This window comes from Theropithecus gelada, chromosome 20, assembly GCF_003255815.1.
Source record: "Theropithecus gelada isolate Dixy chromosome 20, Tgel_1.0, whole genome shotgun sequence".
In the NCBI taxonomy this organism is placed as follows: Eukaryota; Metazoa; Chordata; class Mammalia; order Primates; family Cercopithecidae; genus Theropithecus; species Theropithecus gelada.
Window position 1 is genome coordinate 53363814 of NC_037688.1, and position 62558 is coordinate 53426371.

The 62558-nt window shown below is 39.8% G+C and overlaps 1 protein-coding gene across 3 annotated transcripts; it reads right to left on the reverse strand.

The window, feature by feature from the left end:
• Positions 1-13365: 13365 nt before the first annotated feature.
• On the reverse strand, positions 13366-42118 carry LOC112614681 (zinc finger protein 267). 3 transcript variants are annotated; one of them, XM_025371380.1, is made up of 5 exons: positions 41911-42118; positions 40561-40712; positions 24892-25018; positions 24258-24353; positions 13366-16192 (listed from the first exon to the last, which is right to left on the reverse strand). In XM_025371380.1, the coding sequence occupies exons 3-5, from the start codon at positions 24923-24925 to the stop codon at positions 14187-14189; spliced, it is 2136 nt and encodes a 711-aa protein (XP_025227165.1). In that variant the 5' UTR covers positions 24926-25018; positions 40561-40712; positions 41911-42118; the 3' UTR covers positions 13366-14186. The 3 variants fall into 3 exon arrangements, with proteins under 3 accessions (XP_025227165.1, XP_025227164.1, XP_025227163.1); XM_025371379.1 differs by lacking the exon at positions 40561-40712; XM_025371378.1 differs by lacking the exons at positions 40561-40712; positions 41911-42118 and adding an exon at positions 41612-41809.
• Between the last annotated feature and the right edge of the window lie 20440 nt (positions 42119-62558).

The window sequence follows — 62558 nt, forward strand, 5'->3', positions numbered from 1 at the left end:
TTTGATCCGTTGCTGGCGATGAGCTGCGCTCCTTTGCCGGGGGAGATGCGCTCTTATTTTTTGAATTTCCAGCTTTTCTGCCCTGCTTTTTCCCCATCTTTGTAGTTTTATCTGCCTCTGGTCTTTGATGATGATGGTGACATACTGATGGGGTTTTGGTGTAGGTGTCCTTCCTGTTTGATAGTTTTCCTTCTAACAGTCAGGACCCTCAGCTGCAGGTCTGTTGGAGATTGCTTGAGGTTCACTCCAGACCCTGTTTGCCTGGGTGTCAGCAGCAGAGGCTGCAGAAGATAGAATATTGCTGAACAGCCAGTGTACCTGTCTGATTCTTGCTTTGGAGGCTTCCTCTCAGGGGTGTACTCCACCCTGTGAGGTATGGGTTATCAGACTGCCCCTAGTGGGGGATGTCTCCCAGTTAGGCTACTCAGGGGTCAGGGACCCACTTGAGCAGGCAGTCTGTCCCTTCTCAGATCTCAACCTCCGTGTTGTGAGATCCACTGCTCTCTTCAAAGCTGTCAGACAGAGTCGTTTGCGTCTGCAGAGGTTTCTCCACAGTTTTTTATTTGTGTATGCTGAACCAACCTTGCAGCCCAAGGATAAAGACTACTTGATCATGGTGAATTAGCTTTTTGATGTGGTGCTACATTCTGCCTACTAGTATTTTGTTGAAAATATTTCTATCTATATTCATCAAGAATAACTGGCCTGAAGTTTTCTTTCTTTGCTGTATCTCTTCCAGGTTTTGATATGATAATAATGTTGGCCTCACAGAATGAGTTACAGAAAAGTCCTTTCTCTTCAATTTTTAAAAATAATTTCAATAGGAATGGTACAAGCTCTTTATACATCTAGTAAAATTTTGCTGTGAATCCATCTGGTCCTGGGATTTTTCTGGTGGGTAGGTATTTTCTTACTGATTCAATTTTGTAACACGTTATTGGTCTGTTCAGGGATTCAATTTCTTCCCGGTTCAGCTTGGGAGGTTGTATATTTCCAGGAATGTATCTATTTCTTCTAGGTTTTCTAGCTTGTATGTACAGAAGCTTGTAGTTTTCTCTTAGGGTATTTTGTATTTCTGTGGCATCAGTGGTAATGTCCTTTTCTGATTGTTTATTTGAACCTTTTCTCTTTTTTTTATTTACTCTTCTAGCTGGTAGTCTATCTATCTTATTAATTCTTTCAAATAACCAACTTCTGAATTTATTGATCTATTATATGGGTTTTTAAAATCTCAGTTTCCTTCAGTTCGGATCTGATTTTGGTTATTTCTTGTCTTCTGCTGGCTTTGGGGTTGGTTTATTCCTGTTTCTCTAGTTCCTCCAGTTGTGATGTTAGGTTGTCAATTTCAGATCTTTCTAACTTTTTGATGTGGATGTTTAGTGTATAAGTTTCTCTCTTAACACTGCTTTAGCTGTGTTCCAGAGATTCTTGTATGTTGTATCTTTATAGTTTCAAAGACTTTCATAATTTCTGCTTTAATTTCATTGTTTACCCAAAAGTCATTCAGGAACATGTTGTTTAATTTCCAAGTAATTGTATGATTTTGATCAATGTTCTTAGTGTTAATTTCTATTTTTCTTTCTCTCTGGTCTGTGAGTGTGGTTGGTATGATTTTTTAAAAATTTGATGAAGATTATTTTATGTCTAATTGTGCAGTCAGTCTTACAGTGTGTGTGGCACGTGCAGATAAGAAGAATATGTATTCTGGTGTTTGGGGGTGGAGAGTTCTGTAGATGTCTATTAGGTTCATTTGGTCAAGTATCGAGTTCAGGTCCTGAATACCTTTGTGAGTTTTCTGCCTCAGTGATCTGTCTAATCACTCTGAATTCATTGCTGAAGTCTCCCACTATTACTGTGTGGTTATCTGTTTCTTCACAGTCTCCAAGAATTAGTTTCATGAACCTGGGTGCTCCTGTGATGCGTGAATATATAGTTAGGATAGTTAGGTCTTTTTGTTTGAGTTCTTTACCATTATGTAATGTCCTTCTTTGTCTTTTTTGACCTTTGTTAGTTTGAAGTGTGTTTTGTCTGGAATGAAATAGCAACCCCAGGCTTTTTTCCGTTTGCTTGGTAGATTTTTCTCCATCCCTTTTCTTTGAGCCTACAGGTATCGTTGCATGTGAGATGTTTCCCTCAAAGACAGCATACCATTGGGTCTTGCTTCTTTGTCTTGTTACTCTATGCCTTTTAATTGGGGCATTTAGCTCACTTACATTCAAGGTTAGTATTGATATGCGCAGACTTCATCCTGTTATGGTGTTAGCTGGTTATTATGCAGACTTGTTTGTGTGGTTGCTGTATAGTGTCACTGGTCTATGTACTTAAATGTGTTTCTATAATGGCTGATAACAGTCTTTTATTTCCATATGTAGCACTCCCTTCAGGAACTCTGGTAAGGCAGGTCTGGTGGTAACAAATTTCATTAGTGTTTGCTTGCCTGAAAAGGATCTTATTTCTCCTTCACTTATGAAGCTTAATTTGGCTGGATATAAAATTTTTAGTCAGAAATTATTTTCTTTAAGAATGCTGAATATAGGTTCCCAGTCTCTTCTGTCTTCGTTTTGGTATTTGACATGACACTAGTCTGGTAATTTAATGTGTGTTGTAATTCAGGTACTCACAGGATGAGGTTCTGCATTTGGTTTTCAGCAATCTTGGCCTTGTGGTTACTGGAGATAAGCATCTCCATGGCAGACACAGAAGCTTTAAGGTCATTAACGTGGCATTTGGCATATATTTTTTTTTCTGAGCTCATTCTTTTCTTTCTCCACTTTGTCCACTGACATTACATACAACCAGTCAATATTCATATATTTTTATTTTGACAAAAATGTTTCAAAGTATTTTATGCATGGTTGTCCAGGTTCTTGATTCTAAAAATGCTTCATTAGGGGTATTCGATGGCAGTATTCTGCACCTTTTTTGCCATATCATGACATGTACTATCAATGCTCTTATTACTACTGGAAATAATAGTGTCTGAATTTAATCAAATTATTGAGCCCAATACAGAAACTTCAGAACCAAATAATAAAATTTATCAACGTCATTCCTATAAAACCACTCTTAGTACCAAAATCTGTATTAGCCAAGATTCTTTAGAGAAACAGGGCCAATGGTATATTGTCTAACTTATCTCAAGTTTTCATAACAAGTACCACAAACTGAGTGTATTAAACAGCATACAATTATTTTTCTACAATTCTGGATGCTTTAAGTCCAAGATCAAGGTCCTATTATGCAGGGTTGGTTTCCAGTAACTCCTCTCTTTCTGGCTTATAGGAGGCTCCCTTCTGTGTTCTCATATAGCTTTCCTCTCTGTGTGTGGAGAAAGAGCTTTCTGGTGTCTCTTCCTCTTCTTACAAGGATACCACTCCTACCAGAATAAGGGCTCTCCCTTATGAACTCATTTAACCTTAATATATGTAGTGTATAATTCAATAATATTTATAATACATATTATATGTGTGTATATGTGTGTGTGTATATATATGTGTGTGTATATGTGTGTGTGTGTATATATGTGTGTGTGTGTGTGTGTATATATATATATATACGCTCATTTTATTATGGAGACTGGCAAGTCCAAATCTGCAGTGTGGGCTGAGAAGATCAAGACTGAGATCTGAGAGGGCAATTCCAGTTTTAATTCTGAGAAAAATTTGACATAGTTAATTGTGCAGACAAAGTACAAAAGCGATCTAATGGAGATATTTCTCTTGCTCAGGAAGGCTGGCTTTTTTGTTTTATTTAAACCTTCAGATGACTGGATGAGGCCCCACCCGCAGTATGTAGGACAATCTGCTTACTCAAAGATTACAAACTTAAATGGTTAATGTCATCAAAAAGTAACAGCCCTCCACATTGAAATAAGATTAACCCACAGAACCTTAATTTTAATGCCTGAAAATCGGAGGGGGTGTCAGTGATTTGCTGATGTTGTTATAATGTAATAGAAGGCAGCACACACAGTTTCTTTTCTATATTCTCATGTTTCTCTTGTTTTGTGGTATGGCAACACTGGTGGACTAACACTGGTGAGTTTGTTTGGGTCATGTATTCCATTATGTTCAAGATGATATAGGATATAAGGAATATGTTTTATTACTGATTTGTTGGAAGACTTTCCAGGCAATCTTAAATAAATTAGTTCAGGATGTCAGAAGAATCCTGAGTCAACAAAAAAGTCTGCAAGTAGAAACTTTGCGTCTGGAAAGGACGATGTAGACCCTGTAGTGTGACAAGTCCTCCACTAGATTACTTCAAGGTGTATATCCACTGCTTGAGTGCTGAATGCCAGGTAGTGAGCCAAGGCCACAGGGATCAGCTGAGGAGCAGTTGTTTCTGAGAATGCAAACATCCTAGAGAGTATCTGAGAACATACCAAGGGAGAGTCCCATGATACACACACAGTAGGCCAAGAGCCGTAAAATTAGCTCAAAAGCAGCTTAAAGATGGGAGGTGATGTGGACTCTAAAGCTGTCCTGCTGCCTCCTAGGAGGGTCCCACATGTAAGTCTTAATACACTTATCTACTTGCCAAGCTGGATTGGTCGGGTCATTATTTGGTCTCAGCTCCCTTCCAGATTGTGGGACAGGGAAACATTACAGTCTAAAATTTTTCTTATAACAGACCCATTTCCCGCTGCATTTCTCCACTAACTACAGCTATAAACCTTGAAAATCACACAGGAAGCCTTGAAAGGAGAGCTCTGAAAGGTGGTAGGAAGGAGACAATCTGTTTAAGGACTCCAGAACTGAAGGAATTGTTTTGTGGCAATGTATGTTATTCCCCTAACTCAACTGAGAAAAAAAAGAGACCAACACTTAGTGTTTTTCAGCCCCCCAGATAGCAAAAAAACACAGCCCAAGTAAACTTATTTCTTCCCTGATGGAGGAATTTATCCAACAACAGAAGACCACCTTGGCATGACCTCAGAGTAGAATCGTTCAGAAGTTTGCTAACAATCAAAAGCCAGAGAATTGCCAGAAGAATATTGCCGTAAAGGCTCAATGGTCTCCACATCTTACGGTTCACAATCCCATATAAGTAAAACAATATTTGGACATAAAATACTAATATTCATGACATTATTTAATAACTATATCTGAATTATTTTATTTTTATCATCTTATATGATAGTTCATATACCCAAAAGAGAGAAAAATAATAGAAGAGATTAAAATTTTACTATTTTGTTCTCTTACCACGTGAGATATCCAGTTCATCACCTCTAATGTATGTTCTTCACTCTAAACAATCTATATACTGATAAAAAAGTGTTTCTCCTACATCAGCATGAGCCCTGCCTCTCCAAGGAGACTCTGGAGGGCATTGGTGTTGAGCCTGGACTGGAGAGGACTATGTTTCTCACAGATTGGAGTTAACAAATAAAGTACAAGTTAGTTAAATAAATTTCAGATAATGAATTACAGTATCCAAATACTTATTATTATTATTAGTAGTAGTAGTAGTAGTATTTTTGAAATGGAGTCTCGCTCTGTCGCCCAGGCTGGAGTGCAGTGGCGCAATCTCGGCTCACTGCAAGCTCTGTCTCCCGAGTTCACACCATTCTCCTGCCTCAGCCTCTCGAGTAGCTGGGACTACAGCCACCCGCCACCACGCCTGGCTATTTTTTTTTTTTTTTGTATTTTTAGTAGAGGCGGGATTTCACTGTGTTAGCTAGGATGGTCTCAATCTCCTGACCTTGTGATCTGCCCACCTCGGCCCCACAAAGTGCTGGGATTACAGGCGTGGGCTGCTGCGCCTAGCCCCCAAATACTTTATACTACAGAGTTAGTAGCTGTCTTTCTGCTTTTTAGATATAACTGTGGGTCTGGTAGTTTTACTTGCCGAATCCATCAATGCCACCATGAAATAATCATAGGATCTGAAAACATGATGCAGACCTGGGAGAAAAGCAAAAGAAGAAAAATCCATAGAGGTCATATAGATTGGAACGAGCATGGAGAACTGGGTGCTATCTGGTACCATACAAATATATGTATTTGAATGCACATCTCAGATTGCTCTGAGTAGTGACAGTTTGTCCTTAGGCTGAGTGTGAAGCCCCTGAGTACTCTCAGAGACAGATAATGCAGATCAAGTTCATCTTCCTTATTCTTTCATCTTAGCTTGTTTATGATATTGCAAGCCCGAAAGCATCCATGCAATCATGGAAATGTCAGTTTCGAAAAACATCATCAAGTGAACCAGGAACAAAAAACTAATCATAAAGTCTATGTGCTTAGATCAAATATCTGAAAAATAAATAAATAAATAAGGTCTTCAAAGAAAGAAGCCATTTCCAAAACCAATGTTATTTTGCATTACAGAATGTTACCTTAGACAAAAATAAAGTTTTATAAGACTTATTTCCTCAGTTTTATAATAATATCTATTGCTTAGTGTTGTATTATTATAACCAAGCCCCTTGAGATTTCAGCACCCCAGCGTTTTTAGCGACTGAAATAATGAAATTTCTAGTGAAACCCTTGCTTGCTTGCACAAAAGCCAGCATCCCTTGTTTCTACAATACAATTATAAATGGTTGATATACTGTTCTCTGTCAAGCAGGAGGAGATAATTTTCTTTGTCAAGCACGAGGGTCACAGAAACATTTTGCAGAAGAAATACATGCCTTGAAGGACACTGTTACCAGCTGTTGACACCGAGAAGTCTTGTTGGTCAAGATGTTATCTGAGACTGAAGAAATACACACTTTTCCCCTCAATTCCCTTAAACTCCCCTTTCCTTATCTTCTGGCTGAATAAATAACCCCTGATGGTGCTTTGTTGATGGATTTGAGAAATTTTCTGTCCTACATTCTTACTTTGGCCCCACTGAATAAACGTTCCTCTATCTCCAAGCACCAGTGACACTGTTTGGCCTCAGCTGTACATCAGATTCATGAGCCAGGATTTGGAATTCTACATCATTTTATTAACAATATTATTTTAATAATTACTTGCATTCTTCCTGACATATTTAAGTGTAGCTATATAATCACAAAATATCCTGTTTTATTAGTATAACAATCAAAAGCATATTCCTCATCAATTTTACCATACTTTATAAACAGCATTGAAAAACATATGACTGCTCATCAACAGCACGAAGCGATTATGAGAGTTGCAAATTACCTGGTTTGGTGAAGAAAAGGTTTTTTTCATTCAGTGGCAATAGTGGCAACCCAAGACACACAGCTAGCAATATCAGAAAAGGGAATTGCCCTTCCTGGCTAATAACAGTTTTATTAAATATTTGTGTAAAATGCACAAATGGCAAGATAAGAATTAGGATATTTCAGATGTCGTCAAAAAACTGAAATGCATATACTATTCATTAAACAGAGTAAGATACATCGGAAATCATGGATACTCCCAATCTGAAGACATTTTATTCTCAGCTCATGTGAGAAAAAACATGAGTCAGAGAAGGCAGCTGCAGAGGTAGGAGATAGAAAAACACTGGACACAAATCCTGAGCTACAAATTATTGGAAACTTTAAAAATCCTGTCTGCCAGTGCATGTTTCTGACCACAAAACCCAAAAAGATGAGGAAAATAGAACACTTTTTCTTCCTAAAAGATTTAAAGGTCTTTTAACCTCATATTTTGGTGTATCACAGTAACAAGATTATAGTACTATGAACTACATCAAATATTGCATCAGGAATGAAATGGAGGGTATGTCCTCTGTGCCCAGCAACACTGATTAAAATTAGTCAAGACCCATGTTCTCAGACACTCAATGTTCTCTCCTTGACTCTGTGGCCAAACCGTTTATGAGAAACCCAAAAGAGGAATATGTTTTTGAGATTTCTTTCACAAGATGGTGACTATAGTTGTATCAACCTAAGATAATCAAAAAGATTAGAAAGTAAGTTTAAAAGACTTTATTTAAATACAAACACTTAGGATAGGTTGCCTAGAAAAGCACAGCTTTTAAAGAATGGAAGTCAGTGTTCCAAAGTGTAGAATTTTAAGATCATTTAGATAAACAAAATTCCAGAAAGTTTAACAGAATTTTAACATCTTTCTATGTGAGGTTTAATGTACAGTTATAATATTTTGATTAGATAAGCTGGTCAATTTTTTGGAAAATATACATTTAACATTCTAAACAAGGCAGGTTCTGGTGTCCCTGAAAGTGGTAGTTTTGATGTTAATGCTTGTTCACACTTATAGATTCTGCATTGACCACTAGAAGCCCCTCACACAATGGCAGCAGGTCAATGAACAAGATCTAAAAGATTCTACAGGCCCCACCCTGAGCCATCCTCCTGCTTTATAGGGTCTATATTGATCTCTCATGATACAAGAAAGGTCTGCCCTGGACTTTCTGTAATCCTCAGACTGAAGGCTGGCCCTGTTTTATGAATCTCAGGGGGAGGCAAATTCCCCTTGTGTGCAAATTCTATGAGGGATCGCATGTGTTCTGTATTCTTGGGTTTTACAGCAAGAAGAGACAAGTTGGAGAAGAGATTCCTCCCAGGAAGGCTGCTATAGAGCATTCTGAAGAGCCCCAGATCCTGCATTCAAAATTTAGTGGTGCAGATTTAGGTCCCCAGAGAGACAGGGAAGTGGAAGAGGCCAACTCAATGCACATGTACATGTCTGATTGGGCTTCCAGGCCCCAAGTTCTCTGAATTCATTTCTGTTATAAAGTCACCAGGTGCACTGAAAGACAGGGCTGGAACTGATGATTGCCACTTTATGAGGTTATTTTATTACAAATCTTTTCTAACTGTGCCCCAGACGAAACTGCAGAGCTCAAAATAGGCAGCGAGATCATACTGCATTCAGATTTTGAGGGCAGGCAAGATCTTCACTGAACTATTGTGGCTTGGGGGAAGAAAGCCTGTGAGAAAATTTGATGGGTATCTGCCAAAGTCCCTTCTAGTACGAAGCCTGATCTTTTATGTTTATATTTGATCTTGTAATTCTGAACAGTGCTTGGGAAATATAATTAAAACAACATTGCCTCCCAACCTAGAATGCCTCTCCACAAAGGTAGAAAAGAGATAAAACTGTTTTAAAACTCAAACCAGAATGTGATGTACATCAGAAGCAAAACATGTAGTGTTTAAACATCACAGTCTGGTTTAATTGAGTTATAAAACATACATGTTGTCAAGATTAATAGCCCCCAAGCAGGAAAATTTGACAGCACCATTTGGCAGTTTATCCTAAATTCACCTGGTAACGAGAAAGATGATCTAGGTTTGATAATTGGCTTTATTAAAAGGAAAAATAGGCCAGGCGCGGTGGCTCATGCCTGTAATCTCAGCACTTTGGAAGGCCGAGGTGTGCGGATCACAAGGTCAGGAGATCGAGACCATCCTGGCTAACACGGTGAAACCCCGTCTGTACTTAAAATACAAAAAATTAGCCGGGCGCCTGCAGTCCCAGCTACTCAGGAGGCTGAGGCAGGAGAATGGCCTGAACCCAGAAGGCGGAGCTTGCAGTGAGCCCAGACTGCACCACTGCACTCCAGCCTGGGCGACAGAGCGAGACTCCGTCTCAAAATAAAAAAAAAAAAAAAGGGAAAAATAAACTAACCTTTGTGACAGAAAATTGTTTTGCAACTTGGAACTAAGTGCCTGATTAAATTAGGCTCCTATCTTACTGCAAAATTGTGAGATAGGGTACTATCTTTTTTCATATTTACATTTCAAATACATTGTTCCCAGGTCCTGGAGAAAAGCATTCCTGAATTGGTTTTTTTTGTTTTTACAAAGAGCAGCAAACCAGCCAGCTAAATGTCAGAAAGTTGCACATTTTGGAGATGGATTTAGTTGGATAGGTGGGCTTTTAAACTTAGTTTATTAATTAGATTACTGGCTTCAGGGTAGAGCCACTTAATTAATAAAGAAAGGAAGCATGCAGTTTTTAAGGCTTAATATTTAAATATGTGCAAAGCATTAACAGCTGGAAGGCATAACACTTAGATCCTCCCAAATCAAGAATCCCATTTTAACACTGAATTCTGAGCCCCCAAAAGAAAGGAAATGCCAGAGGACTGGGCAGTTCAATGATCCCACAGTGCACCTCAGTAGAAGGACATTCCTTTGAGGTTGGTGGGCGATCCTATGCCAGTTAGCACACACTGTGATTACTGCATCCCGCATGGGTGTCTTACCCCTCAGTGGGGGTGGCTGGGGGGTGTTTCTGTAGCCTCTACGTTCTAAACCATGCTTTTTCTATCCAAACACCCAAAGAAATAAGCAACTCTCTAGAGTAATAAACATCTGCTATAAGTGACTGCTGTCAGCCCTCTAAAACCATAGCTCTTGCCAGTGACTCACCAGCAATTACATCCACCTAGTCAAGTTCTCTCATAGTACAGTGTAATCTCTGGTATCCCCCAAAGTCAAGGAGATGAAGTAATGCAATACAAAAAAGAGCAGAGTGCTAGACCTGCGAGGAATCTCTCTGCTGACAACTGAGGGCCTCATGAGAAAAGCAGTTTCCTCCCAAAAGGAGGAGACTGTGCCAACTTTTCTGTTTTCTGTGATTCTAGGCTAGAATTGTTAGAATTCTTTTTTTTTTTTTTTTTTTTAAGTCCCCTCATGTGACATTTGGAGTGGCAAGAGGAAGGACAGGCAGAAGTAAACGGAGAAACAGAATTCATTTGACTGTTTGTATTACAGAGAGAGGAGATCTTAAAACCATGCATATGTGTATGCACATAGAGTAAATATCAGTTTTTATTAAGTCAACTTTTGACTATAGAGCTCTTTAAAAATCCTTTTCCTAACTGTAATTCCTACTCAAGCCATTATACTTTGGCTGCTAGCTGGACCTCTGTAGCCAAATGAGCAGCCATTACACCTTAGTCGCTGTTCAACACCCTTCCTCACTGCAGTGTGATAGACAGCTTTCAGATAACAATCATGCTAAATCTGCCAGAAGTATCCTATCTTGAATAAAGGCCAGGTAAAGCCAAACCTGTGGCCGGGCGCAGTGGCTCGCACCTGTAATCCCAACACTTTGGGAGGCTGAAGTGGGCAGATCACCTGAAGTCAGGAGCTCAAGAACAGCCTGGCCAACATGGCAGAACCCTGTCTCTACTAAAAATATATAAATTAGCCAGGTGTGGTTGCAGGCGCCTATAATCCCAGCTACTCGGGAGGCTGAGGCAGGAAAATAGCTTGAGCCTGGGAGGCAGAGATTGCAGTGAGCCGAGACTGCACCACTGCACTCCAGCCTGGGCAACTGAGCGAGACTCTGTCTCAAAAAAAAAAAAAAAAAAAAAAAAAAGCCAAACCTGCTGGATTCCTTTCCAAGGGGGCTGGCACCCTTGCTCACAAAATGTTTATGGTTGAGACACAGAGTTAATGATGTTAATCAACTAAATAAGAACTCAAAACTTATGAAAATGTCCCAGTACTTTAAGAAAAAGCATTATTAAGTATGTTTTGCTTTAAAGATAGTACACTCATAAATTCTTGCTGAAATCAATAGTAACATAGAAAAGTAACAATACTAATAGCCTGTCACAAGCTGATTACAAGTCTCTGTATAAAGTATACCATTCTTAATAACCTATATAACCATTTGAAATGGGTGCATTTCTCTTCTTGCTTTCTGAGGAAGGCCTACTCTAACAGAGGAACTTTCAATAAACGATCTCTTCTCATTGCAAGGCATTCCTCTTCTTGCTTTCTGAGGATGCCCTACTCTGTAACTGAGTAGTCTCTAATAAACCATTATAACTTTACCATACTTTGCAGCTCACCAAGAATTCTTTCCTGTGTGAGATTCAAGAACCCACTCTTGGGGTCTGGGACAAGATCATCACATCTCTTCTAGTGACTCTGCCAGGACTTCAATGAGGTGAAGTCCCAACTCAAACAAATGAGATCCCAACCCAAAGGAAACAGACTCTGCAGCACCAATTGGCTGACACAAATTCTAATTGTAAACTTTCAACAAATAAACCCATATGACCTTCACCTAGTTTACAAACAGAACATTTTCATCATCTTCAGAAAATTCACTTGTGTTTTGTCCCAAACATCTATCTTTTCTTCCTCAACCAGAGGCTATTAATGCGTTGATTTATTTCACCATAGGTTTATTTTGCCTGAAATAATGCAACACATAAATACACAAAACACAATTTTATGTCTAGCTTTTTTCACTTAGTAGGTCTATGAGATTCATGTAGGGCGTGAGCTTTAGTTCTTTGTTTCTTTGTATGGCTGAGTTGCATTATGTTATATGAATGCTATGCAATTAATTCAAACCACTGCTTTAACCCAACATCTTTTTGTGAACTACTTACAAACTGGCTCTCAAATGAATGTAAAACATTTGCTGCTAAGTTGTGGCCTTTCAGTCTTACCTGCCTTATCTAATCATTATCAAGACAGTCACTATGAGAAAACTATTCTCTAAATTATTGAAAGTTTAAGTCCTCCAACAAAAGGAATATTAGGGAAGACATTTCACTGTTAACCCATAGTATATTATTTCCATCTGTTAACCACAATCTTAGATAAGATAGAATAGTTTAACACTGGTGTCAGTGCAACATTTCATTCATTGTACATCAGTGTTAAAATACGAAAAACCAACTAATTTTAATAAAAGAAATTAAGTTCACCCATAGTCTAAACCATTTTAAAATCCACTATATTCTTCCTGGTCAAAATACAGTTACAAGTACTCAAGAAACATTCCTTTTTTCCAATATACTAATCCTGCAGTTCTGTTTGCTACGTTTTTTTTTTTTAAGTGAGGCTAATTATTTAGTGAATGTTGATAGGAATTATCTTCACATTTCTCTGATATAGGTGAAGATGTTATTCTCCTCACATCAAATACTCAACTCTTTCACTATGTCTTCTATCACATCAAATAATACTAGACTCCTACTTTATTCTGTTTTAAAGATATGTCAGTACTTCAACTCAGTGGTCCTAACCTTTTTGGCACCAGGGACTGGTTTCGTGGAAGACAATTTTTCTACAAACTGGCAAGGAGAGAGATGGTTTTGAGATGAAAATGTTCTGCCTCAGATCATCAGGCATTAGTTGGAGTCTCCTAAGGAGCACACAATCTAGATCCCTCACATGCACAATTCACAATAGGGTTTACGAAAATCTAATGCCACCACTCAGCTGAGAGGTGGCAGAGCTCATGTGGTAATGCTTGCTCACCCACCACTCATGTCCTGCTGTGCAGCTCAGTTTCTAACTGGCCACAGACCAGTAACCGGTTTACAGCCTGGGACTGGGGACCTCTGCTTTAAATGAAGTCTCTTTTTTTTTTAAACTTATGGAGGAATTGGTGAAGTAATTTCAAAAATCCAGAATATCCCTCTTACTTTAATATAGAAAAATGCTCTAAACACGTATATGTTTACATGCATTACTTTATTCAAACACAAAGAGCATATTTTTTTAAATTTTCCTGTGTTTTACATTTGGCATTAAACTTCCATGAAAAATGTTGATATTAATTATTTTCACCTAACTTAGAAGGACCTCACATTGCTCTGATGCAGAAAAAAAAAAAAAAAGAACATATATTTTCACATGAACACCATGGATTAAGGAAAAGCAGCAACAGATTTGAAAGCTGAATTATATAAATAATATTTGCTCTTCAAAAACCTCAAATACTGTAAATACAAATGAAGTATCTATGAAATATACCTGTCAAAACATCAATGTTCTTGCTACTTTAAAACATATAAGCAAATAAATTATCTAATTATTTTGCCTTTAGATTCTGTATAAATTTATTTAGTATAAAGGCTGAAAGTGTCTGTGCTTTAGTCCTTTCTCACATAAATTCTGACACATTTAGACTTCATTTTTTATTAAATACTTCCTCACATTTATTGCATCTACAAACTTTCTTTTTCTATGAACCCCTAGGTGACTCATAAGTTTGATATTTTGAATAAAGCGTTTCACATTTTTACATCTATAGTGTTTCTCTAGTATGGGTTACCTTGAGTAAGGGTTGAGCACAGTTTAAATAATTTGCCACATTTTTAATATTTGTATGGATTTTTTTCAGTTTATATTCTCTGCTGTTGTGTAAAGCTTGAAAAATGGTTAAAGGTTATGCCACATTCTTAACATCTGTAGGGTTTCAGTCCCATATAAATTATCTGATGCACAATAAGACATGGATAACAAGTAAAAATCTGCTCCATGTTTTACATTTTCAAAGTTTTTCTCTAGTATGACTTCTCTGATGTGTAATGAGGTATGACCTAGAGTTAAAGGCTTTGCCACATTCTTCACATTTGTAGGGTCTCTCTCCACTATGACTTCTCCGATGTGTAGTGAGGTATGACCTATAGCTGAAGGCTTTACCACATTCATCACATTTGTAGGGTCTCTCTCCAGTATGACTTCTCCGATGTGTAGTGAGGTATGACCTAGAGTTGAAGGCTTTCCCACATTCTTCACATTTGTAGGGTCTCTCTCCAGTATGACTTCTCTGATGTGTAGTGAGGTATGACCTATAGTTGAAGGCTTTGCCACATTCTTCACATTTGTAGGGTCTCTGGCCAGTATGAATTCTCTGATGCTGAATAACATCTGAACTATAACTAAAGGCTTTGCCACATTCTTTACATGTATACGGTTTCTCTCCAGTATGAGTTCGCCGATGCACAGTAAGACCTGAGGAGTCACTAAAAGATTTGCTACATGCTTTACATTTATATGGTTTTTCTCCAGTATGAATTCGATGATGTCGAATAAGGTGTGAACTATAAGGAAAGGCTTTGCCGCATTCTTTACATTTATAGGGTTTCTCTCCAGTATGAATTCTCTCATGCACAATAAGATTTGAGAAACAAGTAAAAGGTTTGGCACATACCTTACATTTGTAAAGATTCTCTCCAGTATGAATTTTCCGATGTTGAGTAAGGCAAGAACTACGGCTAAAGACTTTGCCACATTCTTTACATTTATAAGGCTTCTCTCCAGTATGAACTCTCTGATGCATAATAAGATTTGAAGAACGAGCATAAGATTTGCTACATACTTTACATTTGTAAAGTTTTTCTCCCGTATGAGTTGTCTGATGTTGAGTAAGGCATGAACTACGGTTAAAAGCTTTTCCACATTCTTTACATTTATAAGGTTTCTCTCCAGTATGAATTCGCTTATGTTTAGTAAGGTATGAACTACAGCGAAAGGCTTTGCCACATTCTTTACATTTGTATGGTTTCTCTCCAGTGTGAATTCTCTGATGCACAATAAGATTGGAGGAACGAGTAAAAGATTTGCTACATGCTTTACATTTGTAAAGGTTTTCTCCAGTATCAATTTGCTGCTGTTTGGTAAGGTATAAACTACAGTTAAGGTTAAAGACTTTGCCACATTCTTTCCATTTATAAGGTTTCTCTTCGGTAGGAATGATCTGATGTTGAGTAAGGTGCAAACTATGGTTAAAGCTATCCCCACATTTTTCACATTTGTATGGTTTCTCTTCATTATGGATTATCTGCTTTCTAAGATTTGATGACTGACTAAGGTCTTTATCATATTTACTACATCTATATGAGTTTTCTCTGATATGGATGGTCTGATGTTGAATATGTTTTAATGACTGGGCACAAACTTCTACACATTTATTAAATTTGTAAGACTGTTCTTGCTTCTCTTGCCCATGCATACTCTGAAGAAAGACTTTCTCAAATTCTTTACATTTGCATTGTTTTTCTAGAAAGCAATTTTCCTGATGATTTTTAGGGCTTGAGCTTTGGTTCAAGGTTTTTTCAGAATTATTGCAATGATAATTTTTCTCTCCAATAAAAACATCTCGGTACCTACTTAGAGTAGAGACCTGCCTAAATAACTCTGAAGTTTTATCATGTATGTGATGTTTTCCCCAAATATCTATTTCCTCTTGTTGATTAAACAATGATGAATGAGTAAAGACCTTCCTATATTGATCAAAGTTATAGCTTTTGGCACAAGAAGAAAGTATTTGTTGGTGAAACAAACTTTCAACAGAGGACTCATCAAATTGATCATATTTAAAAGTCTTTTCATCATAACATCCATTGTGCCCATCACACTCCTCCCTTTTCCACCTTTTTCTTAAATGTAAATTCTCAAGATCACAGTTCCCATGTCTCCTTGATATCACTTTTTGGAATGAAGCTTCTGTGCATTGCTCTGTCAACAGGTCCTTGTTATAATGCGAAAACACATCTGAAAGATATAAAAATTTTAAGAATTCTAATTACTAGATTCAGATACATATATTTTACAAATCTAATACACAAAATTATGCTAAGTTGAGAATACAACAGTTGAGTGAAAAACCTGAGGCCCTGTTTTCTCAATTGATATACAAACTTTACTACAATAACTTTACAACAATAAAGTGGCATGTGAACTACTAAGACACCAACAGTGGAGAAAAGGGAGTGTTTGTGCCACCTGCCCTTGCCCCTCAGCAGCATCTGCATGGCGGGGAGAAATCTGTTAATTTGGGAGACGGAGAACACAGTGACTAGGGGACTACAATGAACCCAGTGCTGCCCTATCACAGCAGAGACCTGGCAGGATTCATCACCTTCTGACTTAGGAGCTGCTGGTCTCTGAATAACCAACAGTGGTACCCCAATAACACATCATGAACACTGGACTCTGAGATGTCCTGGCTTCGGGTATGACCCAGAACATCTCCCACTATGATGGGTATAGTGAAAGACACCTTCTGTTTGAGCAAAGCAGAGGAAAAAGTAAATGGGATTCTGTCTTGCACCTGAGGTACCAGCTTGGCCACAGTGGGGTAGAGCACCAAGCATACTCTTAGGGTCCCTTAGTCAACATTTCTGGACCTGCCCTGCACCAAACAGTAAGTCCCAGATGTGGAAGCAGCCATCACAAGCTAACTGAAGAGTGCTTGGGCATTGGGTAAACATCAGTGATAGCCCAGTGAAAACCCCTGTGGGCTGGTGGTGGTGGCAGACACAATATGAGGCTCCTCTGCCTGCAGAAAGGGGAGGGAGGAGAGGGAAGGATGTTGTCTTGTGATTTGAATGCCAGCTTATCTGTAGTGGAATAGAACACGAGATAAACAAGGCTTCTGACTTCAGTACCTGGCTCCCACACAATCTCTCTGGACCTACCTGGGGCCAAAAGGAACTTACTGCCCTGAGGAGACACATACCTGGCTGGTTACCACCTGCTGATTGTAGAGGCCTAAGGTCTTGAGTAAACTTAGGTAGTAGCCAGGCAGTAATTACACTGGGCCTTGGGTGAGACCCAGTGCTGTGCTCACTTCAGGTCTAAATTAGCACAGTCCCAGTGGTAGGGGTAAGAGGGAAGCTTGTGTCATCCCACCCCAGCTCCAGGTAGCTCAGCATAGAGAAAGAAATTCCATTTGTCTGGAAGAAACTAAGGGAACAGAACAAGAGTCTCTGTGCTTGGTAATTCAGATAATTCATCGATTTTAACCAAGACCAACAACATGGTACCTCTACGAGTCTGCAAGAGGAACATTATTGAGTTTGAGATCCAAGTACTTTCAAATTCTGGAAAGCCTTCCTAACAAGGGTGGACATAAAACCCAAACTGTGAAGGCTACAATAAATGCCTAACTCTTCAATGCCCAGACACAGATGAACATCTACACATTAAGACCATCCAGTAAAATATGGCCTAACAAACTGAATAAGGCACAAGATACCAATCCTGGAGAAACAAAGTAAGTAACTTTTCAGACAGATAATTCAAAATAGTTGTGTTGAGGAAATAAATTCAAGATAAAATAGAGAAGGAATTCAGATTCTCGCAGGTAAATTGAACAAAAAGATTGAAATGATTAAAAGGAATCAAGCAGAAATTGAAGTTATGGAAGGTGAAAGGCATATCTCACATGGCAGCAGACAAGAGAAGAGAGCTTGTGCAGGAAACTCTCCTTTATAAAACCATCAGATCTCGTGAGACTTATTCACTATCATGAGAATAGCACAGGAAAGACGTGCCCCATCATTCAATTACCTCCCACTGGGTCCCTCCCACAACACATGGGAATTGTGGGAGCTACAATTCAAGATGAGATTTGGGTGGGGACACAGCCAAACCATATCAAATGCTAATGAAAAACACAAAAAAAGTTAAAAGTATAAATGTTACTGGAAATGGTAAATACACAGTGAAATTCAGAATACACTAATACTGTAACACTAGTGTACAAATCACTTTTAACTCTCATATAAAAGCTACAAAGTAAAAGCATTAAAATAAGTATAGCTACAATAATTTGTTAATGAATACAAAGTATAAAAAGTTACAAAGTATAATATATATAGTAATAAAATGTGTGAAAGGGAGAAAAACTGTCGAGTTTTTTTCCACGGATAGATGTTAAATTGTTATCATCTTAAACTAGACCTTTACAAATATAAGATATTTTATCTAAGTCTCATGATAACCTCTAGGAAAAAACTGTAGTAGATACACAAATGGAAAAAGCCATCAAAACATAAAAACAACAAAAACAAATCCAAAAATTAACAGAAGACAGCATGAGAAAAAAAGAAACTATAAAACAGAAAACAACAAAACTATAATAGTGAGTCCTTATGTATCAATAATTACTTTATATATAAAGAGATTAAATTATCCAATAAACAGATACTGGTATAGACTGAATGTCACCTCCAAAATTTTAGGGTAAAATTTAATAGCCATTGTGATGGAATTAAAAGGTGGGATCTTTAAGAAGCGGTTAGGCCACTGGGACTCAGCCCTGATGAATTAATTCATGTCCTTATGGCAGTGTGTTAGTTATCACAAAAGTGACTCTGTTGTAAAAGGGAGCTTTCTTCTTCTCCCTCAGGTCTTTGGCCATGTTATTATGCTGCAAAAATGCTTTCACCAGATAATAGTGTCATTTTCTTTGCCTTCCAAGCTCCTGGAATCATGAGCCAAATAAACTTCCATTGTTTATAAATTAGCCAATCTATGGTATTCCATTACAGAAAACAAAACAGACCAGAATAAACAGAGTGGCTAAATGAATTTGTTAAACTAACAGTATGCTGCTTACAAGAGATTCACTTTTGAATTAAGGACAAACAAAAACTTAAAGAATAGAAACCATATTGCATGCAAACCACCACCAAGAGTCAGGAGTGGTTGTTGGTTGTATTAGACAAAACAGACTTACATGCAAAAATCTGTCACAAGAGGAAAGGAGTTCACTACATGATGATAAAGAAGTTAATCTGTTAAGAGGATATAGAAATTAAAATTATGTATGCACCCAACACTGGGTGAGAAAATAAAATGCAGTAACAGGGAATTTCAATGTCCTACTTACAACAAAGCATGGAATATTTAGAGAGAAAACTAATAAAAAAAAGAGTTCACCTGAATAACACTATAAACTAAATAGACAATATTTTATCAAACAGTATGAGAATACACATTGTTCTCAAGAATACGTGGGATATTCTCCAGGATAGATCATATGTTAAACCAAAAATAGAAAACAAGTTTTTAAAATTTAAGATTAAAATTATATCAAGTTTTTTATCACAATGGTGTAAAACTAGAAAATCAACAGCAGGAAGAAAACTAGAAAGCTCACAAATGTGTGTGATACAGTGCGAATGTTTTGTCTCCCACCACAAAACTCACATTGAAAAGTAATCCCCAGTGTTCAAGGTGGAACCTAATATGGGGTGTTTGAATAATAGGGGCAGATCCCTCAAGTATTCTTTGGATCTGTCCCAGATCTTACGAGATCTGGTTGCTTAAAAGTATGTAGCACCTCCCAACTCAGTCCCGTGCTCCTGCTCTTGCCATGTGACTGCCTGTTCTTCCTTTCCCAGTTCCCCTGATTGCAAACTTCCTGAGGCCCTCGCCAGAAGCCAAGCAGATGCTGGTGCCATGCTTCTGTACAGCCTGCAGAATTGTAGGCCAATTAAATCTTCTTTCTTTATAGAATGGACTAATACAGTGTTGACATTAAACAACATGCTTCTGAACAACCATGAAATCAAAAGGGAAATAAAAAATTATCTTGATACAAATGAAATTGGAAATGCCAAGAAACCAAAACTTCTGAGATGTAACAAAAGCAGTTCTAAGACAGAAGTATAAAGTGATAAAGTTCTACAATAAGGAAAACAAAGATCTTAAGCAATCTAACTGTAATCCACAAGGAGCTTGATCAAGAAGAACAAAATAATCCCAATGTTGGCATAATTATGGAAATAATAAGGATTAAAGCAAAAAGAAAATAGAGACCAGAAAAATAAAAAATATCAAAAAACTAAGAGTTGAGTCTTTAAAAAAAAAAAAAAATGAACAAACTTTTCCTAGATTATCCAAGGGAAAAAAAGAGAGGGGACTCAAAAAGTTATTAATGAAAAAGTAGTCCTTCCAGCTAGTATCACAGAAAGAGAAAAAATAAACTATTATGAACAATTACATAACAACAAAAGATAACTTGGAAGAAATTGATTCTCAGAAAGAACACCACACTGTGAAGAAACAGAAACACCCAAAAGACTAATAATGAGAAAGAAGACAGAAGTACTCAGAAATCTCCCAATTTAAAAAAAAAGCCCATGACCAAATGACTTCATGGGTAAACTGCACCAAACATCTAAAGAAGCAATGTCAACACTTCCCAAACTCTTCCAAAAAACTGAAAGAAAAAAGCACTTTCAAACTCATTCTATGAGGCCACCAACATCTCATACTGAAGCCAGTAAGGAAGGACACTACAAAAAAGGAACAAAACAATATTCCTTATAAAGATACAAGCAAAAATTCTCAACAAAATACTAGATACCAAATTCAAAAACACATTAAAAGGATCAGACATCATTATCAAGTAGGATTTATCCCTGAGATGCAAGAATGTTTTAACATACACAATTTAAATGATATACCACAATAACAAAAAAAATGAAAATCATATAATCGTCTCAAAAAATTTATTAAAAGTCTATGACAAAAGTAAATACATTTTCATAATAAAAACTCCAAACAGCATACATACAAAAGTATCCATCTCAACAGAGTAAACAGTGAAATGCTGAAAGTTTCCTCTAGTATCAGAAACAAGACAGGGATGCCCAATCTCAACACTTCTATTCGACATAGTAGTGAGAAATCAAGCCAGAACAATTAGGTAAGAAAAAGAAACAAAAAGGCATTCAAATCAGGAATAAAGAAGTAAAATTCTCACTGTTTACAGACGAAATGATTTTAAAATACAGAAAACCATAAAGACTATACCAAACAAACAAACAAAAAATAGAGCTAATATATCCATTCAGTAAAGTTGAGGCCACAAAAATATACAAAAAATTAGTTGCATTTCCATATACTAACAATAAACTATCTGAGAAAAAAGTTACAAAAAAATCTTATTTATAATAGTATCAAAAAATTTTTGAAAATTTTATAACTTCATTTAACAAAAGAAGTGAAAGATCTGTCCAGCAAAATCTATAAAACACTGATGAAAGTAATTGAAAAAGACACAAATGGAAAAATATCCCTTCTTCATGGATTGAAAAAAATAATATTGCTAAAATATCCATACTTCACAAAGTGATTCACAGATCCAATGAAATCGGTATTAACATTTTAATGGCATTTTTCACAGAAATAGAAAAAATTATAAAACTTCTGTGGAATCACAAATAACTCCAAACAGCCAATGTAATCTTGAAAAAGAAGAATAAAGCTAGAGGCATCACACTTCTTCATTTCAAACTATTACACAGCTATACTAATCAAGGCTATGGTACTGACGTAAAAACAGACACATAGACCAATGGAATAGAATACAAAAACCAGAAAGAAACCCATGTGTACACAGTCAACTAATACTTTGACAAGGGCACCAAGATACACAAAGGGGAAGTATAGTCTCTTCAACAAATAATGCTGAAAACAAGTAGTCATATGCAAAAGAATAAAACTGAATACTTATACCATGTACAAAAATTAACTCAAAAGGATTAACACTTAAATACAAAACTAGAAACTGTATAACTTCTAGAACAAAGCATAAGGAACAATCTCTTTGACACTGGCCTTGGCTGTAATTTTTCTGGCTATCACATCAAAAAATCACAAGCAACAAAAAGCAAAAAATAAAAGCAAGTAGCATTAAATTAAACAAAAAAGTGTGTGCACAGCAAAGAAACACAGAACATGAAAAAGCAACCCAGGGATTGGGAGAAAATAGATCTGATAAGAGTTTTATATCCAAAATACTAAGAATCTCACACAATTCGACAGCAAAAAAAAAAAAAAAAAAAATTAATTTGCAAAGCACTCAAGTAGAAATTTCTTAAAATATGACATGGAAGTGGCAAACAGGTTTATAAAAAGGTTCTCAATGTTATTATTCATCAGGAAAATGCAGGTAAAACCTCAGTGAGCTATCACCTCACACTTGTTAGAACAACTGCTGTCAAAGTCAATAAATATTCACACTTGTTAGAATGACTGCTGTCAGAGTCAAGAAATATTAATAATAATAATGAGAGAGCATGGAGAAAAGAAAACCCTTGGATACTGTCAGTGGAAATGTAAATTGATTCAGCCATTATGAAAAATGGCATGAAGGCACCTCAAAAAAATTAAAAATATAAGTATTATATGAACCTTCGATCCTACTTCTAATTGTTTAACCAAAGGAAATAAAATCATATGTCAAAGATATATCTGTACCCCTATGTTCACAGCCAATTATTCACAATATATAGAATATTATTCAGACATAATGAAGAAGGTACTCCTGCAATTTCTGACAACATGGATGAATAAACAAGGTGGACATCATGGTAAAAAGTACAAACTTTCATTTATAAGATAAATTCTGAATATCTAATGTACAGCATTGTAAATATAGTTAATGATACTCTATAGTAGTAGTCCCCAACCTTTTTGGCAGCAGGGACCAGTTTTATGGAAGACAATTTTTCCACAGATGGAGGTCCAGTCGGGGGTGGTTTTGGAATGAAGGTGTTTTACCTCACATCATCAGGCATTAGATAGATTCTCATAAAAAGCACACAACCTAGATCTTTTGCATGCACAGTTCACAATAGGGTTCACACTCCTATGAGAATCAAATGCTGCTGCTGATCTGAGAGGAGGCAGAGATCAGGCAGTAATGCTTGCTGGCTGAATGGTCACCTCCTGCTGTGTGATCAGATTCCTCACAGGCCACAGACCAGAACTATAGATCCCGGCACTATAGTATACTTGAGATTTGTTAACAGTGTATATTAAGAGTTCTCATCATACACACAAAAATTGGCATCTAATGTGAGGTGACTGATGGGGTAATTAACTTTGCTGTCTTAGTCATTACACAATGTGTATGTATGTCAAATCATCAAAATTTTAAATAGATACCATTTATACTTGTGGAAAGAATCATATGTCTAGAAGGAAAAAAAAGGAACTAAAGGACATATTCTCAGTAAGTTTCATACTGAACCAGACAAAATTAAAGAATGATAGTTATTAAGATATAAGGCAACAGTTTAGAGTTTATTATATAATGGACAATGTTATAAACTCCCCATAGACAAAAATTTAGATAATAATTCTACATAATAAGTAATACACATTAAACTATTTAACATTTGTGGAATTTGTGCCTATAGAGTTTAAATTTCTCATCTTAGCTCAGGCAAGGAAAAATTAAAAGTTGAAGTGAAACATTATTAGATTTTCTTAGATTTGGAAAGATGTTTTGTATTTTGATAAAATTACTGCATCTTAATTTCTGTGGGATCACCTCGGAAACCACAATAGGATTAAAAATTAATATATCAGAAAATATGTGACATCTATCCACAGAATTCCTGAGACTTCTGAAAAAAAATTTCACTGTCCATCACTCCCCTCACACACTTCTGACATGAAGCAAAACCAGAACTTTAGATGTGGTTTCACATAGAGGTAGAAACATGCACCGACTTTCCCAGAGCCCCCAAATCAATGGAAGAACAGTCAGATCACACAGGTCCTCACAGGCCAAGGGGAGCACTTTAGCTGTCACTGTGAATATGATGGTGGATCACAGAAGAGGAAGGAGAATCATCAGATAATTTAAGAGCATGTGACAGAAGATGTCCCTCTATGACAGCAAGGGAAAGAACCCAGGCGTCTCAAAAATCATTTCCATTGGAGAGCTTCCCAATCCACACTTCAAGGTCTGGTTCTTTCTTGACCGCTGGACCTCTCACCCATGTCATCTACTTCATTCGCTCCCACCTACCTGGCTGGACGGCTACTGTCTCCTCACGCTTCACATTCCAGGGCTCTTTCCTTTGCTCCAAAAAGGTGATCAGGTCCGGTTTAGAGACAAGAAGACCTGTTTCATTGGAAAAATTCACATGACTCTTACTGAGGGTTCTTTTTATTTTTTATTTTTATACTTTTTTTTGGCCCCACAGGACAGGATTAATTTCTAAGTGAGTACTGTGCTCAGTAGAAAAAAGAAGACATTATAGAAGATTCTTGGAAAGTATTTATCAAAATACTGTTTCCTACCAGCTTCTTTACAATATTTAGGAAGCATTTAAAATTTGGGGATCCTGAGCTTCTCTTGCAAATCTGACTGAATCAAAAACCAAAAAATTGGATTTTAAAGTGTAAGCAACAATAGTTTATGTCAACCAATTTCTAGAATCACAACTAGAGTGAAACTTGTACATCACCTCAAATAAAAAGGCAAATGTCAAAATCAAACATTATGAAATTTTTTCTGCATCAACAAAACCCCTATTTTTTTCCTGAAAACAAGAATCTGAAACTAACTCATACAAAGCACAAGATCCCAAGGGACATTCTGAAAAGAAAAGAAATAAAATTCTTAGTTATTAGATATTCTGAAGGCAAGTTATCCTCACCCAGAGAGACCAGGTTTCTGTAGTTTTCTAACATCACATCCTGATACAAATTCTTCTGAGCTGGTTCCAGGTGTTCCCACTCCTCCAGAGAGAATTCTACGGCCACATCCCTGAATGTCAACAGTCCCTGAAATAAAAATAAACAATACACTGACCATGTGGCCATGGCAGAGTTCTTTATTTGTCTCAAGATGAAATGACAGTTATTGGTTCTGACTTATATGAGTGACCTGAGTTATTCAGTAAGATCATTTTTAACACAGTAATATTTTCTAATGTAGTCTCAAACTCTGTGGAAAGAGAATAACATAAAATTCACAAAATTAGTGTAGATATTTATATCAAATGTAAAATATAAAACTAAGACATCAACACAGGAATATACATTTTTGGGTGCTATATTTACATCATCCAGAATCAGCTGTGTATAACTCTCAGATGGAAAAGTCATGGTGACTGAGAGGCATACTTCTCAAATTGTATACAATAAACTGGAGATCTTCAAATGCAGAGTCTGATTCAGTAGATCCAGATTTTGAGTTTCTGCATTTCTATATTTTTTAATTTTTATTTTTGACACAGGGTCTCACTCTGCCACCCAGGCTGGAGTGCAGTGGTAGAATCTTAGCTCACTGCAGCCTCAACCTCCTGGGCTCAGGTGATCCTCCTGTCTCTGCCTCCTGAGTAGCTAAGGCTACAGGCATGAGCCACCATGGCTGGCTGAGTGTCTGCATGTCTAACAAGTTCACCGGTAGTGTTAATGCTTCAGGCCCAGAAGCCACTTTTAAATAGCAGAGAGGTTGAACACTGAGGAAAGAATTCAGGCATGATGTGAAACTGAGAATTTTATGAAATTTACAAGTTACAACAGCTAGAATGGTAGTAATCCTTTTTGAACATATACTGTATATCCGATGTCATACTAACAGTTGTTTACATATACAAAATCCAATCAGTAATCTATGAGAGCCAAGATGGCCGAATAGGAACAGCTCAAGCTTCCAGCTCACAGCATGAGCGACACAGAAGATGGGTGATTTCTGCATTTTCAACTGAGGTACCGGGTTCATCTCACTGGGGCGTGTCAGAGAGTCGATGCTGGTCCGCGAGTGCAGCCCAACCAGCAAGAGATGAAGCAGGGCGAGGCATCGCCCCCCCGGGAAGTGCAAGGGGGAAAGGAATTCCTTTTCCTAGCCAAGGGAAATTGAGACACACAACACCTGGAAAATCGGGTAACTCCCACCCTAATACTGTGCTTTACCAAGGGTCTTAGCAAACAGCACATCAGGAGATTATATCCCACACCTGGCCCAGAAGGTCCCACGCCCAAGGAGCCTCCCTCATTACTAGCACAGCAGTCTGAGATCTAACTGCAAGGCGGCAGCGAGGCTGGGGAAGGGGCGCCCACCATTGCTGAAGCTTAAGTAGGTAAACAAAGCCACTGGGAAGCTCGAATTGGGTGAAGCCCACCACAGCTCAAGGAGGCCTGCCTGCCTCTGTAGACTCCACCTCTGGGGAGAGGGCATAGCTAAACAAAAAGCAGCAGAACCCTCTGCAGATGTAAAAGTCCCTGTCTGACAGCTTTAAAGAGAGCAGTGGTTCTCCCGCATGGAAGCTGAGATATGAGAATGGACAGACTGCCTGCTCAAGTGGGTCCCTGACCCCTGAGTAGCCTAACTGGAAGACATTCCCCACTAGGTGCAGACCGACACCTCATACCTCATACAGCTGGGTACACCCCTGAGACAAAGCTTCCAGAGCAAGAATCAGACAGCAACACTTGCTGTTCAGCAATATTCTATCTTCTGCAGCCTGCGCAGCTGATACACATGCAAACAGGGTCTGGAATGGACCTCAAGCAAACTCCAACAGACCTGCAGCTAAGGGTCCTGACTGTTAGAAGGAAAACTAACAAACAGAAAGGACACCCACACCAAAACCCCATCAGTACGTCACCATCATCAAAGACCAAAGGCAGATAAAACCACAAAGATGGGGAAAAAGCAGTGCAGAAAAGCTGGAAATTCAAAAAATCAGAGCACATTTCCCCCTCCAAAGGAACGCAGCTCATCATCAGCAACGGAACAAAGCTGGATGGAGAATGACTTTGAAGAGTTGAGAGAAGGCGGCTTAGGCTTCAGTCTATCAAACTTCTCAGAGCTAAAGGAGGAACTATGTACCCAGCGCAAAGAAACTAAAAACCTTGAAAAAAGAATGGATAAATGGATAACTAGAATAATCAATGCAGAGAAGACCTTAAAAGAACTGACAGAGATGAAAACCATGACACGAGAACTACATGACAAATGCACAAGCTTCAGTAACCCACTTGATCAACTGGAAGGAGGAGTATCAGTGATTGAAGATCAAATGAATGAAATGAAGCAAGAAGAGAAGTATAGAGAAAAAAGAGTAAAACGAAATGAACAAAGCCTCCAAGAAATATGGGATTATGTGAAAAGACCAAATCTACGTCTGATAGGTGTGCCTGAAAGTGACGGGGAAAATGGAACCAAGTTGGAAAACACTCTGCAGGATATCATCCAGGAGAACTTCCCCAAGCTAGTAAGGCAGGCCAACATTCAAATTCAGGAAATACAGAGAATGCCACAAAGATACTCCTCGACAAGAGCAACGCCAAGCCACATAATTGGCAGATTCACCAAAGTTGAAATGAAGGAAAAAATGTTAAGGGCAGCCAAAGACAAAGGTCGAGTTACCCACAAAGGGAAGCCCATCAGACTAACAGCAGATCTCTTGGCAGAAACTCTACAAGCCAGAAGAGAGTGGGGGCCAATATTCAACATTCTTAAAGAAAAGAATTTTAAACCCAGAATTTCATATCCAGTCAAACTAAGTTTCATAAGTGAAGGAGAAATAAAATCCTTTACAGACAAGCAAATGCTGAGAGATTCTGTCACCACCAGGCCTGCCCTACAAGAGATCCTGAAGGAAGCACTAAACATGGAAAGGAACAACTGGTACCAGCCATTGCAAAAACATGCCAAAATGTCAAGTCCATTGATGCTAGGAAGAAACTGCATCAACTAACGAGCAAAATAACCAGCTAATATCATAATGATAGGATCAAGTTCACACATAACAATGTTAAACTTAAATGTAAATGGACTAAATGGTCCATTTAAAAGACACAGACTGGCAAATTGGATAGGGTCAAGACCCATCAGTTTGCTGTATTCAGGAGACCCATCTCACATGCAGAGACACACATAGGCTCAAAATAAAGGGATGGAGGAAGATTTACCAAGCAAATAGAAAACAAAAAAAAAAGTGGGGGTTGCAATCCTAGCTTCTGATAAAACAGACTTTAAACGAACAAAGATCAAAAGAGACAAAGAAGGCCATTACATAATGGTAAAGGGATCAATTCATCAGGAAGAGCTAACTATCCTAAATATATATGCACCCAGTACAGGAGCACCCAGATTCATAAAGCAAGTCCTTAGAGAGTTACAAAGAGACTTACACTCCCATACAATAATCATGGGAGACTTCAACACCCCACTGTCAACATTAGACAGATCAATGAGACAGAAAGTTAACAAGGATATCTAGGAATTGAACTCAACTCTGCACCAAGCGAACCTAATAGACACCTACAGAACTCTCCACCCCAAATCGACAGAATATACATTCTTCTCAGCAACACATCGCACTTATTCCAAAATTGACCACATAGTTGGAAGTAAAGCACTCCTCAGCAAATGTAAAAGAACAGAAATTATAACAAACTATCTCTCAGACCACAGTGCAATCAACCTAGAACTGAGGACTAAGAAACTCAATCAAAACCGCTCAACTACATGGAAACTGAACAACCTGTCCCTGAATGACACTGGGTACATAATGAAATGAAGGCAGAAATAAAGATGTTCTTTGAAACCAATTAGAACGAAGATACAACATACCAGAATCTCTGGGACACATTTAAAGCAGTGTGTAGAGGGAAATGTATAGCACTGAGTGCCCACAAGAGAAAGCAGGAAAGATCTAAAATTGACACCCTAACATCACAATTAAAAGAACTAGAGAAGCAAGAGCAAACACATTCAAAAGCCAGCAGAAGGTAAGAAATAACTAAGATCAGAGCAGAACTGAAGGAGATAGAGACACAAAAAACCCTCCAAAAAAATCAGTGAATCCAGGAGTTGGTTTTTTGAAAAGATCAACAAAATTGATAGACCGCTAGCAAGACTAACAAAGAAGAAAAGAGAGAAGAATCAAATAGATGCAATAAAAAATGATAAAGGGGATGTCACCACCGACCCCATAGAAATACAAACTACCATCAGAGAATACTATAAACACCTCTACGCAAATAAACTAGAAAACCTAGAAGAAATGGATAATTTCCTGGACACTTACACTCTCCCAAGACTAAACCAGGAAGAAGTTGAATCCCTGAATAGACCAATAGCAGGTTCTGAAATTTAGGCAATAATCAATAGCCTACCAACCAAAAAAAGTCCAGGACCAGAAAGATTCACAGCCAAATTCTACCAGAGGTACAAGAAAGAGCTGGTACCATTCCTTCTGAAACTATTCCAATCAATAGAAAAAGAGGGAATCCTCCCTAACTCATTTTATGAGGCCAACATCATCCTGATACCAAAGCCTGGCAGAGACACAACAAAAAAAGAGAATTTTAGACCAAGATCCCTGATAAACATCGATGCAAAAATCCTCAATAAAATACTGGCAAACCGAATCCAGCAGCACATCAAAAAGCGTATCCACCATGATCAAGTGGGCTTCATCCCTGGGATGCAAGGCTGGTTCAACATTCGCAAATCAATAAATGTAATCCAGCATATAAACAGAACCAAAGACAAAAACCACATGATTATCTCAATAGATGCAGAAAAGGCCTTTCACAAAATTCAACAGCCCTTCATGCTAAAAACTCTCAATAAATTCGGAATTGATGGAACGTATCTCAAAATAATAAGACCTATTTATGACAAACCCACAGCCAATATCATACTAAAGGGGCAAAAACTAGAAGCATTCCCTTTGAAAACTGGCACAAGACAGGACGCCCTCTCTCACCACTCCTATTCAACATAGTGTTGGAAGTTCTGGCTAGGGCAATCAGGCAAGAGAAAGAAATAAAGGGTATTCAGTTAGGAAAAGAAAAAGTCAAATTGTCCCTGTTTGCAAATGACATGATTGTATATTTAGAAAACCCCATCGTCTCAGTCCAAAATCTCCTTAAGCTGATAAGCAACTTCAGCAAAGTCTCAGGACACAAAATGAACGTGCAAAAATCACAAGCATTCTTATACATCAATAACAGACAAACAGAGAGCCAAATCATGAATGAACTCCCATTCACAATACCTTCAAAAAGAATAAAATACCTAGGAATCCAACTTACAAGGGATGTAAAGGACCTCTTCAAGGAGAACTACAAACCACTGCTCAGTGAAATAAAAGAGGACACAAACACATGGAAGAACATACCATGCTCATGGATAGGAAGAATCAATATTGTGAAAATAGCCATACTGCTCAAGGTAATTTATAGATTCAATGCCATCCCCATCAAGCTATCAATGAGTTTCTTCACAGAATTGGAAAAAACTGCTTTAAAGTTCATAGGGAACCAAAAAAGAGCCCACATTGCCAAGACAATCCTAAGCCAAAAGAACAAAACTGGAGGCATCACGCTACCTGACTTCAAACTATACTACAAGGCTACAGTAACCAAAACAGCATGGTACTGGTATCAAAACAGAGATATAGACCATGGAACAGAACAGAGCCCTCAGAAATAATACCACACATCTACAGCCATCTGATCTTTGACAAACCTGACAAAAACAAGAAATAGGGAAAGGATTACCTATTTAATAAATGGTGCTGGGAAAATTGGCTAGCCATAAGTAGAAAGCTGAAACTGGATCCTTTCCTTACTCCTTGTATGAAAATTAATTCAAGATGGATTAGAGACTTAAATGTTAGACCTAATACCATAAAAACCCTAGAAGAAAACCTAGGTAATACCATTCAGGACATAGGCATGGGCAAGGACTTCATGTCTAAAACACCAAAAGCAACGGCAACAAAAGCCAAAATTGACAAATGGGATCTAATTAAACTAAAGAGCCTCTGCACAGCAAAAGAAACTACTATCAGGGAAAACAGACAACCTACAGAATGGCGGAAAATTTTTGCAATCTACTCATCTGACAAAGGACTAATATCCAGAACCTACAAAGAACTCAAACAAATTTACACAAAAAAAACAACCCCATCAAAAAGTGGGTAAAGGATATGAACAGACCCTTCTCAAAATAAGACATTCATACAGCCAACAGACACAAGAAAAAATGCTCATCGTCACTCACCATCAGAGAAATGCAAATCAAAACCACAATGAGATACCATCTCACACCAGTTAGAATGCCAATCATTAAAAAGTCAGGAAACAACAGGGGCTGGAGAGGATGTGGAGAAATAGGAATACTTTTACACTGCTGGTGGGACTGTAAACTAGTTCATCCATTGTGGAAAACAGTGTGGCGATCCCTCAAGGATCTAGAACCAGAAATACCATTTGACCCAGCCATCCCATTACTGGGGATATACCCAAAGGATTATAAATCATGCTGCTATAAAGACACATGCACACGTATGTTTATTGCAGCACTATTCACAATAGCAAAGACTTGGAATCAACCCAAATACCCATCAGTGACAGACTGGATTAAGAAAATGTGGCACATACACACCATGGAATACTATGCAGCCATAAAAAAGGACGAGTTCGTGTCCTTTGCAGAGACATGGATGCAGCTGGAAACCATCATTCTCAGCAAACTATTGCAAGAACAGAAAACCAAACACCGCATGTTCTCACTCATAGGTGGGAACTGAACAATGAGATCACTCGGACACAGGAAGGGAAACATCACACACCGGGGCCTATTGTGGGGACTGGGGAGGGGGGAGGGATAGCATTAGGAGATATACCTAATGTAAATGACGAGTTAGTGGGTGCAGCACACCAACATGGCACATGTATACATATGTAACAAACCTGCACGTTGTGCACATGTACCCTAGAACTTAAAGTATAATAATACAAAATAATAATCTATGAGAAAAATATTCTTCCTCTTATATAAAAATTATTTTGCAAATATTTGCTACATAGTAAAGTTTGTATTTTGCCTCAGTTTATCTGATTTAGAATTTATCTCAAAGGGATATACCGGTCAATATACAGAGACAACCTTAACAATGTTCAGAGAAGATTTCGTAACTGAGTGATGAAAACAAGAAAGCAGCCACACAATAGTGACCAAATAATGCTTTCATCTTATGTGTGTATGTGCACACGCGTGCGCACACACACATACACAGAGAAATGGTAACTATATACATATTAAAAGAGAATATCTCTGTGTAAATAAAATTTAAAAATGTTTTAAATTGTATAAAAACTATAAAACTCTTTGTGGATGATGCCTTTTTTGTGTGTTTTAACAAAACTTTATAAGGACCAATACATACAACGAAATAAAGTAAAAGCTCTTGTTTCTGAGTCTGGTATTTTTTTTCAAGTTTTTGTTATGTTTATTCTATGTGCCATTATATATTTTAGAATTTTAAGACAATAGATATATTTGTTATATGTTAATTCTTATTCTTTCTCTGAAAATATAAAGATAAATAAGCATATGCTTGTGACATGAGATGAAATAAAATGGAAACCTACAATACTGAGACCTGCTTCAGAACTTCCAGTCTTAAAAGCTGTTATCTCCTGTCCACAAACGTGAGAGCCTTCACTCTGCAAAGAAAGCTACAAGCACAGGGAAACCAAAAAGAAATGGGAGTCTCTGGATTAAATGTGATGGTTTATACACACACTCAGTCAATCCTCCCTCCTAGATACTCATTAAAGACAAAGAGAAAAATGATTATAGTGAAGGATTCTGGCAGAGGGCACCTGAACCAAGTAAATGAAGTTAGCATTATCTGTAATAAGACAAGTTGGTATCAGTGCTGACGCACAGACAGGCCCATAATCATTGCTGTGATATGGGTGGAGGGGAAAAGTAAAGCATAATATAATCATAAAAAACAATCTGTGGGGGAAGATACAGGTGACATAGTTCTTCAAACTGGCCATGTGACCCTACTTAGAAGCCGGGGCTGAGAATCACTTAGCTAAGCATTGCCTCTCAAGGTTCAATATGCATACATATCATTTGGTATTCTGGGCCCCCTCTAAGTAATGTGATTCTGCAGGTTTGAAAAGTTTCCATGAACTGGCTTCTTTAACAAGTCCCCTGTCAATGCTGATGTTGCTCCTCCTAGACCCAATATCAATAGCATTCAGCTAGAGGAAGCAGACACAGCAGAGTCCCCTACACCCAATACTCTAATCACAACAAAAATACTTTTTGGGCCCGGCGCGGTGGCTCACGCCTGTAATCCCAGCACTTTGGAAGGCCGAGATGGGTGGATCACAAGGTCAGGAGATCGAGACCATCCTGGCTAACACGGTGAAAGCCCGTCTCTACTAAAAATACAAAAAATTAGCCGGGCGTGGTAGCGGGCGCCTGTAGTTCCAGCTACTCGGGAGGCTGAGGCAGGAGAATGGCGTGAATCCAGCAGGCGGAGCTTGCAGTGAGCCAAGATCGCGCCACTGCACTCCAGCCTGGGTGACAGAGCGAGACTCCGTCTTAAAAAAAAAAAAAAAAACAACTTTTCGTTCACAGCGAGGACCACCAATCACTGTCCTGAAAGATCACATCCTTTGCCAGCCATTTAAAGTCTACAGATACAGAGACTGGAGAAGACAGTTAGGTCTAAGTCAGCATTTGGAAAACAACATGGAGACATGCATTAAAGCAGTGTTTACTGAGCTTGTACTATGTGCTCACAGTATGCACTGTGCTGGGAACATCACATGGTGCGAGTTAAGCCACATAAACCTCTGGGACGTGGCTCCTGAGTATCCCATAATTCCCAGCAGGATTTAGAAAATGGCCCAGCCTTTCTATTTCTTCTTGTTTCCCTATCACTATAAAAGCTAACTATAGACAGATGGGAGGGATACAGAAAGGAAGGGGTCAAGTTTAGTTCAGAAGAATTTCTCCACTGGGCGTGGTGGCTCACGCCTGTAATCCCAGCACTCTGTGAGGCCAAGGTGGGTGGATCATTTGAGGTCAGGAGTTCAAGACCAGCCTGGTCAACATTGTGAAACCCTATCTCTACTAAAAATACAAAAATCAGCTGGGCATGGTGGCACACCTGTAATCCCAGTTACTCGGGAGGCTAAGGCAGAGAATCACCTGAACCAGGAAGGCAGAGGTTGTGTAAGCTGAGATTGCGACACTATTCCAGCCTGGGCAACAGAGTGAGATTCAGTCTCAAAAAAAAAAAAAAGAAGAAGAAAAAGAATTTCTCATTATTCTCTTTATATCTTTACACTGACTTTGTTGCAACTTGTAGAGCAACTACTGGATCTGCAGAAATGAAAAAGAGGTTGCCAGGTGGAATGTTTCTAGAGGTACTGGTTTCAATAAGAAAAAAATTTAATTTTCAAATAATTTTGAAAAAGTGAGTCTTTTACTCCCATTTATCTGCTTTTGGGTTTGGGGAAATTGTGAGCACCACCTCTGAAAAGATGGCAGCAGCAGCCACCCTGAAGTCTGATCTCCTCTAGTCAGTTCTATGAGGGGAGGCTCCAGGGTAGGGGCAGACCTGGACCAGGTTCAGAAGAGGATGGATTTGGGCAGGGCTGGGGCAGGGGCTGGGCTAGACTTCTCGTCTCTACATTGCTGCTTTATTTTCAATTGTCTTTCCTAAGCCTGACCAACAAGAACTTGACTCCCATGGGTTGCCTTGTTTTAATAGTTTAAGCTTCATTCTATTTTGTAACATGCAACAACAAACAATTTAACCAAAACGCATAGGGCTTTCTAGGAAAATTATATTAGTAGCTACATAATTATCTTTAACAAGAAAAAAGCAACATAAATAATCATTATAATAACAACTCTTTTGTCCACGGGTGGCCCTTCAGGTGGTGACATCAGAACTCACAACGTCAACATAAGGGCAGTGTCCCAAACCAAGTCCAAGTTCCCTGTACACCTCTGTTCTTGCTCCTGACCACATGATGTTGAATTCAACCATTATCCATCTGCTCTAGACTGAAAGTTCCTGGATGGTAGGGACTATGGCTGCTGCATCTGTTTGCCTAGTGGCCATATGAAATGGAAGGAATTGGTTTACCTATCAGTATGAGTCTCCAGGCCTCCTCCTTGTATTTCACCCACACATTAGAAAACTGGAGCAACTCCCACTTGGATACCAAATAAGGAGATTCCTTCTGTTAAAAGAGAAACAAACCCTGATGACTCATTCCTCTCCCTCTGAGACAGAAGCAAGATTAGCCCATTGTCAGCCTGTCCCCTGCCTGCACAGGATATAACCAAGTGTCTCAAGGACCCCTAGGTGCTGGTGAGATAGTCCCTGTAACGGTGTGATGAAAACCCAATAGTGATTCGGGCAGGAAAGACTCAAGTTGTCCTTGTGGAACCAGAATAGAAAATTGAGTTGTCATCGTAGGGCCACAGATCCAGGATCCAGATATGTTATTACCTATACCTGATCAGCTAACTCTTAGGTACAAGAAAGGACAAGATTACCGTACTCCAGTAACACAGCTCACAGGTAGGCACAGCTTCACTCATGGCTCCCTCCCTCTGCTAAGGTGCTGCTTTACACTTACAGATTCTGCCACGAAATTCTGTTTATACAAAGTCCATGTTGATCTCTCACAATGCAGAAAACGTTCCCTGGATTTTCTATATATCCTGAGTCCAAAGTCTGGCCCTGTCTCGTGGATCCCAGGTGGAGACCAGCCTTTATGTGCAGACTCCAGGTGGGATCAACCTGGCTCTGCATTCTTGGGTGTTGCTGTGAAGAAAACTAGAGGAGACAGCCCCTCAGGAAGGCTGCTGTCACACATCCTGGAGAACCCCAGGACCTGGGTTCAGAATCCACAGCTGCATATTTAGGTGTGGGAGGGGCAGGGAAGTGGCATGCGCCTTCTGCACATTCATGGGCATTTGGGCAAGAGGATGAGGGGAACGTTGAGATTCTCAGGCCTACTCAATGCATGTGTGTGTGCCTGGTTGGTTTCCAGGCCCCATGGTCTCTGAATCAGTTTCAGGTCTGAAGATGCCAGGGGCATGGAAAGACAGAGCTGGAATGGCTAACTGATTGATGCCCTGTGAACTTATTTTTGTAGAAATGTAGCCAAACGGTTCTAGAAGGGACTGAAGATTCCAAGTAAGCAGAGAGACCATTCTGCCTGCAGATTTTGGGAGTAGTGGGCACTGTGCTGCACAATTGTGGGTTGTGAACAGAAATCAAAGAGGGAAAGGACCCTCTGGAGTGAAGTCTTACAGGCACCTTACAGGTTTATATTCTGTACGGTAATTCTGGGCAATGTTTGAAAAATATAATGAAGAAGAAAATCATAAAATCATCTCCAACCCCAGAAAAACTATCCATAGTGGTAGAAAAGAAAGAAAAGTCTTTTGTGACATAATTAGCCCAGAATGTAAAGGACATGACAGGCAACCTGCTAAGAGATTAGAAAAACACCTACTGGTGAAAAGTCACCATAATTAGTCCTCAATAGAAGACCTGACAGCACCATTCGTCAGATAGAGTTCATTCTAAATTCACCTGGGAATTGGGAGGCCATCTGTGGTTTTTAATTGGCTACAGTCAAAGGAAAAATAAACTTCATGTCTTCGTGACAGGCAGATTTGCAACTTGGAGCCAGATGCCTGCTCTCCTAGAGAAACTGTGGGATACAGCTCTATCTTCTTTGCTATTTACATTTAGAGAAAGGCAGTACTGAGTCAAAAAGACTGACAAATGACCTATTTAGCTGTTAGAGTGATTTAGACAGATTGTAAAACAGAAAAATAATTTACATATGAAAGTTTTCTAAAGTAAATGCTTTAAGAAAAAAAAAGAAAAATTTCTTTCCTTATTTTCAAGAAGGATTAAGTCTTGTATGTATTTCTAATTTGTATTTGCTCTTACAACAGCCAAGTCTAGGGCCATGGTCTTGAGCTCATGGACATCTGAGTTCCAATAGGTGCTGGATTCAGGCACCTGTGGGGTGACCTTGGGAACACTGGGTACACATAAAGAAGGGGCTTGTGGGGAAGTAAAAGGCAGAACAGAGGAAGGTGCTATCGAGCCATGAGCAGAGGGTAGTACCAAGTTGGTGGAAGGACTGGTTTGTGCTACAGATACTGGCCCAGGTGGGGCTATGCTCTGACATATTCCTGGGTCCATGCAGGCAGATAAGATTATGATTGGATGGTCCACAAGCCTAGTTTGATGGAGAAACGAGGCCGCTGCTACGGATTCAGTGTCTAGGATTACAACAAGCCAGGAGTCCTCAGGCACTTGAGTGGGTTTTTGGCAGGAAACTGGAAGCAAAGGTGCTATGGATGTAATTCCTGACGGTCAAGCCTTCTCCTGGGAGGGACCGGGACATGCCAATGCCTAGTTGGTATGTTCAGGAGTGGGTGGGAATCTTGTAGTAGCAGCTGGGTGGGGGAGGGGGTCTCTTCTCAGAACGCCTTTCCTCTCAGTCTTCAGTCCCCTCTCACCCTAGCAGGAGACCTGGAATCAAAGGACAATGCACAGTGGGGCAACCTGTGTGCAGAACAGAGCCTCCCTTCCCCCAGACACTTGGGAGTCTCTCTCCAACCCAGGCCTCTGTGAGGTCTGTCTTCTGACACCAAATGGGTAGAGTTTGCTGAACACCAACCAATCCTCCAACATCAACTGAGTGCCAACAACTTAATTCTGACACCACACAGAGTCGGCACAGGCCCCACAAGTTCTGGGCTCTGTTCCACAACACTGCCCCCACTTCAGATGCCAGTCACAATGCCTGGGGCACTATCTATGCTTCCAAGCTACTGCCTGTAAATCAAGGGCACCCATAACCCTATCCTTAAGTTCAATCATTTCAAAGATCTATTCAAATAACTCAGCAAATCGCTTTACTTATGTTTATCAGGTTATCATAAGGATACAGTTCAGAACAGCCAAATGAGATAAATACATACAGGGCAAAAAAAAAAAACAGTGGGAAAAGATAGGAATAGTAACCTAGTAAATAGCTGTGATTAAAGAAATCCCCCATCTTTTGTGTTCTCCAAGAACAGCTTACTGCAAAAAACCACCCTATTATGACTTCGATGATGCTCCCTGATTTAGTCATCACAAAGCCACAGACTCTCCAAATTCCCCTTCTGACTCAGCTGAACAGTTCTGTCTTCAGTGTTCAGAATAAACTACTCAACCAAACTTTATATTTTTCTCCAAGTTGCTGGACTTTGACACACCCACAGCCTGGTCAACATTCAACCCCTCCCTAAGCCCCTCCTAAGAACAGGCTGACATCAGAGTGAAATATTCTCTGATCTAGAATCTGATATTGGCATCTTAATCCTGCCCTTCCCCTCCTGCCTTCTGAGCTTGTTTGCTCCTCCCTGTGAAAGAAAGTCTTTGTCTGCCTAACCTTTGAGATCCACAAAGATCTTACAGCTGGTGCAATACTCCTTTAGAATTAAGGAACTTCTTACCTAAACCTGAATTGGTTTTATTTGACAAAATCAAGTAAAATGTGGGGAAGGAACTGGAAACTTAATATTTTACTGCAAGCCTCAAGTTAATCTGGGGGAACACAGTGTGGTAGAGATTTGAGACTCTGCATGCCAAATATTAGGAAAACACAGGGGGAAAACCAGTTGTCAAGGGCAGTGTTAAAATGATTAATGAGTAGGCGATTATATGGAAGTGGTTGTAGTGCCCTGGGTTTCCAGGGAGAAAAACCAAAACCAGGACAACAATTTCTATCCTCAGAAAGAGCCTCCCAACCCTAACTGCCTCTTTCTGTGGATTTTCAGCTTTCAGCTTTCCAGGGCTCTGTAGCTTCTCAGTATAAAGGGCTTCTTCCATGATTGGGGTGAGCAGGCTGGGACATGTGCAGGGGAAACTCCCCTGGAAGAACTAACTGGGCTTCAGTGACCTCTTCTTGCAGGCTCAAGACTGGGTTAGTTTGCACTCACTGAGCTCAGGCTTCTGCTTCCCAGTCAGGGTTATTCAATTAGTATTCAATGAGAAAATGCCCAGTGTTTGAAGAAAGCAAAACTACTCAAACAGCGTTTATAGAATAAAGGAAACTGAAACGCCTTTATAATTTATACCTCAACAGAAAATACAAAAGTATCTATCCCTTTCAGACAATAAATAGGCCACTTATTTCCATGATAACAGATCATTTAGTAAATATATATAAACAATTCTAGCAGGTGCTAAGTTTGGCATTAAAGCCGCACATCCAAGGCCAGGCATGGTGGCTCATGTCTGTTATCCCAGCATTTTGGGAGGCCAAGGCAGGAGGATCGCTTGAGCCCAGGAGTTTGAGACCACTCTGGGGGCAATACAGTGAGACCCACATCTCTACAAAAAGAAAAAACAAAATAGCCAGCCATGGTGGAGCACCCCTGTAAGTCCCAGCTACTAGGAACTAGGAAGGCTGAGGTAGGAGAATCACTTGAGCCCAGGAGGTTAAGTGAGCTGTAATCACACCACTGCACTTCAGTCTGGGTGACAGAGGGGAGATCCTGTCTCCAAAAAGCAAAAAATAAAAAATAAACTCAACATCCAGACAAGAGGATAAAGAACAAAGATATCCACTGTCATAACTTCTTCACCCTACAAAAAAAAAAGAAACTGATGTTTTGACGAAACTATGTAATTCACCAATTAATCTACCACACATTGTTGTGAAAATGTATTCACTTTCTACAGCCAATAATGAAAGAAAGATTTTCTCCATTTCTTTTCCCTGGCAGCATTTCCAAAAGGTGAGCCCTGAGATTGTTTTAAATTACTCTCAAAAAAAGAACAAACCTGAGAAACTTACTACACTCACTCAGCTGAAAAAAAACATAGTAAGAATTTTTAACAATGAATTATATGACTTGATATTTTAATTTTCTGAAATCCACCTTTCACGGCCTTGGAAATGTTTTTTATCTTTCAAGCTCTACTGATGAAATTTACACTAATTGAAAAACTGAAGTAGAAATAAATGAACAAATCTTTCTAAGGCAGCAGACTCAGGGAGTGGTAATGCTGATTGAAACACAAGACATAACTGGCTCAAGTGTCAAGTCGGGTCACGGTATCATCTGGGACATTCTCCTACCCCAATACTGCTCATTAAAATGCTCAGGGACCATCCTCCCAGGAGATCCTGCACTGTGCCCCCACGGACACTGCAGCCGAGTTTGCAGCACCTCACTGCGGTGGGGTTTTTGTTTTTTGGTCCTTTGGGAGTTTTTCTCCCTTCACAAATCTGAATGAATCCGGGGGCAGGAATCATTTGTGACTGTTTACTCTCAATACCAGCAAACAATTGGCTGACCAGCAATGTGTCTCCAAGGGATGAAAACTAGCTTTGAAGAAATAAAATTCTTATGTCCCAAAGGGTTATCTTTTTAGGTTAAGGGTGTCCCAGGAGATTTCTCTCAGCCCCAGGGCATCCAGCTGCTCCCCTGGGGGGCTACACTTCCATACCTTGGGCCATCCTCTAACAAGGAGGTGACCTGGGGCTGACAGTCACTAAACATTTCAGGAGAAATGGCCACTGTGGGCATCTTCAGTCATCCCAGACAGTACTGAAATTCAGGAACAGGAAAAGATTGGATAGACAGTGGCTATACAGGGCCCTGTGCAAAACCTCAAGTCAAAAGACATTTTTCTGATAACGTATCTGTGCCTAGGGAAGATGAATGAAAAAGAGGCACAAAGATTTTTTTGCAGTGGAGTGTCAGGGACTTTTTTATTCTCTCTTTCCTCTCATGTGAAATGTATACCAAAATAAAACAAATCTTTAAAAAAGTGTCATCCACTGCTCTGTGAAATCATGATTAATGAGTAAAATACTCTGTCTGAAATGTACAGTAAATGACCAGTAGTTAATAATGTTGTGAATTGGAGAGGGGAAGTTAGCCTTTGGAAATGTCGGGAAGGAACTGGAAATTTAATATTTTACTGCAAGCCCCGTTAGACTGGGAGAACACAGTGGTGGATTTGAGACTCTGCGTGCCACACACGTTAGGAAACCGCAGGGGAAAACCAGTTCCCCTGGGCAGTGTTAAGATGATTAACGAGCAGGCGATTATACGGAAGTGGTTATAGTGCCCCAGGTTTCTAGGGAGAAAAATCAAAACCAAACTCACATACATTTCTTGTAAATTACAACTTTAGGGGAAAACAAAATTCAGACTTAACGAACCACAAAGCTCCAATTCACCTCCACCTGCATAGTCTAAATAAGGCAACTACAGAACTGTAACCCATCGGTTAATTTGGTCCGCTTACTCATGCACCTTATAAAAAACATTTCCTTCAAGCCCCTGTGGGGACCTCCGAACCACAAACCAGGACTGCAGGTTTCCCACGTCACAAATCGCTATTTGCTCAAATTCTTCAACGTTTTAACAGTGACTCCCTTTAATTCTTAATAGGAGAAAGGAGTGACTGAGGACCCCACGGGGCACAGTTTCTCCCCACACATGAACCACACACCGAACCTGGGTCTCCCCTGAGACGCTCCCGTCCTCACCGCACAATCTGGGGGAGACGCGGGGCTGCGGCGCGGGGCCGCCCAGAGAGGGCTCTGGCCAGGGCCGAGGTCGCTCTGCGGGGTTGGGACGGGACGGGACAGGACGCGAGGGGTCCCGGCTGCCGGCCTGGCGGCCATCTTGCAGCGGAGGAGACCGAGGGCCGAGCTGCGCCCGCTGGGACTCGGGGACCAGACCCCGGAGCTGACTGCGGGGAGGCCCGGGTGCCCCTACAGCGGGTTCTGGCCGCTTCCGACCACCCCCTTCCCCACTCTGGGGACCTCCGACCCCGCACACTCACCATTTCCCAGCTTCCGGGATGCTCTGGCGTCTTAGCTACGGATCTCCCAGGGCCTGCAGGTCACAGAACAGAGGCTGTTTATTCTCAGAACGTGAAGTTGGCCTGGGCCTCCCAGAACTAAAGACTCAAGGCCGTGATGAGGAGACCCGACCTCTAACTGGAGCCGACAAAGGCCCCCGCCAAATCCCGGAAGCCGCCCCTGCTCTCCGGCTTCACTCCTGATTGGATGGTTTCCATTCCAGCGCCCCTGATTGGATAAAGCTCCATGCCCCGCCCCCTCATTATTAGTGGGGTTTTTTATTTTTATTTTTTATTTTTTTGAAAGGGAGACTGGCTCATTGAGGTGGGGCCGCCTGCCGCGGGTATTACAGCTAATTAAGGGGTGAGCTGCGACTTGAAATGCACTTGCTCTTTCCGTTACCTGGTTCTGCTTGTATAAGACATCTTATTAGCTAATTAAGAAGTACATTTAGACACCTTTAAAGCAAGAAAGACCCTCATCCCGTACCACACTGTACCCCACTGCTAACGCCACCGTGGGAGGGGGCCCCTCAGCTGGGAACAGAAGACTGTACACTTCATTCACGTGTTTTCAGTTAGGCCTTTGCATGATACATACACTGAACCAGTACAAAAGCATCTTATAGGGGCATGCAGGCTGGGGTCCCAGGAGGATGTTGCGGGCAGTGGTGGAATGTGGAAGAGGGGCTGGCCTCTTCTTCTAATCTACAACTCTGCCCCCGTCTCCTGGAGTCTGCATCACTGGCAAGGGGGCCGCTCACTGTCCGTCTGTCTCTCCTTCTCAATCCCTTCAAGCTCAGGGGAAAAGGGTCCTTGGCAGCGACAGGGCTGGGAGCTCAGTTCCTCTGGGCCCTGCTGGCTCAGGCTCAGTGGCCATGGACTCCTCAGCCCTACCTCTGGTTTTTGTTTTTGTTTTGAGACAGGGTCTCACTCTATTGCCCACGCTGGTGCAGTGGTGCAATCATGGCTCACTGCAGCCTCCAGGGCTCAAGCAATCTTCCCACCTCAGCCTCCTGAGTAGCTGGGACTACAGGCACATGCCACCATGCCCGGCTGATTTTTGTATTTTTTATAGAGATAAGGTTTCACCATGTTGCCCAGGCTCGTCTCGATCTCCTGAGCTCAAGCGATCCTTCCACCTTAGCCTCCCAAGTAGCTGGGGCTACAGGTTACTAGTCAGTTCTCCAACTCCTGAGCTCAAGTATTCTGTCCGCCTTGACCTGCCAGAATGCCCTATCCCTGTTTTTCTGGAGTCTTGGAACTAGTGGCGCTGCAGCACCTCTGCTTTCAGATTCTCCTAGTCTTCCCGCTGAGTAGAACGTGGGAGAGGAAGTGGGTGTCAGACTGGGCCAGGGCCCTAGGCCCCCATGTAGCTTGGTTAAACTCCCAGTTGGGACAGTTTAGGCGCTGTGCCTTATTCAGTGAGACGCCTGGAACAAATACTTCCCTCCCCAAAGCAGAAAGATCCCTGATTGCTGACAATCAGGATTCCATGCGCTTGACTGGGGCCCTGCTGCCTCTCACCCTCACACCCAGTTCCAATTGCTGCACTCTGTGGCCTCCCTGCCACCAGATTAGGTGTAGATAATGGGTATGGGGTGGGGCTGCTGACACCACTGGCTGACCAAACCCCTTTCCCACACTGAAGGGAGAAAAGGCAGGAGGTTAGGAGCTCCCAAAGGCAGCACTGCTTGTGACAGCACCGCGGGAGTCCTTAGGGCCTACTAAGGGGCTGGACTGAAACTCAGGATCAACTTTGTCTGACTCCAAAGACCATGCACCTCCATGGACCTCACAACTCAAGCAGCTTCCCTAGGCCTTTGAGATCCTGGAGACTGACTCTTCTGCAATAGAAGAAAGATTCCTTTTGATTCTCATCCTTCTAGTACTCTTCACAATTGGAAATAATCCCCACCAGAGAATGCTTCTGAAATGTCTTGGAAACATTTAGAATAATTTGGGGAAATGGCTGAAGGCTGGGTTTAAGAAATCAAGGCCTAACATTCTATTTTTCATTTCTTATGGGAGAGATTTGAAAGCACTTATAATAGACTCAATATGTCTGCAAATTATTTTTGTCCCCTTTCAGTATTTGAAGGCTGTTGATGATTTTCAATTCAGATTAACTCAAACTACTGTGCCTGAAACAAACTTTTACTCTGAAAGCAAGAGACACAAAGGTATATCTGCTGAGAAGACATTTTCTCCTGCTACAATTTAGCCAAACAGCTGAGTACGTCTTAAAGTCAGTCCTTGATTTCTAACAAGTCAAGCTATTTGCCAAGACCACAATCAGCATATGACTGCTTCAACTACTTCATCGTACCAAAAGATTGACCAGACAGGTCGAAGCTCTGAGGGTAGAGTGGTGAGAGGACCCGCACTAGCAGGTGGGTAGCCATAGGTTCATAGGTTTGAATCACTCGTTAGGTGGGGTGTTTTGAGGTCCTGATATTTATGACACAATTAATGTGTATATTACTAAAAGTAAATTATAGAACATTACAAATAATACATATATAAACTAAGCATGTCAGCAATTACAACTACTGTTATTCATCATTATTCTAAGTGTGATCATTATTATTACCACAGTTAGAAATAGTAGTTGTGGCTGCTGCTGCTGCTGCTATTGCTGGAGGGATGGTGATAAAAACACCGAGTAAGGTTCTGCTGCCTCCTCCACCTATGGCATCTGGAGCTGCTGGCTCACTAGTTTGATGCACACACTGGACCTCTTTGGTGAAGCTGCAGCTGGAGAGCCTTCAGGCTCCGCTATGGCAGAATTTGAAGGTGGCAGGTAGGATGGTCCTGGGGTGCAGTTGACGGTGAAGAGGTGCACACTACTTAGTGAATGAGTGGAAGCCTTTGGTGAAAGGCAGAGTTTGTCCATGACACAAATCAGATTCCACTTTGACTGGGGCCAATTAGTGAAACAGACACATCTGCAGAACTGGAAATGGAGGACAAAGATTCAGTTGATGTGTTCCAGAAGCAGACAGGAGTGTCTACTGAGAACATACTCACTGCTTTACCCCAGAACTCTGTTACTACAGACCAGGCAGACATTCTCACATAGAAAATTGCAATATGGTTCCATCACGTCTACTGGTCCAGCATCCCTTTCTCTATTCTTCACTTTCCTGTTCCTCACTCCTTTATTGTACATAAATTATCGGGTGTAGCTATACAGACATATTGATGGTTTTTGTTTGCTTGCTTGTTTGTACTGAATGAACAATGATCATTGATTTCCAATGACCACTGGGGTCACTGGTGTTGAGTGATTTCCAATGAAGGCAGGTGAGGGAAAACACTGGTTCTGTGAAAAGACTCCCTTTCTCCACCAGGGGCTGCTCACTCACCGTTTATCTCTCTATTCCAGGACTTTAACAACAACAATATAAAAAATATAATGATCCTTTAGGCTTGTTGGGAGCAGGAAAAAAATAAAAGGGAATAACCCTTGCATACATTGTTCAATTAGAAAATTTTATTTTTAAAAATATATCATTGTAACGCTAAGGACAATTTTATAACTTTTTAAATGTAGCTGTAACATTTAAATGTAACACACAGAACAAATCTGTCCTCACACAGGATAAGTGACAATTAAAAGAACAGAACAAATTCCAGATATGTTCTTCTTCAAATGTAGGATCTGGTTGTTTAAATACACATCTTGTGTAACATGAAAAGAAAAAATGTAGTATATAAATGAAAACAGGAAGTAAAGTTTCTCTAGTCACCAAGTGTGTTGGCTGGACTGAAAATGAGGAAGAAGGGGTTTCCGTCTGCAATAAGTTTGAAGTGCCCCCAGGAGCCAGGGAACTGTCCACACCCTCTGAGGCTAGCCCCCTCCTCTTCTGCGTGGGGCAGGGTGCCTGTGAGATTTCCATGTCCTGGCCCACGAGGTGCATGGAGGGTGGGAGGTTGTCTGTCTCACACCCAGGCAGATATCCTTGTTCCAGGGCCCTCTGGTAGATATTCCCAGGATCTCCGTAGGCTGCCAGGGTCACACCCCTCCAGAAAAGTTATATAGGTAAATTGTTCTTAGGGGTCAGTCCATGGTTGATACCAAGCCACATTGCACCCTGGATAGAGGGCAACACATCTCATGCAACTGCAAACTACAGTAAAGGTCTATCTGCTGACAAAATCTGAGAGGCAGGAAATGAGACGTCCTCCTTATGCTTTGAAGGAAAAGACAACAGGCTAGAAGTGGTTGGCTCATGTGTTCATGACTGCCATTGTCAGGGTGAGCTGAGTAGTGCATGAGCTCAGAAAAGGACTGTGCCACATGACAAGCTGGAGGGGGTGTGACAGGAGAGCGGGGAAGATGACAAATAGACTACGGGAAGCAAAATGGAAGTTCCGCTTCATGGAAACATAGTACATTCTTTCCTCACAGTGAAGAAAAAAGGAAGAAGAAAGAAACTTGAAGACAGGCTTTATTTTAAAAGGAAAAAATATATTCTATAACAAAGTCCTAAGTAGTCTGTGGATGGCATATCTGTGCTTTCATGCAATGATTGGGTGAAACCTGCTACCACCACATCAATCGAATTGGCAACAGCATTCCAAAAAAGTAAGAAAAAAATAATGGGGTGTGTACTCTTGCCAAAGACACTCGAAAAACTCAATTTCTATGCATTACGATGAGAAGAAAAGAAAAATTACCCAGATTGAATCAGGGACGGAACTAATCACTCCTGGGATGAAATGCACGCAAATGTGTATTTCCATGTGTGCGTGTAGTGTGTGTGTGTGTGTGTGTGTGTGTACTGTGGTGTGTTTGCCACTGAGTATGAGATACGTTGCCTATTTGAACTAAAGTTAATGCTCTGAGTTTAAACAAAAGTAAAGTCCTGTGGAATCCAGAATCCACCCACCTAGTAGGTGGCTCTTCAGCCTCAGGTTTCAGTCTCAGCTCCTTTGAGAGCAGCCACGCAGAAGACCAATTGCGGTGGGTGGGGGACTTGGTGGAGGGTGCCAAAGGTTTTATTGGGGGCTAGGCACTAATTTGGGAGAATTCTGTGAAAGAACGCATTCCCACCACAACCGGGAGCTAAGTCCTCATTTGGGTTCCAGAGGCAAAGTGGTCACTTCATTTCTCACCCCTCTGCTTTCTTCTCCACTCTGAAGTTGGTCACCAGGTGGCGGCGGAAGATCAAAGATAAATATCACTAGAACCAGAGCAGGCTGACTGTCTTTTCTTTTTCACTGACAAATAATAATTTTATATATTTATGGGGTACAATGTGATCATTTTGATATATGTATACATTATGGAAAGATTCCATCAAGCTAATTAACGTAGCCATCCACTTACCAATTTATCTTTTTTTGTAGTGAGAACATTAAAAATTTAATTTTGCAATTTTGAAATGTACATTATTCACTGTGCTCACTGTGCAGCGCAATAGATCGCTTATTCCTCCAGTCTAACTAAAGCTTCGTATCCTTCCATAAGTCACTTCTTTTTCCCTATCCCACCCTTCCCCCTGACCCAGCCTCTGGTAACCACTTTTCTAGTCTCTATTCTTTGTTTCTGTGAGATCAATCTTTTTAATTCCACAACTAAGTGAGATCATACAGTATATGTCTTTGTGTTCCTGGTTTATTTAACATCCTCTGGTTCAATCCAAGTTATCACAAATGACATAATTTCCTTCTTTATGAAGGCTAAATCGTACTCCATTGTGTAAATATGCCACATTTTCTTTATTCATTCATCTGTTGATGGACACTTAGATTGCTTCTATATCTTGACTGTTGTCAATAATGCCAAAATAAACACAAGAGGGCAGATCCCTCTTCAATAGCCTAATTTGAATTGTTTTGTATATATATCCAAAAGTGGAATTGCTGGATCATAGAATACTTTTTTTTTCTTCAATTTTACTTTAACTTCCAGGGTGCGGGTGCGGCAGATGCAGGTTTGTTACATAGGTAAATGTGTGCCATGGTAGTTTGCTGCACAGATAAACACGTCACATAATTATTAAGCCCAGCATGCATTAGCTATTCTCCCTTGTTCTCTCTCCTCCCGTCCCCCAATAGGCCCCAGTGTGTGTTGTTCCCCACCATGTGTCCATGTGTTTTCATTGTTCAGCTCTCACTTAGATGCAAGAATATGCAGTATTGGGTTTTCTGTTCTTGTGTTAGTTTGCTGAAAATAATGGCTTCCAACTCCTTCCATGTCCCTGCAAAGGACATGATCTCATTCCTTTTTATGGCTTCATAGTATTCCGTGGTGTATATGCACCACATTTTCTTTACACAGGATACTTATATTTCTAGGTTTTTGAAGAACTTCCATACTGTTTTCAGAATGGCTGTACAACTTTACATTCCCACCAACAGGGTACGAGGGTTTTCTTTTCTCCACATCCTTGCCAACACTTGCCTTCACTGGTTTTTTTGATAAGAGACATTCTAACAGGCCTGGGGTTGCAGATATTGCTCTCTTCTATTCTCAATTAAGTGATCGGAATGTTTTATTTAAAGTCTTTAAATGGCCTTGAATTCTCCCATTGAAAACGGTTTCTCCTGGTATTAGCATAATTTCAGACTACTCATCAGAATGATAACATGCCATGTGAGATGACATGGGGTGGGGAGGGCAATTGAGAGAGCTGCCGCCAGAACACAGACAAAGGAGGAGAAGGGCTAGGATGCCTGTGGAGCAGGTGGTGAAACTTAACAGAGAAGAACAGGGGAGAATCGGAAAATGAAGCCAGCAGAATTCTTGCACCACGGAATCAGTGTTGCAGCCTAGGAACAGGCGTCCTCTCTCCACATGCAGAAGCAATGCCACTTCTTCACCTAGATGTTGCCGTCTTTGCCTGCAGATACAATTTCACTCTAACAGGACCATTTCTTAGTCCCACCCCAACCTCTGAGGAGGCAGAGAGGCTAAAAGTTAAGTTGATCACCAATAACCAATGATTTAATCAATCATGCTTATTTAGTGAAGCTTGCAGGGAAGCCCAAAATGAAGGGGTTCCTAGAGCTTCTGGAGAGCTGGATACATGGCAGTTCCCGGAAGGTGGGGTGCCCACACCAAGAGAGGACCCTGAAGCTCCAGGTAGACGGTGTCAGAATCCAGTTGAATTATACAACACCCAGCCGGTGTCTCCTGCATAATTGGCTATTGATGCAGAGAAATCTCCATATATTTTGGTGACCGGAGGTCACAGAAGTATTCTGTATTGATTGTTGAGTGAGGAAAAGGAAATACACTTTGGTTGATTTATTTTTTCTATATCTCTCTGAGTTAGAAAAGTGAAAAATAAGGTGGGGGTGTGTATATATTAATGACAAAAGTTGTTCAAGAGAAAGATGTGTCAAACTGTTATCTACAAAGGAGAAGTAAAATCGTTTTGATAAACTCATCCCAAGAAATGTGGAGAAACAGGTCTAAGAAACACGTTCTGTTGGAGCAGGCCATCGTGTTTGTGAAAATCTCCCTGCATGATATTCACATGCAGCCTGGGTTGACATCCACAGCCTCAGAAGAACAAAATTCTCTTTGTCATGAGCTGCTCTAAGGGCAGGGATGACCTTTGTCTTTCCTCATCTTAATGTACCATGGGGAGACAAGAACTTCAGTAAGTGGGATTCACAGCAAGGTGCAGATTAGAACTCCCTACAGAGGATTTCACCATCCTATGAGGTCCCATCCCAGAGATTCTGATGGGGTGATCCAGCTTAGGGCCCAGGCATCAGCAAGCCTGAAGCCCCCAGGGGGCTCTGATGCACCGCCAGTGCTGGGAAGGTGACCCCCAGAGGGTCCGATGCCCAGGGAGCTTTTTCCCCTGAGATAAGGAAGAGAGCTTCACGGACGTCTTGGGGCCTGTGGCAGAGGACTAGGGTGTGACCAAGGAACTCTTCTTAAGATAGACTGTGAAGGGGTGCATGGGTTCTATACTAATGTGTTTTTCAAATGTGTTTCAGGCTGTTTCTCTTCTTGAGGATATGTCAAGAAATGCTTGTGTTCAGCTTTAGAGCTTAGGGAAACTCGTCAAAACTAAGGAAAAATTGTTTCCATAATTTTTGTATAAATAAAAATGATTTCTAATTTCATGATACAAAGCTCCATGAAGTCTGTTTTCATCTGGCTGATAGAAGTAAAAAGACATTCTATTCTTGTCTTTGTGTGTGTGTGTGTATACAGAAGTAAAACTATTACGCAGATTTCTTTGGTGATACGTAAGGAAAAAAGGAAAGAAAAGATATGGGCTGTGATGGGAAGTGGTTTCTACCTGTTTTTCTGAAGGTGTGACTTCAAAAGAGTTAAATCACACAAACCATGACAACAATTAGTACTAGTGATCCTTTTTTAAGGTAATAAAATGGAAAATACCCAATGGACACAAACATGTTCAAAGGTTTTTTTTTCCCTCAGGTCAATTTCCACCATCATAAAAAGAGACAAAGTGATTATATGATTGGACTGCCACTTGTCCCCGAAAGAGGTGAGAGGAACAAACAGTAGGTTTTATTACTTTTATTTTATTTTAAATAAATATTACAGTAGTAACCAGATGTTTTAATGACAGCTTATTTGAGCTCCATTGATCCTTTGAATCCATATGAAAAAGCATGCCCATATCTGACCACATTCAGCTGCACTGGGAACCACAAAGAAGGAAAAAATATTTACTTCAATGTTCGTTAATTGGGATTTTAAAGTGACGCTTCTTCCATAGAGCCACAGGTTGGTGAAAATGTGACAAGGGCTGCTGTGATTTCCAGAACAAGCTCCCATCCTCTGGGGGTCCTCAGATGGATTGATCCTGATGGATCAATTCCTGGACATATACACCCTCTCAAGACAGAACCAAGAAGAAATTAATTCCCTGAACAGACCAATAATGAGCTCCAAAATTGAGTCAGTAATAAATAGCTTATCAATTAAAAAAAGGCCAGGACAAGATGGATTCACAGTCAAATTCTACCAGATGTACAAAGGAGAGCTGGTACTACTCCTACTGAAACGATTCCAAAACATTGAGGAGGGAGGCCTCCCCAACTCATTCTATGAGGCCACCATTATCCTGATACCAAAACCTGGCAGAGACACAATAAAAAAAGAAAACTTTAGGATCAATATCTTTGATAAATATTGATGCAAAAATCCTCAACAAATACTTGCAAACCAAATCCAGCAACACATCAAACAACTAATCCACCAGGATGAAGTAGGCATCATCTCTGGAATGCAAGATTGGTTCAACATACATAAATTAATAAATGTGATTCATCACATAAACATAACCAAAGACAAAACCACATTATTATCTCAATAGATGCAGAAAAGGCTTTTGATAAAACTCAACACTGCTTCATGTTAAAAACTCTCCATAAATTAGGTATCAAAGGAACATACTTCAAAACAATTAGAGACATCCATGAAAAACCCACAGCCAACATTATAGTTAATGGGCAAATGCTGGAAGCATTCCCCTGGAAAACAAGCATGAAACAAGGAGGCTCATTTTCACCACTCCTATTCAATGTAGTATTGAAACTTCCAGACAGAGCAATCAGGCAAGACAAAGAAATAAAGGGCATTCAAATAGGAAGACAGGAAGTCAAACTATCCCTGTTTGCAGATGACATAATTCCATACCTAGATAACTCCATGGTCTCAGCACAAAAGCTCCTTCAGCTGATATACAACTTCAGCAAAGTTTTAGGATACAAAATCAACATACAAAAATCACTAGCATTCCTATACACCGACAACAGACAAGCTGAGAGCCAAATCGGGAAGGCAATCCCATTCACAATCGCCACAAAAAGAATAGAATATCTAGGAATACAGCTCACCAGGAAGGCGAAAGACCCCTACAATGAGAATTACAAAACACTGCTCAAATAAATCAGATACGACACAAACAAATGAAAGAACATTCCATGCTCATGAATAGGAAGAATCAATATCATTAAAATGATTATACTGCCCAAAGCAATGTACGGATTCAATGCTATTCCTATCAAACTGCCAACAAAATTCTTCACAGAACTAGAGAAAACTATTTAAAAATTCATATGGAACCCAAAGAGAGCCTGAATAGACAAGGTAATCCTAAGCAAAAAGAACAAAGCTGGAGGCATCATGCTACCTGACTTCAAACTATACGACAGGGCTACAGTAACCGAAACAGCATGGTACTGGTAAAAAACAGGCACATAGTCCAATGGAACATAATAGAGAGGCCAGAAGTAAGGCCACACAGCTACAACCATCCGATCTTTGACAAAGCTGACAAAAAGAAGCAATGGGGAAAAGACTGCCTATTCAATAAATTGTGCTGGGATAACTGGCTAGCCATATGTAGAAGATTGAAGCTGGACCCCTTTCTTATATCATATGCAAAAATCAACTCACAATAGACTAAAGATTTAAATGTAAAACCAAAAACTATAAAGTACCCTGGAAGACATCCTAGACAATACCATCCTAGACACAAGAATGGGCAAATATTTCATGACAAAGACACCAAAAGCAATCACAACAAAAGCAAAAATTGACAAATGGTATCTAATTAAACTTAAGAGTTTCTGCACAGCAAAATTATCAACAGAGTAAACAGACAACCTACAGAATGAGAGAAAGTTTTTGCAAACTATGCACCTGACAAAGGTCTCCTATCGCAAGGAACTGAAATTTACAAGAGAAAAACAAACAACCTCATTAAAAAGTGAGCAAAGGACATGAACACACACTTTTCAAAATAAGACATACATGTGACCAACAAGTATCTGAAAAAAAGCTCAATATTACTGATCACTAGAGAAATGCAAATCAAAACCACAATGAGATACCACTTCACACCGGTCAGAATGCCTATTAAAAAGTCAAAACATAACGCTGGTGAGGCTGTGAAGAAAAGAGAACACTTACACACTGTTGGTGGGAGTGTAAATTAGTTCAATGATTGTGGAAAGTAGTATGGTGATTCCTCAAAGACTGAAAAACAGAAATACTATTAGACCTAGTAATCCCATTACTGGATATACACCCGGAGGAATATAAATCATTCTACCATAAAGATACGTGCATGTGAATGTTCATTGCAGCACTATTCACAATAGCAAAGACATGGAATCAACCTAAATGCCCATCAGTGACACACCGGATAAAGAAAATGTGGTACATATACACCATGGAATGCTAAGCAGCCAAAAGAAACATTATCATGTCTTTCACAGAAACATGGATGGAACTGGCAGCTATTATCCTTAGCAAACTAATACAAGAACAGGAAACTAAATACCATGTGTTCTCACTTATAAGTGAAAGCTAAATGATGAGGACACATGGACACAAAAAAGGGAAACACAAAAAAGGGAACAAGAGACACTGGGGTCTACTTGAGGGTGGAAATTGGGAGGAGGGAGCAGAAAAAGTAACTTGGGTACTAGGCTTAATTCCTGGGTAATGTCGTAATCTGTACAACAAATCCCTGTGACATATATTTACCTATGTAACAAATCTTCAACCTATGTAACGAACCTTCACATGAACCCCTGAACCTAAAATAAAAGTTAAAAAAAGGGAAAAATTAGCCGGGCGCGGTGGCTGAAGCCTGTAATCCCAGCACTTTGGGAGGCCGAGACGGGCGGATCACGAAGTCAGGAGATCGAGACCATCCTGGCTAACATGGTGAAACCCCGTCTCTACTAAAAATACAAAAAAAATTAGCCGGGCGTGGTGGCGGCGCGTGTAGTCCCAGCTACTCGGGAGACTGAGGCAGGAGAATGGCGTGAACCCGGGAGGCGGAGCTTGCAGTGAGCTGAGATCCGGCCACTGCACTACAGCCTGGGTGACAGAGCAAGACTCCGTCTCAAAAAAAAAAAAGAAAAAAAAAAAAAAGGGAAAAATTAAAAAATTAAAAAGACGGACTACACCAAATGTGATGAGAACGTAGGGGAAATGGGACCCTCGTACAGTCTTCATGGGAATGTGTAATGATATCACCCCTTTCCAAAACAGTTTGGTGGTTGTTCCCTTTTTTAGACATTAAACTCTGAAGTATTTACTTAAGGGAAATTGTAATGTATGCCTATTCAGCAACTGGTACATGAATATTCATGCCAGTTTTATTTGTAATAGACAAAAACTAGAAACAATTTACATTATCTTCAACTAGTGAATGAATAAAGCTCTAGAATGCAATTTTGCATTGAAAGGCAATGAACTGTTGATACCTGCTACAGTGGGAATGGACCTTATGCTGTGTGAGTCTATTTATACAGAATTGTGGAAAGTGAAAATCAATCCATTGTTACCGGAAGTGGTGGTTGCTTAGAGATGGGTTGGAAAGAGTGCAAAGGAAGAATCGCCATGGGGGTAAGTAATCATGATAAAATGTCGGGGGGGAATTGATATGTTCATTGTCTTGACTGTGTTGATGATTCCCCAGGTATACACACACATCAAAAAAATAAACACTTTAAATATATGCAGCTTACTGAAAGTTAATTATACTTTAATGAAGCTGTTTTTAAAAATAAGCTCAATTGAAACCTGTAAAATGGAAGTTTAAAATTAGGCAAACAATATAATCCAGGTTGAAGAATAAAAAAAAATATGATCAACAAGCATTTAATACATTCTGACAGTTTTAGAACAAAGAAAATGAAACAACAGCATGGTGATTTTATTTGTTCATCCAATGGAAAACATACCAACATCTCTCCCTAGAGAAAACTGTTAAAGGTTAGCAGATATCAGTCCTTTATTGACTCAGGGTGGGAGAGTAAAGAGCTAGTCTTTTCTGACTTATAGGGGGAGGATCTACATATATATTTATTTTGCTATACTTTGCAATACATAAACACATATGAATGATTGTACCGTAATATTTTTGATTACAAAGAAATGCGTGACTATCATAAAACATCCAAAAACATCAAATGTCTAACATGAAATACAAAATTTATCAGTAGTTTTAGACCTAAATGAAAGTTTCTACTTTGAGGGTATTATTCAAACTCCTTTCCCAAGAGTGCCCCCTGTTTTGTCATGTATTAACACAGTGTGTCTAAAATTGCCTAAGAAGTAGCAGGTCTTTCTTCTCACTCTCACACAGCTGTGTCCTCTATTGAATAGGATCTGGGTGACCCCAGCTAAAGCCTCATTTGATCTACCAACAGGCTCCTTTATCTCCTGTCCAGGGAAGGGGCGGGCCCATTTTCTTCCTAGGAAGAGCTCTGAACTTCTCCACCCTAGGGACCAGGCAGTGTGACTGTGATGAGCCAGCCCTCAGCAGGGAAGACATAGGCCACCTGGGTGGCCATGGCACAGGTTTGTACCACAGCACAGAGGCCCCTGGAGCCAGATGAGCTCAGACAGGTGCTGCCAGGTCAGCAGAGAAAATGCCTACTGTTCCCACACCTGGGCTGTGTTGTGATAACTGGCTTCAGATGGAGTGTGCACAGAGGTCGCCAGGCTTTTCTGAAGTGGCAGTGGGAGGTCTCTTGAGACTGAGATCCGGGCCACTCACTGTGCCTAGTGTGGGCCTCTCTGGATCCCCCACAGCAGGCATCATGGGTCTCCTCATTTCACTGATGTGTACAGTGTCAGAGGCCTTTAGTTTCTTTTCCAAAGTCAAGCAATCCTTTTGCAGTTTTGGCTCATGTCGTTGATGGTGTCTTGAAGAGGAAGCATGTGAGTGAGAGACTTACCAGAATAGCTCCCATGGATGCTCATTCTCAGAATGTCCCCATGCACCTTCAGGTGAACCCCATTTGTCTTTCCTCCTCCTTCCTGGCCCCCTCTGCCTCCCTAAGGAAAGGAGGCTAAACCCCTCCTGGGACCCCAAATGCTTTCTGGATGTCGGGATCTCTGAAATCCTCACAGCCACTGAGAAACCCCTTTCCTCCTCAAGCTCTGTATAAATAACCTGCTTATCTGCCCTTTGGAACAAAAAAGCAAGATGCCACCTGCTCTATCTTGGCAGTTGTCCATGGAATGGATTTCTCTCTTCCTAGAGTTTCCCCTTCTGAGCTGGACTCTGATTCTGTGAATGAAATGAAAGTTTGAGTGACTGCCTCCAACTGAACACCTTAGGTGCTCTAATCCATCCTGGACACACCATAGCAGAGGTTACCACAAAACTCGGTTCTTCTCTGTTCTCCAGAGTCCAAGATGTGTAAGACCCTGGATGCCGAAGAGCTCCCAGTCCCTTCCCAGAGGAGACTGTGTTTACCCATCCACTATCTCTTCTCACCTTGGAAGAATCACATCTTACATAATTTAGCAGTGCTGTTTCTGACTTTGAGCTTACTTTCCTTGGAATTCTATTCCTCGTTTGAATTGGGCTCTGATCTTAGTGGAAAAGAAAGTTTAGGTGACTCATCTCTTCCTAGGCACAGAGCCCCAAAGTCTATACCTGACCCATATTTGTGGGTCATTCACTCAATCAAGGCTGTTCAGTCAGTGTTGAGTGTGAATGGGAAGCATAGAATTCCAGGGGATCATCGCCATATTTCTGAAATCTCTCTGATGACCATAAGTCATTTCCCATTTCTAATCCCAAAATGAAACCCCACTAAAGACACAGATCAGTATCCCTAATTCTACCCCTCCTGCCAGCCTCCATAGGAACAGCTAAAGACTTTACCTTGCCTTGCGCAGGGCTCTTACTGAATGAGAAGAGAGTGTCTTATCTTTTCTTCTGATGGTTTTTCCTCCTTATCCAAGCTCCTTTCCGTAAAGGAGATCTGTTGGAAAGAAGGTGGGTCAATGGAGCATTGGATGGAGGGGCAGTGGGAGTCTGGTCTTCAGTTCCCCATCCCATGGTGAAGCTCCAGTGAAAGGTGCTCACTCTCTCGCACATGCCCAGAATCAGGTGCAGGTTGTTCTTGTGAACCTGCTTTTCTAAGCCCTTAAGCTGGGCATGGGTCACTCCTGCCACTCGTCATGGCCTCAGTAAGAAATTTTTCCATCCTGAATGCCCTGGGGACCTAGACACAGATAAGGGGAGACTTGCAGAGCCCTGTCATCATGTTAATAAGCAGGAATTCAAAGCTAGGGGCAAAGGAACAGGAATGCAAGGGACTTTTCCTTATCTGATTTATACCCCAATACCCACCTTGAAGTATTTAAGACCCTGCCCAGATTTCAAGATGCAGAATTAGACAGACCACATATTGACATGTGTATATATACTTTGCAGATGAAGAAAATTATATATAGTGTTAAAATTGTACACATAGATGTTATAATTTCTCAAATGCTTGGAAATGACAAATATCAAATTATAGTTCATTACATTAGATACATGCATATGTGGTAAGATAATAATGCAGAGAAAAAGTAAACACCAAATAAAATATGCTTTCCTAGCTTGAAAGTGGGGGAGATGATTAGATCAAATGCGACTGCATTGGACTGATTAGATCACATGTAAAGCTAACCCAATCAACTGAATTCTTGAGGCAGCAAAAAGTCCAGCTGAAGAGGGAAACTTTCCCTCTACCTCATTGTCCCTCAGTCACCCTGGGAGCCCCACTGTGCTCTGTAGAGTCTGCTTGGCATCCATGATCTAGGCTGATCCATTCAGCTGGATTATCATCATCAACCTTGCATACTTTGGTTCTTTCTCTTTGTGTTTCTGTTTATAACAAGTTGTGGATATGACTTTGCATTATGAATTTCCAGACACCTAATGAGCCACTTGTCTGTTTCCTGTCCTGAAAAACCAATACTCAAATCCAAAAATATATCCTCACAAGAACCTCTGAAAGCCACCTGTGATTGACGCTGACTCACTGACATCGCTGCTCCAGATTTTAGGACACATGGCCAGCATCAGGAGGTGCCCAGTGAAGTGCTGTGGTGGAACCCTGTCCCCAAACCCATGGAAGAAGCAGATGCTGAAATCAAGAAAGCCTCAGCAACTTCTGACCCCAGAACCCTTTAATAAGGAACAGAAGGAACAAAGAAAATGAGATATCTGAAGGATTGAAATAATCCTTGAACATTGGAATCTTTGGACATCACAATTCCAGTGTCTCCTCCTTTACTGTTTGTCCACAGCCTTCTCCTGGCATGAGTAAAGAAACTCAATAAAAATACACAAAGGGCTCAGTATACTCTCAAGTTCCTCAACTTAGAAGCCCATTCTATTCCTGAAGGATCACTGCAGGCAGGTGTATGGGGCTATCTTGAAACTGCATGTACAGGCCAAATAGCAATAGAGTGCAAATCAAAGTACATCTTGATTATACATTCAAAAAAAAACTACAGAGGCTGCCTGGAATTGGAAGTTGGATCTGAAATGAGACCAGGAGAATCCTTGGTAAAGTTTGCAAGACCTTCAATGCTTCTTTCACTCCAAAACACAGGCAAGGACTGTGCCCTTTATCCTATCCCCCAGGTGCAGGTGGGAAGTTGAGACACATACAGACACTAAACATGGTTTTTTCTGCAGCAAGAAGATTTTCAGAGAAAGATACTTCTGCATAACTTACCCAGGAAACTTGAAGCATCATCAAAACTTAAGTGTAATGAGATAATCTTATAACTCTGAGGGTATTTTCCTCCTTCATTTCCTGCTCAGTTGCTCTTAATTTGATTTGATTTGCTTCTATGAACATTATCTTAGAAACCCAGCATAACCAAAAAGATTCCTCACATATATGTACTTTTGTTTTGTTTTGTTTTGCTATTATTTATATGTCCACCACTAACATGCTAGCATGGGCACTTCTACACACATTTTCAAGTAGTGTTATCAGATGCATTCTAGGAGGTAGAATCCTGCATGCAAGAACATGTTTCTTTCAACTCAATACATAATTGTGCCTTAAAAGGCCATTTACGCTCCCTATAAACATGTAAAAAACAGTGTGTATATATGTATGTATGTATGTTCATTCACTCATTTATTTATTTAGTTAGAAACAGGGTCTCACTCTCTGTTACCCAGGCTGGAGTGCATGATCATAGCTCATTATAGCCTCAAACTCCTGAGCTTAAGGGATCCTCATGCCTCAGCTTCCCAAAGTGCTGCGATTACAGGCATGAGACCCTATGCCTGGCTAGTATGTTTTTACTTACCATGAAAATATTAGTAGGAACCATTCAATTTTCCTAACTGATGGTCACACAAAGCATTTTTTTTGTAATTTATTTTCCTGTGACCACCAATGAAGTTGGATGCCTCTTTATGTGGGAAATGACCATTTGTATTTCTTTTTTTTTTTTTTTTTTTTACGTGGTTTTAAAGTTTATTTTAATGATGAGGGAGGCAAAGACTCCCCTTGGACTTTTCATTTTAAATTAAATACATGTTATAGGATGATGGGTGCTGAAAGGTGCTGAAAGAGTAAGAAGGAACAATTAGAAAGGATCAGGAGAAAACAATGTGCCTCACATTAAGGGAGTGGAATTTAGGAGTAAAGTTAGTAGCCCATTAAAAAAGACTGAAGAGTTTCCATTGATCATATTTGGCTAGAAGGTCATCACTGTCTTGGCGTGGGCAGTTTGATTAGAGTGATGAGAAGCAGAAATCAGATATCAAAAAATCAAGGAGTGAATGAGAAGTGACAATCATAGTCTAATCACTATTCTTTCTAGAAACTTGACTACGAAAGGTCAGGAAACAAAATTGGTAGTTAGAAGGGAACATAAAGTGTGATAATGTGTAATTTATTTGTTTAAGGAGGTAGCTATTAAAGTATTATATTGTAGTTACAGAGTATAGTGAAAAGTTGAATGACAGGAAAAGAAAGTTATTACTGACTCAAGGATACCGAGGAAATGGATGGAATTCCAAGTAGCTGGATTAGCCTTGGCAAAAGGGACACCTTCAGAGAGGTGAGAAGTACTTAAAGATAGAACAGTTCAAAATGGTGTCTAGGTCCAAGATACGGTGATTCATGACAAAGTAGATGGAATAGAGAGAAGGAGGTCAGAAAACTTCGAGATTAAAGTTCATATATACACATAATTTTCTTAACATCCTTAGAAAACAAGTTTAATTCTTTTTTCAGTCTGGCATTTCTGTCATTCATATACTGGTTTGTTTTAAAAGCTTTTTTTTTTTTTTTTTTTTTTTAAGATTTTAGGATCTTTCATAGCTTTCTGTGGTTTTTCCTAGTTGAAATATTTCTCTAAGAATCCCCATTTGTGCCTTTTAATGTATAAGCTACAGCTGTGGTTTTAAAACCTTTTCAGACATTTTACTAATAAAGTCTACTATATATAATAATGTTTTTCATCCCCCAATTAAAAGCTACTTTACAATTCCAAAGAAAAATAAAAAGAAAACATCGAATCAGAAAGCACAAGAAGAGTATGAACAGGTACAAGCTAAACGTGCTGCTAAGAAACAAGTAAGTTTCTACTTTAAAAATATTTAGTATAGTTCTTCTTATTTATCCTAAATATGCATGCTATACCTGTTTTCTTCTTGGTGCTGGGCACACAGTATTATCTCTGTAAATATCTGTTGAATGAATGAGTGGTTTGAGCAAAGGTGGAGGATTGCCTCTTATTCCAGTTCCTTGCTTGTATTGTCTCAAGCAATGCTAGTAGGTCAAAAATAGGATTTTGAACACATTGTTTATAGGTTAATATTGTGAACATCTTGGACAAAGTTTCTCTGAGTATGGTTCAGTAACTTGCACCTATTAACAAGCACCTCAAAAGATTTTTTTTATGTATAATAAAACTTGAAAACCACTGACATAAGAAAAATACAGATGATTTTCATAACATTACATTGAAGCAAGTGAAAGCCAAAGGGGAGGTGTTAGAATAAAATACTTCTTTACAATAAAGAGTTGTTCTTACTTGTAAAAACAAAGAACTATTTTAGCTTAGCAAAAGTTCACACTCTGTTATCATTTAGAAAACCAGAATTGTAGACCAGAATTAGACTTTTTTCAAATGAATATAAAATTACCCACAGCCTCAACAAGATTGTCATTTTGTTGCAACTGTGGTAGTTCTTGTTTTTGCATTGAAGTTTTATTAATCTGTAGCTTTTAAAAGGATAATGTGTCGGTCAAAAACACCTCAAAGATGATACGTAATTTTGCTTGTTTTTGCTTTAGAATATCTGTAATTAAGAGTTCTTAAAATCTAAAATGTTTTCATTGTTCTTAAGCTGGTGGCAGATTAGGAGAAAGCAGGAGAATTTCTCCATGGGAATACTGGACCAGTATTAACTAGCACAGCTTTATGCTTTTTTCTAACCATCTGCCACCTTTGGAAATAGTATATCAGATGAAGTGCAGTAATGATCATTATGCTGTAAAATATTTAGTGTCCTTTTAAAATTTTCTTTATATAAAACTGGGACTTTGTGATCATGAAAATTCTCTGTTATACCATGTGTTGTTATAATGTGAAGGCAAAGAGGGTACTTTGCTTCAATTAGGAGAAACAGTGCCCATCTTGCAAAATAGACAAACCTTAGAGTGTTTGCTTAGTAGTAGCTATTTCAAAACAATTTCTGAACTGTATCTGCTATTTGTTGCTAATGAAAGTTACATATGTTAATAATTTTAGGAATTCGAGAGGAGAAAACAGGAGAGAGAAGAAGCCCAAAGGCAGTACAAAAAAAAGAAAATGGAAGTATTTAAAATATTGAACAAAAGGACTAAAAAGGGCCAACCAAACTTGAATGTGCAAATGGAGTACCTTCTTCAAAAAAAAAAAGGAAAAAAGTTAAACATTTTGTTCTTACAGGTTAAAATATCTGCTGCCTGTTAGGTTCTTCTATGACAAGTGCCTCTCTGCAGTGAACTAAATTTGTCAACATAAACTGGATTGCTAAACTATGCTAAATATAAAATGTTCACATATTTTTATTATGGTAAAAAATTTTCTAAATATGTTCTGCATATGTTTCTTATTTATTTACCTCTGAAGGAAGGTTGGCCTGAAGAACTGAAAGAACCTCCTATTTGCAAGACAGGTCCAAGCATGTAATACTTTTGTACCATGTGAGACTTACATGAAATAAAATTTTTAAAAAATAAGGAATCAGAGCTATCAATGAAGTATTTCAATGAAATGTTTCAATTTAATAAACAGTTACGTTGTTTTAAAGTTTATTTTATTTTATTTTATTTTTTTTTTAATGATTTTTTTTTCTTTTTTCTTTTTTTTTTAATTAATTTATTATTATTATACTTTAAGTTGTAGGGTACATGTGCATAACGTGCAGGTTTGTTACATATGTATACTTGTGCCATGTTGGTCTGCTGCACCCATCAACTCGTCATTTACATCAGGTATAACTCCCAATGCAATCCCTCCCCCCTCCTCCCTCCCCATGATAGGCCCCGGTGTGTGATGTTCCCCTTCCTGAGTCCAAGTGATCTCATTGTTCAGTTCCCACCTATGAGTGAGAACATGCGGTGTTTGGTTTTCTGTTCTTGTGATAGTTTGCTAAGAATGATGGTTTCCAGCTGCATCCATGTCCCTACAAAGGACGCAAACTCATCCTTTTTTATGGCTGCATAGTATTCCATGGTGTATATGTGCCACATTTTCTTAATCCAGTCTGTCACTGATGGACATTTGGGTTGATTCCAAGTCTTTGCTATTGTGAATAGTGCTGCAATAAACATACGTGTGCATGTGTCTTTATAGC

Coding starts and splice junctions, on each gene's coding strand:
- LOC112614681 (XM_025371378.1), bottom strand. CDS start 41,749: ATGGCCGCCAGGCCGGCAGCCGGGACCCCTCGCGTCCTGTCCCGTCCC. Junction 25,019..41,611: donor CGTCTCCCCCAGATTGTGCG/GTGAGGACGGGA, acceptor TTTTTATTTCAG/GGACTGTTGACATTCAGGGA. Junction 16,193..24,257: donor GACAGTAGCCGTCCAGCCAG/GTAGGTGGGAGC, acceptor TATATCTTTCAG/ATGTGTTTTCGCATTATAAC.